Source organism: Oncorhynchus mykiss, chromosome 24 (genome assembly GCF_057628025.1).
Source record: "Oncorhynchus mykiss isolate SJ-2025 chromosome 24, ASM5762802v1, whole genome shotgun sequence".
In the NCBI taxonomy this organism is placed as follows: domain Eukaryota; kingdom Metazoa; phylum Chordata; class Actinopteri; order Salmoniformes; family Salmonidae; genus Oncorhynchus; species Oncorhynchus mykiss.
In genome coordinates this window covers 4,935,740-5,007,828 of record NC_143045.1, presented here as the reverse complement: position 1 = coordinate 5,007,828, position 72,089 = coordinate 4,935,740, and the positions used below count along the sequence as shown (strand labels likewise).

The window sequence follows — 72,089 nt, the reverse complement described above, 5'->3', positions numbered from 1 at the left end:
CAGCTCGACCTCCGACAACCTTTTTATCCGTCTTCTCTTCTTCACCCAAATGACGGGGATTTGGGCCTGTTCCCGGGAAAGCAGCATATCCTTCACGTCAGACACGTTAAAGGAAAAAGCTTCTAACAGTCCGTGGTGAGTAATCACTGTACTGATGTCCGGAAGCTATTTTCAGTCACAAGAGAAGGTAGCAGCAACATTATGTACAAAATAAGTTTCAAAAATAAATATATTACAACCAATGCAAAAAAACAAACATAATAACACAGTTGGTTAGGAGCACGTAAAACGTCAGCCATCCTCTCCGGCGCCATTCTACCATCTCGGTCGGTTGTGGATTGGACGATATGATCACAAAGATAAATGTAATTACACATGTGAGCTTATCATCCTTTACAAAGTGATCACAGTGTTCCTTTGGATTCAGGAGCATTGGTCAGTGCTCTGGAATGTGTGGAAGAGAAACAGCTTCGGGTGCCAATGGATGTTCACTTTCCCCACACACAACAGACCACGTGACTAAACTGGGCACGTGTGGATATCAATATGGACGGACGGGTAAAACATAGAAAGAGGAGCAACCAAGGTTCAAGGAGAGAAAGGCTAACAATAAAATGAGGAGAGGATAGAACGTAATTCTCCTTTTGAAAACAGAGTGCAAAGAGAATGAAAGGGTGGAACGCAGAAAGACCAGGCTTGAACGAGGGGTTAAAAGCGAAAGTAAGAGAGAAGAGGCAGGGGTTGGAGAGTGGGTAGAATCCAAGGCAGGGCCAGATGTCGTAACGTTCACATGTTTTATAGTCTTCTCGGGAGCCCGTCTAAGGCCATGGTCTCTGCCGCTGCTTGACAGAAAACAGAAGGCACGCCAGCTATATGACACGCCGGATGTTCATCAAAGCAGGATTCGGAGCCAGATGTCACATTTCCTGAGCGGCACAACTCAAGGCCATAGCACATACTAATTAATGCCAGTGTATTGTGTGCCTCCCTGCCGGCCTTTGAACAGAATACCAATGTGTGATTGCTAGCACTTACTATGGGTTGCATGTCACTGTGTAGCGTTCATGTCAGTTCATCAAGACATCAAGACATACAATGGAATCATATCCCACTAGTGCTTACTAAACAGTGTGGCATGCATACAGTAGAATTTGAATATCAGAATGCACATGTACCTTCTTTTGATAGGGCAGATATTTTGGTTGGGAGTTGGTCAACCATGGTTTGCCAGTGCTGTGATAAGATAGTGTAAAATGATGAATACGAAGAATTTAGTTTTGTTAGCTAGCTAGCCAGCCAGTTGAGGAATGTTACCATTACATTTTTCAAATAAACTGCCAATATGCCAACGTTCCATTCAAACAATGCACTCAAGCCTCAGCCATATACTGGCTGAAATCAGTCGATGATAGGACTTAGACAAGTTGTCAATGCAACTAGTATTGATATTGTATCATATAATAGCACTCACAGCTTTCCAAAAAATTAAATATTTGACATTTATGGTCTGTTTACATATATTTTAGAGGCTATTAAAGGTTGACAATAATTAAGACAGTGGTGTAAAGTAGCTCTGTCAAAATACTTTAAACTACTACTTAAGTAAATATGGGCTCCCGAGTGGCGCAGCGGTCTAAGGCACTGCAACTCAGTGCAAGAGGCATCACTACAGTCCCTGTATACCCAAAATACAGAAAAAATACAGAAATCATCCCCGTATGATGCATTTTTCATCATCTGATGCTGCGTATTGCGTCATATGATGATGTGTTTTGAATCATTTGTGGCAAAATGCATCATACGGAATGATTTATGCATTTTGAAAGTTACATATCTTGAAAACTTGAGTGTTGACAAGAAAAACATTTTGGGACGATGTCAACAATGGACTAATGAAACAAATACCAAAATAAAAAATTGGGGTGGAGTTTTCCTTTAAGTATATTTTAGCAATTGCTTCTATCAAGTCAAGGAAACTCAAGTATTATTTTCTTATCCAGTGAAGGCCAATTCGTTTGTTCACGTGGTTGAAAAAACCTTAAAGACACATGTTTCTCTGTTTGCTCACAATGAAAAAATACTCAGCATATTGGCTCTTTGAAGGAACATATGCCACTGATATTGTTTCCGAATGACACTTCATTCATTGTGTACCAATATGGCAGGAATGCGGCACCCACATAGATTGTCTTTGGAGATCAGGTGTTTACATATGGGCTGCGTTTCCTCAATAAAGACAGAAATGCAAAGTCATCACTCTAAATCCCTGCCTTTGAATCCAGAATGAAAGCGCCGAGAAACAAACACGCTAACATGCATGCAAACACACACCTCTGAATTCTATTTATTGTTTCACCTTTATTTATTAACCAGGTAGGCCCGTTGAGAACAAGTTCTCTTTTACAACTGCGACCTGGCCAAGATAAAGCAAACCAGTGCGACGAAAACAACAGAGTTACACATAAACAAACGTACACTCAATAACACAATAGAAACAATCTATGTGCAGTGTGTGCAAATGTAGAAGAGTAGGGAGGTAAGGCAATATATAGGCCATAGAGGAAAAATAATTACAATTTAGCATTAACACTGGAGTGATAGATGTGCAGATGACGATGTGCAAGTAGAAATACTGGGTTGCAAAAGAGCAAGAAGATAAATAACAATATGGGGATGAGGTAGTTGGGTGTGATATTGACAGATTGGCTGTGTACAGGTACACTGATCGGTAAACTGCTCTGACAGCTGATGCTTAAAGTTAGAGGGAGATGTAAGTCTCCAACTTCAGTGATTTTTACAATTCGTTCCAGTCATTGACAGCAGAGAACTGGAAGGAAAGGCGGCCAAAGACGTGTTGGCTTTGGGGATGACCAGTGAAATATACCTGCTAGAGCGCTTGCTACAGGTGGGTGCTGCTGTGGTGACCAGTGAGCTGAGATAATGTGGGGCTTTACCTAGCAAAGACGTATAGATGACCTGGAACCAGTGCTTTGGTGACAAAACGTATGGCACTGTGATAGACTGCATCCAATTTGCTGAGTAGAGAGTTGGAGGCTATTTTGGAAATGACATCGCCGAAGTCAAGGATCGGTAGGATAGTCAGTTTTACGAGGGTATGATTGGCAGCATGAGTGAAGGAGGTTTTGTTGTGAAATAGGAAGCTGATTCTAGATTTAATTTTTAAGAGCATGCATTTAGTTTTACTAGCATTTAAAAGCAGTTGGAGGCCACGGAAGGAGTGTTGTGTGTCATTGAAGCTTGTTTGGAGGTTTGTTAGTGTCCAAAGATGGGCCAGGTGTTTACAGAATGTTGTCGTCTGCGTAGAGGTGGATCAGAGAATCATCAGCAGCAAGAGCGACATCATTGATATATACAGAGAAAAGAGTCGGCCCGAGAATTGAACCCTGTGGCACCCCCATAGAGACTGCCAGAGGTCCGGACAACAGGCCCTCTGGTTTGACACACTGAATTCTATCTGAGAAGTAGTTGGTGAACCAGGGAGGCAGTCATTTGAGAAACCAAGGCTATTGAGTCTGCCGATAAGAATTTGGTGATTGACAGAGTCGAAAGCCTTGGCCAGGTTGATGAAGACGGCCAAGGTCATTTGCAAATAAATTCATTAAAAATCCTACAATGTGATTTTCTGGATTTTTTTTCTCATTTTGTCTGTCATAGTTGAAGTGTACCTATGATGAAAATTACAGGCCTCTCTCATCTTTTTAAGTGGGAGAAATTGCACAATTGGTGGCTGACTAAATACTTTTTTGCCCCACTGTAGGTCTATAACAGTTTGGGTCTTGAGTGTCTCCCCCTTTGAAGAGGGGCATGACCGCAGCAGCTTTCCAATCTTTGGGGATCTCAGATGAATCGAAAGGTGGAAAGCATGGCCAGCCGTAGAAAAATGCTTATTGAAATGGTCAATTATCGTAGATTTATTGGTGGTGACAGTGTTTCCTAGCCTCAGTGCAGTAGGCAGCTGGGAGGAGGTGTTCTTAATCTCCATGGACTTTAAAGTGTCCCAGAACTTTTTGGATTTAGTGCTACAGGATGCAAGTATCTGTTTGAAAAAGCTAGCCTTAGCTTTCCTAGCTGACTGTGTATATTGGTTCCTGACCTCCCTGAAAAGTTGTGTATCGCGGGGGCTATTCGATGCTAATGCAGAAATGAATGAGCAAACCCTAAAATAGCGATGATATCAAGTGTTTTCTTCCAGAGGACTCGGGGTCATGTGAGTACAGAGACCGAGAGAGAGAGAAATAGAGAGACAGAGAGAGAGCAGGACCATAGGGCCTAATGAACAGAAACCCACAAAGTGGTACTGAAACAAACCCACAGCTCACGGAGCCATAACAGAGAAAAAAAAATCCAGTACAATATGTTCTCTTCCTCTCTGCCTCTTCCTCTCTCCCTCTGTAAAGAAAGAGTTGAAAAAGGAGGGGATTGATAATGAAATGCCACACATTTGATGAAGACACTCTCCCATTTTACACTCTGAACTACAAAACCTTGGATGTATCTTTCCCCTGTTCCAATCTCCCTCTGCTGTCATGGCCTTGCTGTGTCTCTCTTATAACTCATAAAGTCCCAACTAGTCCCAGGGGATAGATGTTCCGTTTCCAGGGAAGATTTAGCACCGGACTAACACTGCATCAATCAGATACAGACGCACTGCATCTATGGCTGGTCCACGGGCAATGGAGCCGGGCTGTGTGATTTGCTACATCACAGCACAGGTGTCAGAACACCTCTGATGATCTAGAAACAATTAGTGTTGCACAGACAGACAGACAGGCAGGCAGGCAAACGGACAGGCAGGCAGGCAGACGGACAGGCAGGCAGACGGACAGGCAGGCAGGCGGACAGGCAGGCAGGCAGGCAGGCAGACAGACAGACAGACAGACAGACGGGCAGGCAGGCAGGCAGACGGACAGGCAGGCAGGCAGACGGACAGTCGGACGGTCAGGCAGACGGACAGGCAGGTAGAAGGATAGTCAGACGGACAAGCAGGCAGACGGACAGACAGGCGGACAGACGGATAGATCCAGGGTGTGTGTGTTGACCACAGATTAATAAACGGACAGGACACAGAGTTCGAGGCTGAAGATAGTGACAGTACAAGGGAATGTCCTTTATGAGTGTGCTGCTGAACTGAAAGCACAGCTGGACTCTCGATTTAGGGTGTCACGGTACAAATGGTGCAGCCAAACAGGAAGAACACAAAACAATCCCTTCTGGGGAGGTATGAAAACTCTTCCAATCGGATTTGATATTCTCTACCTGGATTAAAGTGAATCACTGTCATCGTCATAACAGCTATTCTACAAGGACCTGGAGCTGGTAACAAGACATAATGCTGTAATGTTACATCCATGCCCGTCGTCTGTGATCAGGTAACCTGAACATATGTGAGAATGATTGGAACCAAAACTTGCATACACATGGGCTCTGCATGGTACCAGAGAAGTCAGGGCAGGGTCCAGGGGAAGGAGATGATTTATTATGGTGTGCATGTAAGGTTGCCTGGCTACCCAAACTCGGCCGAACGCCATGCCCATGAACGCTTCCTCTCCGAAATGAGTCTGGATTCGAGTCCCTCCCCAGGTGATTTCAAACACATTGTAACCGTTCTGATTGGTCCCGGGAAACCAATGGGTTGGGCCAGAGCCAGAACACACGTGGGTAAACTACTTTAATGATGGCAGTCTCAGAATGAAGTACGTGACGAACGTAGAGCCGCGGAAGAATTCCGTTTGAGTCATCAGGCAAGGTGAGGTGGGGTCACAGAAGACTCGGTCGGAGGGTGACAGTAAAATGACACCCCTGCATATCCCACCAATGGGACAGAGTAGTAATGAAACCCCTGCTATACAATCATGACGCAATTCACAGTTGTGTTAGAGTAAAGGCAGACAGAGAGACAATGAGACAAAAGTGGCTTGATGGCCAAGGAACAGAAACACCTTCCAAAAACATCACGGTAGAATCACTTACATGGAAACACTCACAGAGCAACCATGCAAACATTGATCTTTGAGGAATTGCATCAGTGTCTTGCCAGTAAACGGATGAAGAGGAGACCTACATTTAGAGCAATGAATCGTGACCTATGTTGGCTTGCGCGCGCGCGCGTGTGTGAGTGTGTGAGTGTGCATGTAGCAGTGGAGGCTGGTGGGAGGAGCCATAGGAGAACGCATTGTAATATCTTTGGAATGGTTTCCATAAGCTTGATGTGTTTGATACCGTTCCATTCCAGCAAATTACAATGAGCCTGTCCTCCTAGAGCTCCTCCCACCTGCCACCACTGTCATGTAGGCACGTTTGAGAATGTAGTGTACTGGTAATTGCATGGTGTTTTGTGTGTCTAATGTGTGTGAATGTATTGCGTGAGTGTGTGAGACAAGGACAGAGAGACTGAATGTACGAACAGCTTTAGACTTTCCTCCAGGAGTGCACAGCGACACTAAGAGCCTTCTGTACATGACAAACTCACCTCACACACACACACGTAGCAAACACACACCGATGTGCTGTCCTTACCCACCCCCCCCCCCCCCCCCCCACCCACTCTCACACTACAATATCACATAAAAGTGGTCAATAAAATGTGTTGTTAGGCTATGTAGTCAACTAACAGTTTGAGTTACATCACACAGACATCAGAACAATAGGCTGCATGGGGTGTGTACAGCACAAGCTGTGCTGTTCGTTTTGCCCCAGTGACACGAGGCTTGACATCCAAGCTTGTGTCGTCTCGCCCTCTCCTCTAGTGGACATATTATGTAAATGTACAGTGCCTTGCGAAGGTATTCGGCCCCCTTGAACTTTGCGACCTTTTGCCACATTTCAGGCTTCAAACATAAAGATATAAAACTGTATTTTTTTGTGAAGAATCAACAACAAGTGGGACACAATCATGAAGTGGAACGACATTTATTGGATATTTCAAACTTTTTTAACAAATCAAAAACTGAAAAATTGGGCGTGCAAAATTATTCAGCCCCCTTAAGTTAATACTTTGTAGCGCCACCTTTTGCTGCGATTACAGCTGTAAGTCGCTTGGGGTATGTCTCTATCAGTTTTGCACATCGAGAGACTGACATTTTTTCCCATTCCTCCTTGCAAAACAGCTCGAGCTCAGTGAGGTTGGATGGAGAGCATTTGTGAACAGCAGTTTTCAGTTCTTTCCACAGATTCTCGATTGGATTCAGGTCTGGACTTTGACTTGGCCATTCTAACACCTGGATATGTTTATTTTTGAACCATTCCATTGTAGATTTTGCTTTATGTTTTGGATCATTGTCTTGTTGGAAGACAAATCTCCATCCCAGTCTCAGGTCTTTTGCAGACTCCATCAGGTTTTCTTCCAGAATGGTCCTGTATTTGGCTCCATCCATCTTCCCATCAATTTTAACCATCTTCCCTGTCCCTGCTGAAGAAAAGCAGGCCCAAACCATGATGCTGCCACCACCATGTTTGACAGTGGGAATGGTGTGTTCAGCTGTGTTTCATCTGACCAGAGCACCTTCTTCCACATGTTTGGTGTGTCTCCCAGGTGGCTTGTGGCAAACTTTAAACGACACTTTTTATGGATATCTTTAAGAAATGGCTTTCTTCTTGCCACTCTTCCATAAAGGCCAGATTTGTGCAATATACGACTGATTGTTGTCCTATGGACAGAGTCTCCCACCTCAGCTGTAGATCTCTGCAGTTCATCCAGAGTGATCATGGGCCTCTTGGCTGCATCTCTGATCAGTCTTCTCCTTGTATGAGCTGAAAGTTTAGAGGGACGGCCAGGTCTTGGTAGATTTGCAGTGGTCTGGTACTCCTTCCATTTCAATATTATCGCTTGCACAGTGCTCCTTGGGATGTTTAAAGCTTGGGAAATCTTTTTGTATCCAAATCCGGCTTTAAACTTCTTCACAACAGTATCTCGGACCTGCCTGGTGTGTTCCTTGTTCTTCATGATGCTCTCTGCGCTTTTAACGGACCTCTGAGACTATCACAGTGCAGGTGCATTTATACGGAGACTTGATTACACACAGGTGGATTGTATTTATCATCATTAGTCCTTTAGGTCAACATTGGATCATTCAGAGATCCTCACTGAACTTCTGGAGAGAGTTTGCTGCACTGAAAGTAAAGGGGCTAAATAATTTTGCACGCCCAATTTTTCAGTTTTTGATTTGTTAAAAAAGTTTGAAATATCCAATAGATGTCGTTCCACTTCATGATTGTGTCCCACTTGTTGATTCTTCACAAAAAAATACAGTTTTATATCTTTATGTTTGAAGCCTGAAATGTGGCAAAAGGTCGCAAAGTTCAAGGGGGCCGAATACTTTCGCAAGGCACTGTATGTATTATGTACAGCAGGATCCAATTGGCGGCTTCACTTGAGAAATAGGCAATGTGAGTGTCATGTGTTTTCCATAGAAATTCTCAGTTTCTGTCATGTGATTTTGTTTCAATTCTGCTACCCGCAAAAAGGCAACGCTGACTGCCCAACGTGACTACAAAACCTAACATATTTGTTTCATATGTGGACCTACAATGATGATCTGTGTTGATTCAATTAAATTGACATTAAAATAAAGGAAATTACCAAAATATGTTTTTTTCTCATGCACTTCCCCAAAGTAATATCTGGTTTACAATTAACCGTATCTGTTGGTCAAACTGCTGCGGGATGAGTACTCACCAGCAGGTGGCGTAAGACAGCAGTACAACACAGTGTTCCCGACCAGGGATTGCTTCTGACCAACCTGTGTTTCCATTCCATGTGGAGGCAGTAATACAGCAGGACACAATGTTGGACAACATTCAGATAAAAATGTATTATGTAGAACAAACACGCCTCTCTGGCATGTGGAATAACGTCATCTCTGTTTATTACATTTCTATCAGAAACTTTCCACAATGTTTGTGTACTGAACATGGCCCAGGTAAGTGAAAAGTTGCGCTGAATAAGAGAGGAGGCCCATGTTAAAAATACTAAACCACAAAATATGGTCACACATGAACACATGCACACGTTCACACACACACGCTTATAGTGCCATCTCCACTACTGTAGGTGTGGTCCAGGCAGACAAGGTTCCCAGGATCCTTTGCAGGACAAATTGTATTTCCTGGTGGAGTCGGGGCCTACGATAATGACATCACATAGTTAAGCGAGAACAGGGCTGAATGTGTGTGTTGTGTGTGTGTGTGCGTGTGCGTATGTCAGTGTGTGTGAAGTGGGAGGTGGGACGGCAGCTCGTGGAAGCTCTCTTCCTGCTATTGATAACATTTCCCTGTCTACTGGAGCATGATCAACTCCTGTTCGCACTATACACCCACCAGCAGTTAAATACGCTATTATAAAAACAAGCTATCAAGACATTATTCAACTCACAAACACACCCATAGAAACAGACAAGGCACACACACACACACAAAGATGTTCTCACACCAAGTGTATGATGTAGGTTCGATTCAATTTCCTTTGTAATTAATGTGAAATGTATAGAAATAGACAGCAGCTAGCTGACAGAAGAGAGCCTGCTGATGCTGAACTTTGACACCTGATCTACAGCCAGAACAAAGTCGTTAAAGCAGGAAGGAATCACAGCCTGACAACAGCCAACAATGTAGGGACTTGGCTGGGCCATAACATTTCTGCAATGCTTGGACAATGTTGCCACAGCATTGCTAAACCTCTGGCTGCAAGTCATATTGAGGACACTGAACGGTATGGTAAACCTCATTAGAACATCACTTATTAGGCTGCATATCATTATAGACACAGGGTTTTCAGTCCCGCTGCGTCCCTTTCCATCACACTGACAAATGAATGTAACACGTCCCAGGTGCATGAATCTAATGTTGCTTCGTGGTGTATGTGAGCTTATTCCGTGGTCATCTTGGACTCTACGGAATTCGAATGAAGACAGACGGGTCAGTCTATCTGCAGACATATGATGTCCCTTTTATAGACCTCAGCATGCTCTTTTAGGTAAGGCTATCTGTGCAGTTGATGGGCACTGTGCACGCCCCCATCTCCTCATTCTCTCTTACATTCTCCTCTCTCTCTCTCCCCTTCCCTCTCAGTGAAAACACAGTGCCTAGCGCCCGCTGCCATGTCAACCGTGTCTGCTAGTCTGCTACTCACTATACCCAGTCAAGAGACACTTAAATCTCTATATCTGTATATGCGTTCTACTTATATACCCGTGACCAGAATATGAATCACATTCGACATGGTATTAGCATATGCTATTCATCAGCAACATTAACATACGACAATACTATAGACATATGGGATTGGTTAAACGTAACATGCATATAAATCTAATGAATTGTTGAACTACAATGGCACTCCACTCCCAAGAAGGAGTTAAAGAAATCGCATAAGAACAAGAGAATGTGAGGCTATTTCTGTATGTGCATCAAGTTTCCTTTAGTTTTTTTGTCTCCGCTCTCTGACACAGTTATATAAATATAAATATATATATCGAGAGAGAGAGAGAGAGGGAGAGAGAGACAGAGAGAGAGAGGGAGAGAGAGACAGAGAGAGAGAGTGAGGGAGACAGAGAGAGACAGAGCGAGAGAGACAGAGGGAGACAGAGAGAGACAGAGAGAGAGAGACAGAGAGAGAGAGAGAGACAGAGAGAGAGACAGATAGAGACAGAGAGAGAGTGTGCGAGAGAGAGAGCGAGAGAGACAGAGAAGAGAGAGAGACAGAGAGAGAAAGAGAGAGAGAGAGAGAGAGAGAGAGACAGAGAGAGAGAGTGCGCGCGAGAGAGAGAGAGACAGAGAGAGAGAGAGAGAGAGAGAGAGAGAGAGACAGAGAGAGAGAGACAGAGAGAGAGAGAGACAGAGAGAGAGACAGAGAGAGAGACAGAGACAGAGAGAGAGAGAGAGAGAGAGAATGCGCAAGAGAGAGAGCGAGAGAGAGCGAGAGAGAGACAGAGAGAGAGCAACAGGGGGTATACGTGCAGAGAAGCACCCCTCAGTAAAATGCAGGCTTGGGGACTCCAGTGCAGCTGTATAGGGAGCAGTGAACAGACTGATACAATGTTTTTCTGCTCCAGATAAGTGTCGGTCAATATGTAGTCCACATTATACAACCAAAATATGTAGTCCACATTATTCAACCAAAATATGTGCACTCATCTGTTACTTTGTTTCCATAGAGGTATACAAAACCAGATCATTTCCTTTAAGTTATCAGAAGTGAAGGGTTTAGGTAGGTTGTTACAATGTAACAATATGCCAAGGCTAGTGTTTTTGTCATCACAAACAGATACTGTAAGTCGCGTTCCAGTTGGAACGCTACAGGGTACAGGAAGCTGTGGGAAGAAGTATTTATGGGCACAGGTGTGTTCCATCCTTTGTTTTTCTCATCTAATTCTGACAGGTTCTTTCCTTTTGTTCTTCCTTTATATCATTTAATAATTTATTTTGGGATGTTTTCAAAATAAGAATATTCTGTTCATAGGTTAAACATCTCTCTGTGTGTGTGTGTGTGTGTGTGTGTGTGTGTGTGTGTGTGTCAATACGTACGTGTGTGCTATGCCCATCAACTTCACATCTATTCCATTCTAATTAAGGTTACCTAATGTAACCCTGGTTCTATGATATTATGAGTAAGGTCAATCGCTTTGGTTAATGCTTTGTTAGGGGGCTTCCATTCGCACAACATCTGTCATAGACCGACAAGAACAGCAGCCAATAGTGGACCACTCCACTTATACAAGGGGCCTCAGTCCGCTCCCATCTTTAGGCACTGCAATAGAAGCGGACATTTTAACAACCTAAACGCAGGTTTTACTGCACTGTATGTTTTTTCTTCTTCCACAGAACTCAATTGAAACAAAAAACGTCAACAATAACTACAAATATTAATCCCCCTTTTCAAAAATAGCAAACCACCACTCCGCTCCCAGTAGTTTCCATCCCCTACTTTCTATTTAAAAAAAAAAAAGTTATTTACCCCTTCACCTAAACAGGGTTCGTATACTACTCCCAACCCTTCCCTTTAAACCTAAAATCTCTAGCTAATAATTCCAGGAATTTGAGTGTGTGGCTTATAGTTTGCTCAGCACGGGGAAAAGCAGGAGGCATAACTCTGGTAGAGAAGGTTTTGATGCATTATATGTGAGCTACTCAAAGCCTGACCGTGGGGTCCCTACAGCTCAGTTAACTAGTAGTAGCCTGGTGGACTAAACGCCTAGCTGCAGTTAGCTCTTCCTTAGCCAAAGAGCACAGTGGCTCTTACAGGCTAAAAATCTCCCATGAACGTAGCACCGAGAGGCACAACCAGTCAGCGAGGGCACTGGGTGGCTAAACGAGGGGAGATGTACTGCTACCCAGTGTAGGTAGAAAAGCAGAAAGAGCTAGCTCTAAGCGTGTACTGGCAGGCGGAAGCTGTGGGGCTAGTCCTGGCGTTAGCTAGCTACTGTTCGCCCTGTGGGCCAATTGCCTAGCTATTGCTACTGTAGTACACTGCTTGTTGAAGACAAAGCAAATGGCGTAAGTCTTAGGTGAGCTAGCTGGTTAGCTTCACCTGGTAGCGGTGGATATGAGTCCGTAGAGTGGGCTACAAGCCTGTCGTAAATGGCACACAATCAGCTGGAAAGCACCACTAGTTGGCGTTGCTCTATATGCAAAACAATTTTAGGTTGGTAAGTTAGTCTAGCGGCCAGCTATCTGAATATTTAACCAACCATTGATTTTGTTAGTCACTTCCACTCAGATATAATATTAAAAACTGCAAAATTTCTCACCACCCTATGGCAAAATGTGCATAATTGCAGGAAATTAACTCTAAAACTTGTTTTTTTTCTATTTTATTCATGGCCCCCAAAAGGCTAGTGCTGGCTCTGACTAAGTCAGTATGAATGTGGGTACACAGACCCGCGAGCCACTGCAGCCCCTTTTTGTGGCCCCCACCTCCATAAAAACGGACCATTCCTGGCTTAGAGTGTGGCTAACCGAATCTCAAAAGTCTATTTCCTTTCTTCCACCTTGGTGGGAATAAGCAGCACGAAGCAGGTAGCTAAGCGGGCTGTTAGGGCGAGAGCTAGCCATGTGGCGCTAGCTGAGCCAGAGAAGTAGCTTTGCTGCGAGCTCAATCCTCTCGATTAGAAGCTGCTGTGCTACACTCGGTAGCAGAGTCTTTGACGGTTCACCTGTGTTAGCAGGAAAGCAGAGGTCCAAGTTGATGCTGAGAAGAGTAGAGGATTTTATTTGAATCCGCGAGGAAGACGAAAGGAGTGAGGATGGGAGAGGACTATGGCCCATTATATAGGAAGTAGAGTGGTCTATGACAGACGTTGTGTGATCGGATCTTCCTAGACTCCGCCCCTAACAAGGCATTACCCAAAGTGAAAGACAGAATGAGTCATTTAAATAGTATCGAACTGGCTGACCTCTAATATTGTGTGGGCGGTTCAAGAACTTGCAGGGGGCACTGCCAAGGACTGTGGGTGGGCACACGGCTGGGTACATAGTTCATTCTGCCAACACTGCCAGGCTGCAGCCTAAAGCCAATCATCAACTTTAGTACTTTGAACGCAACTATTTACAAAATCTGTCCATGACATATTTGGGGTTTTTCCATGTGACTAAGCATCAGGCTGGAGAATGAATGGTAGGCTATACTTAATTCAATGACTGGTATATCTTGGTGCACTTGTTTCAGTTCCTGAAACGGCTTTGACAGAATAAAGAAAACAAAATTCAATAGCAAACGTACCCCCACCCTTCCCCCTTCTTTAAATAAAATACATATAACCTTGCAAAGGTTTATTTTATAAAGTAGTATGTAGGCCTATGTGGTGAAAATATTGTCAATGAGTATTAAAGGAGTTTTTCTTTAAGCCTGAAGGCTGTGGAAAGTCCTAAGGAAAGCCCCTACTGCCCACATTGAGTGCCCTGCCTAATGGAAGCCACACTATGTACGCCACATCCTAATGGCCATGAGTGTCAGTCACAGAGTTGCTGACCCTGTACTCATGGTTTGTTTGGTTTCCCCATTGAACCCTGTGTCTAACCTATAGGCGTACACTATCGGGCATACTGTATCTCCTCTCTGGACTTTGCCTTAATGTCTCTAAGTCTCTCCTTCTGTCTGGTCTGTGTGCATGTCTGTCTGTCTGTTCGTTTGTCCGTATTGTCCTGTATGCATTGTACACGTGCCTGCCTGTCTCTGTCTCTCTGTGTGTGTCTGCTGAGGTGTGAGGAGGGACAGTGTGACTGGTGACCCAGTCACTCCACATGGCGGCTGCCCGTACCCATTGTTCCTGGAAAATGGCAGATGAGAGTAGTGTGCTCTGTGGAAACAAAACAACTCCCTGTCTATAATCCCACAGAGTGGAACTAATCCACGGGCACAGGCTCACATTATCTCACCTCCTCCTTCAACACATACAGATGTATGACCTTAATTTGATCACTCTGCTGTTTCGGAAATGTCCTGCACAGCAGGAAATGCACACTTTTAACGTATTCTAGGTTGAAAAAGGTTTCTAAAGATTGTAATTTCCACTTTATATTTTCAGAATCGATTTGCTCCAACAAAAAAACGTATAATTTAAAAACAATAATCCACACATTTATTCACATTTCCTATAGCTGCAAGGATTATTTTCCTGTTGTGAGAATGATCAAATTAAGATCCTACATCTGTAGGCCTACTACAGTACATGGATGAAGATATACAAAAACCCCAAATGTCAGCAGGTTAATAGCCTACTGTATGTCTAAGAGTTTAAATAAAACATTGTCAATGTAGAAGCGCACCCATAGCAATACACTGAATAATGCAATAACTGTAGGCCTCCTTTTAGGCCCAATCCATAACAAATCCACATGCTCAGGTTGTCAATGGCCAGCTTCAAGCTCAAAAGGTTTCAAAGGCTTGTCGTCATTGCATTGGGAACGACTTAATAGCCACTGACTATCATTGACTTTTGGACCAATTTCATACAAACAGGAATGTGATAGCATACATTGCTGCCAAGCTCGTGATAGCCCACTTCCTCAAAACGGTTACATTGTATCACAGAGGTTTTCCCTTCTGTAGCAGTGTGTGGATACATTCACTGGGGAAGCCAAGCCAGTAAAAAAAGCCATATTATTTCATATATAACTATAACCCATTAGTTCGTTCACCACAATAAGGTTGTGACAACAAAAATACTAAATTCACACAGTGGTGGAATAAATTCAACTACACATACGTTTGCATCATCACAAAAGCGGAGAGCAACATCTGTCCAGCAATGTTCCCTCAATTTTTTTGGGGCACTGATCAAATATTTGGTCTTGTGAGCAGAAATTAGAAAGTTGTGAGAATTTTGTGCAACTTCCAGCGAGCGTTTACAGTGAACACTGAGGCTGTTCCCTTACAGTTTTAGACAGTATCCAATAGGCTATTGTGGTTATCTCAGCATAATGTAGGCCTAGCAACAAAACCAATTGAGCAAATCCCATTTTCACATGGAAATAGCTTCTGTTGATGTCTATGATGTAGCCTACAATAGCCTGTATGTGGTGTTCAATGCAGGCCTACATTGCATGAGACTTTTAAAAAGTTTATAAAGGGCTTGACATGAATTCATGATTTCTTTAGTTGGTCTGTAACACCATGGGCCAGATAGGTCAATCAATCAGTCAAATGTATCTATAAAGCCCTTCTTACATCAGCTGATGTCACAAAGTGTACAGAAACCCAGCCTAAAACCCCAAACAGCATGCAACAGCACTCCTCGGGAGTAAATGTCAGTTGGCTTTTCATAGCCAATCATTCAGAGTATCTCTACCGCTCCTGCTGTCTCTAGAGAGTTGAAAACAGCAGGTCTGGGACAAGTAGCACGTCCGATGAACAGGTCAGGGTTCCATAGCCGCAGGCAGAACAGTTGAAACTGGAGCAGCAGCACGATCAGGTGGACTGGGGACAGCAAGGAGTCATCAGGCCAGGTAGTCCTGAGGCATGGTCCTAGGGCTCAGGTCCTCAGAGAGAAAGAAAGAGAGAGAGAGAAAGAGAGAAAGAAAGAGAGAAAGAGAGAGACAATTAGAGAGAGCATACTTCAATTCACACAGGACACCGGATAAGACAGGAGAAATACTCCAGATATAACAGACTGACCCTAGCCTCCCAACACAAACTATTGCAGCATAAATACTGGAGGCTGAGACAGGAGGGGTCGGGAGACACTGTGACCCCGTCCGAAGATACCCCCAGACAGGGCCAAACAGGCAGGATATAACCCCAACCACTTTGCCAAAGCACAGCCCCCACACCACTAGAGGAATATCTCCAACCACCAATTTACCATCCTGAGACAAGGCCGAGTATAGCCCACGAAGATCTCCCACACGGCACAAACCAGGGGGGCGCCAACCCGGACAGGAGGATCACATCAGTGACTCAACCTACTCGAGTGACGCACCCCTCCTAGGGAAGGCATGGAAGAGCACTAGTAAGCAAATGACTCAGCCCCTGTAATCTTAGGTTTCCAAGATGGCGTAGCAATCAGATGTCCTTTGTCCTCGTCTTGTCCCGTGTATACATGTTTTGTATCTTTTTGTCTTTTTCTTTGCATATTTTTTTATATCTTTAAAAAAAAAACTTCAAAACACTCTCCTGCAACCCGCCTCACCAAATGTGAGGCGGGTTTCTTTTTCAAAAGTATTATTTACCTCGTATCTGAAATCCACAACAGAAGCTAGCCAGAAGCTAGCCAGTTCACTAGATAATGTTAGTATTCAGCTAACCACAACTAGCGGTCATCAGCTATCCTTTAGCTCGGAAAGCTATCGCCAGTTTTGAACAACGCGACTCAGACCAGAGGATACCGGACCTTATCCATCCTTGGATACCTTATCCAACTATTTTTTCTCCATATCCCCGGATTTCTACCGCAAGCTCTGGACATTTACACCTGTATCTTGCAGCTAGCTAAGTGACTATTGGCTACCGTCAATTCCAGAGCAAACACCAATTATCCCGGAGCTAGCCAGCTGAAGAGTTCCATCAGCCACTCCTGGGCTACAATCACCTATCCGGACCCGTTTTACTGCCGATGTGGAGCCCCACCTTCACGACTGGAATACCAACGTTATCTGCCCGAGGGAGTTATTCAACTGGCCCCTCCATCGCGACGTAACCTGAACGCCCATCTGCTAACTGCGGCCCGCTAATCGTTAGCTGTCTTGACCATATCGGCTGCTATCTGAACAGGTCTACCGAACAATCTTCTTGGGCCACTATAACTATAACTATTTTGACAATTTGATTGGTCCCCTCTACCACTCGGAACCCATTAATCTACCAATGGAAACGCACGGGGAGGCTAAAAACAGACCTCCATCTTCTGCAAGCTTGCTACCCATGGCTCGGGTAGCTGTCTGAATCGCCGTGACCCCAACCAACCTCACTACTCACTGGACCCTTATGATCACTCGGCTAAGCATGCCCCTCCTTAATGTCAATATGCCTTGTCGATTGCTGTTCTGGTTAGTGTTTATTGGCTTATTTCACTGTAGAGCCTCTAGCCCTGCTCATTATACCTTATCCAACCCTTCAGTTCCACCACCCACACATGCGATGACATCACCTGGTTTCAATGATGTTTCTAGAGACAATATCTCTTTCATCATCACTCAATGCCTAGATTTACCTCCACTGTATTCACATCCTACCATACCTTTGTCTGAACAATATACTGTGAATCAATTTTATCACCCCCAGAAACCTGCTCCTTTTACTCTTTGTTCCGGACGTCCTAGACATCCAATTCTCATGACTTTTAGCCATAGCCTCATTCTACTCCTCCTCTGTTCCTCTGGCTATGTAGAGGTGAATCCAGGTCCTGTAGTGCCTAGCTCCACTCCTATTCCCCAGGCGCTCTCTTTTGATGACTTCTGTAAAAGCCTTGTAAAAGCATTGGTTTCATGCATGTTAACATTAGAAGCCTCCTCCCTAAGTTAGTTTTATTCATTGCTTTAGCACACTCTGCCAACCCGGATGTCTTAGTCGTGTCTGAATCCTGGCTTAGGAAGACCACCAATAACTCTGAAATCTCCATCCCTAACTACAACATTTTCAAACCAGATAGAACGGCCAAAGGGGGCGGTGTTGCAATCTACTGCAGAGATAGCTTGCAGAGTTCTGTCTTACTATCCAGGTCTGTACCCAAACAATTTGAACTTCTACTTTTAAAAATCCACCTCTCTAAAAACAAGTCTCTCACCGTTGCCTCCTGCTATAGACAACCCTCTGCCCCCAGCTGTGCTCTGGATACCATATGGGAACTGATAGCCCCCCATCTATCTTCAGAGCTTGTGCTGCTAGGTGACCTAAACTGTGACACGCTTAACACCCCGGCCATCCTACAATCTAAGTTTGATGCCCTCAATCTCACACAAATGATCAATGAACCTACCAGGTACAACCCCAAAGCCGTAAACACGGGCACCCTCATAGACATCATCCTAACTACCTTGCCCTCTAAATACACCTCTGCAGTTTTCAACCAAGATCTCAGCGATCACTGCCTCATTGCCTGCATCTGTAATGGGTCAGTGGTCAAACGATCTACACTCATCACTATCAAACGCTCCCCGAAAGACTTCAGCGAGCAGGCCTTTCTATTCGACCTGGCCAGGGTATCCTGGAAGGATATCAACCTCATCCCATCAGTAGAGGATGCCTGGTTATTTAGTTTAAATGCCTTCCTCACCATCTTAAATAAGCATGCCCCATTTAGGAAATGTAACACCAAGAACAGATATAGCCCTTGGTTCTCTCCAGACCTGACTGCCCTTAACCAACACAAAAACATCATATGGCGTTCTGCATTAGCATCGAACAGTCCCCGTGAAATGCAACTTTTTAGGAAAGTTAGAAACCAATATACACAGGCAGTTAGAAAAGCCAAGGCTAGCTTTTTCAAGCAGAAATTTGCTTCCTGCAACACAAACTCAAAAAAGTTCTGGGACATTGTAAAGTCCATGGAGAATAAGAGCACCTCCTCCCAGCTGCCCACTGCACTGAGGATAGGAAACTCTGTCACCACCGATAAATCCACTATAATTGAGAATTTCAATAAGCATTTTTCTACGGCTAGCCATGCTTTCCACTTGGCTACCCCTACCCCGGTCAACAGCACTGCCCCCCCCCCCCCCCACAGCAACTCGCCCAAGCCTTCCCCATTTCTCCTTATCCCAAATCCAGTCAGCTGGTGTTCTGAAAGAGCTGCAAATCAGCCGGGCTAGACAATCTCGACACCATTCTGTATACTTCTGGCCCTTCTTTGGACACTGTGCTAACAACCCTCCAGACGAGCTTCAATGCCATACAACTCTCCTTCCGTGGCCTCCAATTGCTCTTAAATATAAGTAAAACTAAATGCATGCTCTTCAACCGATCGCTGCATGCACCTGCCCGCCCGTCCAGCATCACTACTCTAGACGGTTCTGACTTAGAATATGTAGACAACTACAAATACCTAGGTGTCTGGTTAGACTGTAAACTCTCCTTCCAGACTCACATCAAAAATCTCCAATCCAAAGTTAAATCTAGAATTGGCTTCCTATTTCGCAACAAAGCATCCATCACTCAATGCTGCCATACCCTCGTAAAACTGACCACCTTGCCAATCCTCGACTTCGGCGATGTCATTTACAAAAGCCTCCAACACCCTACTCAACGACGTGGATAACAATATCCCTATACTTTTAGCTTTAGCCAGTACCATCTTCAGATTAGCCTTAACGTCGGTAGACCTGCCCCCTGGTAAACAGTGTATGATCGCTGGATGATTCGTTTTAAGTCTAATACTGCCGGTAATGGAGTCGCCAATGACTAAGGTTTTCAATTTGTCAGAGCTTCGGTCTCTCAGACCCCGTAACGGGAGGAGTAGAGACCCCACGAAGGCTTGGCCTCTGACTCTGCCCCGTTTCTTAATGGGGAGAACCGGTTGAAAGTTTCTGTCGGCTGAATGAGCGACACCGGTTGAGCATTCCTACAGCATTTCCTTCCAGAATCCATGAGAAAATTGCCCGGCTGCTGGGACTGTGTGAGGGGATTTAAACTACTATCTGTACTTACTGGTGGCATAGACGCTGTTTCATCCTTTCCTACACTAAAATTACCCTTGCCTAACGATTGCGTCTGAAGCTGGGCTTGCAGCACAGCCATCCTCGCCATAAGGCAATCGTTCTCCTGTATATTATGAGTACAGCGACTGCAATTAGAAGACACCATGTTAATGTTACAACTTAGCTTCGTCTGGTGGAGGTCCTGACGAACCACGTCCAGATAAAGCGTCCGGGTTGAAAAAGTTGAATGAAAAAAGTAGAGGGAGGGAAAAACTAAAAATATAAACGGTAATTAAAAAGTATAAACCGTAAAGTTGGCAGGTAGCAAAGTAAGGTTAGCAACAAACCGCACAGCAGCACGTAAACAAGTCTACAAGTTATGACTGTACATTGCATTGCATTGTGTTGTATGATGCAAGAAACCACTTTATAAATGAATTATTATTACTGTACCATTGTCACGCCCTGACCATAGAGATCCTTTTTATTCTCTATTTTGGTTAGGTCAGGGTGTGACTAGGGTGTGTAGTCTAGTTTTTTCATTTCTATGTTGGCCTGGTATGGTTCCCAATCAGAGGCAGCTGTCTGTCGTTGTCTCTGATTGAGGATCATATATAGGCAGCCTTTTCCCACTGGGTTTTTGTGGGATCTTGTCTATATCTAGTTGCTTGCGAGCACTACATTAGTTTCACGTTTCGTTTTGCGCTTTATTGTTTTCTGTGAGTTTCATCCAATAAACATGTGGAACTCTATGCACACTGCGCCTTGGTCCATTAATTCAACCAACTATCGTGACAGAAGATCCCACCACCAAGTGTGAGTCGAGTGATTCCGGAGAGAGCAACGCTGCAGAGCGGGCATGCTGAGGAGCATGACACCAGTCCGGTAAGTCCTGTGTCTCCTCCAGGCACTCCTGCACCTCCCCAGTCCGGTGTCACCGTTCACCTCCACTGCCCAGTGCACCGTTTGCCTCCACTGACGCACTTGCAGTGGGAAGGTTGTCATCTGTCCAGGACACGTTGTGCCAGCTCTACGCTCCAGACCTCCAGTGCGCCTCCACAGCCCAGTAGACAATGTAGACAATGTAGGCTACCCCTCTGCCAAATGGTTTATTTGCATATTCATGCCTTTCTCAAAATACAACACTGTCCCTTTAATTAAGACAGGCTTTTTAACTGACTGGGTTTTCAAAGACAGCTTGAAAAGTAGCCTACACGTTTTGTGCTCTTGTAGGAAGCAAAAACTCCCCATTGCTGACCTATACGAATCTATAACTGGGCTAATAACTTGCTAACTATCAAAGAATATCAACACCTGCAGCTCTGCGCTCTGATCTGAAAAGCTCCTTCACTCATGATTGAAAGCCCACTCAAGCTAGCTAGCTACTGCAGGACATCAACAAAGCAGGCCAGAAACAGACACATTTTTCCGATAATGATGACTGTTGCCTAGGATGTGATTTGATTTGTGTAAAGTCAAATCTTTAGGTTATGTCAGTAACCCCGGTTCTCTGATAGTATGAGTGAGTTATTTCACTTCAAATCAAATCAAATCAAATTGTATTTGTCACATACACATGGTTAGCATATGTTAATGCGAGTGTAGCGAAATGCTTGTGCTTCTAGTTCCGACAATGCAGTAATAACCAACAAGTAATCTAGCTAACAATTCCAAAACTACTACCTTATAGACACAAGTGTAAGGGGATAAAGAATATGTACATAAAGATATATGAATGAGTGATGGTACAGAGCGGCATAGGCAAGATACAGTATTGAGTACAGTATATACATATGAGATGAGTATGTAAACAAAGTGGCATAGTTAAAGTGGCTAGTGATACAGGTATTACATAAAGATGCAGTAGATGATATAGAGGACAGTATATACGTATACATATGAGATGAATAATGTAGGGTATGTAAACATTATTATATTAGGTAGCATTGTTTAAAGTGGCTAGTGATATATTTTACATCATTTCCCATCAATTCCCATTATTAAAGTGGCTGGAGTTGAGTCAGTGTGTTGGCAGCAGCCCCTCAATGTTAGTGGTGGCTGTTTAACAGTCTGATGGCCTTGAGATAGAAGCTGTTTTTCAGTCTCTCGGTCCCAGCTTTGATGCACCTGTACTGACCTCGCCTTCTGGATGATAGCGGGGTGAACAGGCAGTGGCTCGGGTGGTTATTGTCCTTGATGATCTTTATGGCCTTCCTGTGACATCGGGTGGTGTAGGTGTCCTGGAGGGCAGGTAGTTTGCCCCCGGTGATGCGTTGTGCAGACCTCACTACCCTCTGGAGAGCCTTACGGTTGTGGGCGGAGCAGTTGCCCTACCAGGCGGTGATACAGCCCGACAGGATGCTCTCGATTGTGCATCTGTAGAAGTTTGTGAGAGCCGAATTTCTTCAGCCTCCTGAGGTTGAAGAGGCGCTGCTGCGCCTTCTTCACGATGCTGTCTGTGTGGGTGGACCAATTCAGTTTGTCTGTGATGTGTACGCCGAGGAACTTAAAACTTACTACCCTCTCCACTACTGTTCCATCGATGTGGATAGGGGGGTGTTCCCTCTGCTGTTTCCTGAAGTCCACAATCATCTCCTTAGTTTTGTTGACGTTGAGTGTGAGGTTATTTTCCTGACACCACACTCAGAGGGCCTCCTCCCTGTAGGCCGTCTGGTCGTTGTTGGTAATCAAGCCTACCACTGTTGTGTTGTCCGCAAACTTGATGATTGAGTTGGAGGCGTGCGTGGCCACACAGTCGTGGGGGAACAGGGAGTACAGGAGAGGGCTCAGAACGCACCCTTGTGGGGCCCCAGTGTTGGGGATCAGCGGGGTGGAGATGTTGTTGCCTACCCTCACCACCTGGGGGCGGCCCGTCAGGAAGTCCAGTACCCAGTTGCACAGGGCGGGGTCGAGACCCAGGGTCTCGAGCTTGATGACGAGCTTGGAGGGCACTATGGTGTTAAATGCCGAGCTGTAGTCGATGAACAGCATTCTCACATAGGTATTCCTCTTGTCCAGATGGGTTAGGGCAGTGTGCAGTGTGGTTGAGATTGCATAGTCTGTGGACCTATTTGGGCGGTAAGCAAATTGGAGTGGGTCTAGGGTGGAGGTGATATGGTCCTTGACTAGTCTCTCAAAGCACTTCATGATGACGGAAGTGAGTGCTACGGGGCGGTAGTCGTTTAGCTCAGTTACCTTAGCTTTCTTGGGAACAGGAACAATGGTGGCCCTCTTGAAACATGTGGGAACAACAGACTGGGATAGGGATTGATTGAATATGTCCGTAAACACACCAGCCAGCTGGTCTGCGCATGCTCTGAGGGCGCGGCTGGGGATGCCGTCTGGGCCTGCTGCCTTGCGAGGGTTAACACGTTTAAATGTTTTCCTCACATCGGCTGCAGTGAAGGAGAGTCCGCATGTTTTGGTTGCAGGCCGTGTCAGTGGCACTGTATTGTCCTCAAAGCGGGCAAAAAAGTTATTTAGTCTGCCTGGGAGCAAGACATCCTGGTCCGTGACGGGGCTGGTTTTCTTTTTGTAATCCGTGATTGACTGTAGACCCTGCCACATACCTCTTGTGTCTGAGCCGTTGAATTGAGATTCTACTTTGTCTCTATACTGACGCTTAGCTTATTTGATTGCCTTGCGGAGGGAATAGCTACACTGTTTGTATTCGGTCATGTTTCCGGTCACTTTGCCCTGATTAAAAGCAGTGGTTCGCGCTTTCAGTTTCACGCGAATGCTGCCATCAATCCACGGTTTCTGGTTTGGGAATGTTTTAATCGTTGCTATGGGAACGACATCTTCAACGCACGTTCTAATGAACTCGCTCACCGAATCAGCGTATTCGTCAATGTTGTTGTTTGATGCAATACGAAACATATCCCAGTCCACGTGATGGAAGCAGTCTTGGAGTGTGGAATCAGATTGGTCGGACCAGCGTTGAACAGACCTCAGCGCGGGAGCTTCTTGTTTTAGTTTCTGTCTGTAGGCAGGGATCAACAAAATGGAGTCGTGGTCAGCTTTTCCGAAAGGAGAGCGGGGCAGGGCCTTATATGCGTTGCGGAAGTTAGAATAGCAATGATCCAAGGTTTTTCCAGCCCTGGTTGCGCAATCGATATGCTGATACAATTTAGGGAGTCTTGTTTTCAGATTAGCCTTGTTAAAATCCCCAGCTACAATGAATGCAGCCACAGGATATATGGATTCCAGTTTGCAAAGAGTCAAATAAAGTTTGTTCAGAGCCATCGATGTGTCTGCTTGGGGGGAATATATACGGCTGTGATTATAATCGAAGAGAATTCCCTTGGTAGATAATGCGGTCGACATTTGATAGTGAGGAATTCTAAATCAGGTGAACAGAAGGACTTGAGTTCCTGTATGTTGTTGTGGCCACACCACGTCTCGTTAACCATGAAGCATACGGCCCCGCCACTCTTCTTACCAGAAAGATGTTTGTTTCTGTCGGCGCGATGCGTGGGGAAACCAGCTGGCTGCACTGACTCCGATAGCGTCTCTCCAGTGAGCCATGTTTCCGTGAAGCAAAGAACGTTACAGTCTCTGGTGTCCCTCTGGAATGCTACACTTGCTCGGATTTCATCAACCTTGTTGTCAAGAGACTGGACATTGGCGAGTAGAATGCTAGGGAGTGGCGCGCGATGTGCCCGTCTCCGGAGCCTGACCATGGTATATGCCCCCAGCGTATTCGTCAGAAGCCTTTATTACAGCAGCCATGATTGGCTGGACATCGAGACGTGTGCATCGGGAAGGGTGTCTCTCCTACCCTATAAAAGGTCCAACGCAGCGTCTCTGAGCCTTTACAAAATAAGCAATACCTCGTCCTCACTCATGCAAGGAGGGTGGTCTTGTGAAATACCTCACTCATACTATCAGAGAACCGGGGTTACGGTTGTAACCTAAAGTTCTCTTTCAAGTATTTATTTCGGTATTTCCCTTATGGGATATACTGACTCCCGTGTTGCCAGACAAGCTTATCCTGACAATGACTGCCCTGTGCGATATATCACACAAAATCGGACTTTGCCCTCAGAAGATCCTACACGTTAAACAGTATGCGCCAGGGTCGGTGCAGTGACATTGAGCCTATAAAACTTTGCAAATGTAAGAGGAGAAGCCCAACTCGCTGCTGAGCAAATATAATGGATAGATATGCCCTTAAATAAATTCCAGGATGTAGCCATTCCTCCAGTGGAATGAGCCTGTAGGCCAACAGGAGACTGAAGACCCTTACTTGTGTAGGCCAAAGTGATAGCCTCCACTATCCAGTGGGAGAGGTGTTGTTCAGTAGGCAATTTACCTGTGTGAGGTTTCGCCCAGGCAACTGATCACATTTTCTAAATCCCTTTGTCCTGTCCATGTAGATTGCCAGAACGCACACCGGGCACAACATATGCAAATGTTGATGTTTCCGGAGAGGAAAACAGTGGGAGATAAAAAGTTACCAGCTCAAGGGGAAGATGCATCAAAGATGGGTTACATTTACACACTGAGAGTGTGTAAATGTCACTTACACGCTTGGCGGAGGACAATTCTAGTAATAGCACGGCCTTAAATGAAAGCATCTTCAGCTCCACCTGATCCAGGGGCTAAAAGGCTGTTAGCATAGAGTATTCAAAACAATTGATAAATCCCATGACCGGGAAAGCTGTTTTGGACACCGGAAGCAAACGATGTGCACCGTTCATAAAACGGGCAACAAGGGGGTGTTGCCCCACTGTTGTGCTCCCAAAACCCACATGACAAGCCGAAATAGCTGCTAGATATACCTTAATAGTCAGAGCACTGGAATGGCACTGTCTGTGATTTAGTGTACCATTCCTCAAACATGTGCCATTTACAACTATAAAGGGATCTGGTGGATGAGGCTCTAGCACTCTGAATAGTCTAAATAACATTTTGGGGAAACCCGGCAGTGTTGAAGTTGAACCATTCATGGCCCAGGCCCAGAGTGCCAACCGTTCCGAGTGAGGATGGAAAATCTCCACGTGCTCCAATGCATCCACTCCCATCGGTGTATCCCGAGTATTCTCTATTGATGCATAAAGATCCACTGCTGGGTGCATTCAAACCTGATTGGCTACCTTTGGGTGGAGCTTCTACTCTCCGTATAGAGGGTTCCCCCTGGAAAGTAAATTTGCCCCCAGATTCAGTACTCCCGGTACATGAGTAGCTCTCAGTGACTGGAGATGCACACTGCTCCACATAATCAGTATGTGTGCCAGTGTGTGTAAGTGAGGGGATTGCAGTCCCCCTTGTCTGTTTATGTAAGCCACAACAGTGGTATTGTCTGTTCTGACTAGAACGTGACGACCCTCCAGAAATGTGAGGAACGACTTTAATGCTAGGGACACTGCAAGGAGTTCCAGGCAGTTTATATGAGTAGATCGGAGATGGGGTCCCCACACCCCGTTGACTGTTCTGCCCTCGTGGGTCGCACCCCAACAAGCGAGAGATTAGTCCGCCGTGACTACTTTTCTGGATAAAACAGTGGCCATCTGGGCACCCTGTGACAAAAATGTATTTTGTCTCCAGGAGTGCAGTGCTCTCACTTCCGTCATCATGGTGGGAACAGCAGACTGGTATAGGGATTGATTGAATATGTCCGTAAACACACCGGCCAGCTGGTCTGCGCATGCTCTGAGGGCGCGGCTGGGGATGCCGTCTGGGCCTGCAGCCTTGCGAGGGTTAACACGTTTAAATATCTTACTCACCTCGGCTGCAGTGAAGGAGAGACCGCATGTTTTGGTTGCAGGCCGTGTCAGTGGCACTGTATTGTCCTCAAATCGGGCAAAAAAGTTATTTAGTCTGCCTGGGAGCAAGACATCCTGGTCCGTGACTGGGCTGGATTTTTTCCTGTAGTCCGTGATTGACTGTAGACCCTGCCACATGCCTCTTGTGTCTGAGCCGTTGAATTGAGATTCTACTTTGTCTCTGTACTGACGCTTAGCTTGTTTGATAGCCTTGCGGAGGGAATAGCTGCACTGTTTGTATTCGGTCATGTTACCAGACACCTTGCCCTGATTAAAAGCAGTGGTTCGCGCTTTCAGTTTCACGCGAATGCTGCCATCAATCCACGGTTTCTGGTTAGGGAATGTTTTAATCGTTGCTTTCGGAACGACATCTTCAACGCACGTTCTAATGAACTCGCACACCGAATCAGCGTATTCGTCAAAGTTGTTATCTGACGCAATACGAAACATGTCCCAGTCCACGTGATGGAAGCAGTCTTGGAGTGTGGAGTCAGCTTGGTCGGACCAGCGTTGGACAGACCTCAGCGTGGGAGCCTCTTGTTTTAGTTTCTGTCTGTAGGCAGGGATCAACAAAATGGAGTCGTGGTCAGCTTTTCCGAAAGGGGGGCGGGGCAGGGCCTTATATGCATCGCGGAAGTTAGAGTAACAATGATCCAAGGTCTTTCCACCCCTGGCTGCGCAATCGATATGCTGATAAAATTTAGGGAGTCTTGTTTTCAGATTAGCCTTGTTAAAATCCCCAGCTACAATGAATGCAGCCTCCGGATAAATGGTTTCCAGTTTGCAAAGAGTTAAATAAAGTTTGTTCAGAGCCATCGATGTGTCTGCATGGGGGGGGATATATACGGCCGTGATTATAATCGAAGAGAATTCTCTTGGTAGATAATGCGGTCTACATTTGATTGTGAGGAATTCTAAATCAGGTGAACAGAAGGATTTGAGTTCCTGTTTGTTTCTTTCATCACACCATGTCACGTTAGCCATAAGGCATACGCCCCAGCCCCTCTTCTTACCAGAAATATGTTTTTTTCTGTCTGCGCGATGCGTGGAGAAACCCGTTGGCTGCACCGCCTCGGATAGCGTCTCTCCAGTGAGCCACGTTTCCGTGAAGCAAAGAACGTTACAGTCTCTGATGTCCCTCTGGAATGCTACCCTTGCTCGGATTTCATCAACCTTGTTGTCAAGAGACTGGACATTGGCAAGAAGAATGCTAGGGAGTGGTGCACGGTGTGCCCGTCTCCGGAGTCTGACCAGAAGACCGCCTCGTTTCCCTCTTTTTCTGAGTCGTTTTTTTGGGTCGCTGCATGGGATCCACTCCGTTGTCCTGTTTGTAAGGCAGAACACAGGATCCGCGTCGCAAAAAACATATTCTTGGTCGTACTGATGGTGAGTTGACGCTGATCTTATATTCAGTAGTTCTTCTCGACTGTATGTAATGAAACCTAAGATGACCTGGGGTACTAATGTAAGAAATAACACGTAAAAAAACAAAAAACTGCATAGTTTCCTAGGAACACGAAGCGAGGCGGCCATCTCTGTCGGCGCCGGAAGTGGGTTACCTCCGATGATGGCACTCAGTGTGATGGCTGGAAAACGTTTCCGAAAAGACAGGTTAGAAAAGATAGCTTGGTGTAGCTAGTAAAAGCTTTTCTTGTTGGTAAACCACAAAAGCTAGCTAGCATGGTGGCTAGCTTGCTAATGATTAGTCACTGATTGGATACAGCTAACTTGGTCGTGAACGAGTTAGCCGTGTCACAGCTGTACCAGTTTCTCCCTCAAATAATATTTCTCTAACTATGGTGAAGGAAAAGGAAAATTGTCACCACCGCACAGTCCCGAGAATAGCGCCCGGCGAGCTAGTTGTAAGCTCACGTCTGAACAGTTTAGCTAGTTCTAGAAAATGCAGTCGTGTTGACGTAAGTTTTCTGATGAAAAGCGAGAAGAGGTGTTTGAATGACTCAGAGACGCTGCCTTTTATAGGGTAAGAGGGACACCCTTCCCCGGCGCACACGTCTCGATGTCCAGATAATCATGGCTGGCATAGTACAACCAAAACGAATACTTGAAAGAGAACCAAACTGGTCTCCCTTTTGCTGTGCCAGGACAACCCACATTTGAGCTCAGTTTAACGCTGATTGACATTTCTTTTATTAAAAATAAATACTATCAAATGCTACAGCGACAACATGTCATACTAGTTTGTTCCAGAGAGCATCAGATACAGTACATGGGCTACCCATACTGAGACAGGCGGTGGCAGTTTCCCTCACTCAGATGATTCCACCAGGAATTGATGTTAAATTATGAAAACACAAAGAGGAAAGAGACATTATTTCATCATTTTTATTGGTCAAATATTTGGGGAAGCTTGCCTTCCATTGTCATCCATGAATACACTCCAATGTTTCCCTTATATTTTAGATCCTAATATTACACTCTATGAACCTTCAACATATTGAAGATAAATAGTCTAAACACACGCGTGGAATGTATTTTGTTTCTGTAGCAGATTGGTGTCACATGACTTGTTCATGAGCACATGTAATTGACAGGGTCGTTCGTGGACAGGAGAGGGAGAGCGAGGCAGGAGAGATAGAGAGAGATGCTAGTGGGAGTTACCAGCGGAGGATCGGCGGGGGAATGGAGCGTACTTTTTGTTGATTGAGGGGGACCTACCGTTTCTCCCGCGGCAGAAGCGGTAGTTCCCTCCCCAGGACAAGCATCAGTTTCCAAATGTAACCCCGGGTGGTGGACATATATGGATATTTATAGGTTAAACAAAGAAATGTGTCTAGAACATCACCAAGACAATCCCGGAAATAACAGACATACCCTCAGCCGGTCACGTAGGCTACGTTGCTGGAAGCTTTGCGTTACTGATAGGTAAGTGTACAATCAGCTGACAGACAGAGGGCTATAATTTGCCCGGGCTACTATTATTACATGCACGTTGTTGATCTGATTTCTGAATCGTAGCTAAACTCACTCCAAAATAATCCAACATAGGCTATCTGTATGTTGGAAGGAATGCAAACACGTGTAGGCTATATGTCTTAAATTATTGGCTATGCATGCAGGCTATACACTCTAGTAATGTGAATGCATAACAAGGTAGAGTGGCATGAGTTCTTCAGATTAGCTGCTCTGACAGTGTGTTTGCCCCCTCATCGTGAAGTGGGGAATTATTATAACCGATATCAATATTATGACTTTAATGTGTTGTTATTGCCTGAAATATATTGTCATAAAAATATTTTAGGATTGAACTGCTGTAACAAATCAATTACTATTTAACTACCCGAGTCACTATAGCCCCATGTCGGAATAGAATATATATTATATTATTAGAATATAATAAAACATATTTAAAGCAATGTAGGCCTATTTAAAGTTAGTCAATAAATGTAGGCAACGCTACATAAGATATTAGGACTACGGTTAAATTTGTCTACAAAGTGTAGGGTCCCTTGGAGGTTTCTTAATTTATGGAATATGAATAGTCTAGGCCTGGTGGGAAGATTACGCTGATTTATGTTTAGCTTGAGTATTTTGTCCCAAGCATGTGAGGCTATACGATTAGCCTACTTATTATAGGCTATAACGGCAATCGCAGTCAAGTAATTATTGTATCATTTTGTTTTAGAAACGTTTCAAGCTTCTGAATACCAGAAAACATTTCAATCGAAGACAAATGTGAAACCATTTAAAGGAAATTCATGAATGAAAGAAAAACGGTGACAAGGAGACTTTTTAAATATGAAACTTCCCAAAACTGTGGCACCGCTCCTCTCTCGCAGCCTCGGCAGTTGTGCTGCACTCTCGCTCTCGCACGGTGGCTCCGGTAAAAAATGAGGCGAGGACGTGGGCTACGTGCGCATCTAGCACTAGACGAGATGAAATGGAGAGCTTGGAACACACGGACCTTTTAAATCCAAGCTCTTCCCACGGACACAACAGTTTTCCAGCCTCCGGCGAGAGAGTGAGAAACGGTGAACACATATTTGGAGCTGCCGAGTTTCAACCTTTCCAAACCAACATGGGACTCAATGGACTAAACGGCTACTGCCAGGGCATAGCGCCGGTTGGGAGCGCCACGGCCGCGGAATTACTGTCTGGTCTGGCTTCAAAAACAAGCACTTCCAGCATCACGGTTTTAAAGAAACAGACGAATACTGGGCTGCCGTTCTATAACGGTGGGATTGTGTCTCCGTTCGCAACCATTGAGGGCAGCCACAGTGGTCCCAACGGTTACCCTCCGCAAGTGAAAGGGGTGGGGGAGACACCCAATGGCCTTGCGCAACCCCTAGGCAGCAGAGCACGCCTCGTGGAGAATGGGGACAGAACACAACATGAGAAATGCATTCTTCTGGTGAAGAGGCCCAATGGTGACCCGCAGGTCAAACAGCTGCACCATAGGAAGCGGAGAGGTGAGGAGAACCGGGACATGGGTTCTGAGACGCCCAAAGGTTGTGCCTTATCAGTGGGTTCAGGTTTAGGTACTCTAGGTATGATGGCCTATGGACCAGGTGAGTCGATAACCCCGGACTGCAAACGGAGACGAGTGTCGGAGAGCGAAGTTCACAAAGCGGAGCCCTCCAAACCCGGCAAGGCTGTCCTCCCTCTTGCTGCCAACGGCGACAGCAGCATCAACAATAACCATAGCAACCTCAACCACTGCGCCACCCCTCACCCCTCTTTGCCTGACCCTCACAACAACAAGCTGCACCACAATGTACACAAGGTGATGCTGCTGGGCCCTGGGGTTGTTCCAGGCCAGCTGTCCCCGGTGGAGGCCAACAGCATCCAGTCTCTACCGTTACCAGCCGGGGTGGGCTGGTCGGCGGAGAGTATCGCCCAGCAGTACATCGTGCCCTGCCTGACTTCCTATGGTATCTGTGTGAAGGACAGTTTCCTGGGGCCACGGCTGGGTGAGTCGGTGCTGGGCGAGGTGGAGAGTCTGAACCGCAGCGGGAAGTTCCGGGGGGGTCAGCTGGTCAGCCAGAGGAGCATCCCCTCACGGAATATCCGTGGAGACCAGATCGCCTGGGTGGAGGGGCACGAGCCGGGTTGCGAGGGCATCGCCATGCTGATGGCACACATCGACGAGGCCGTGATGCACAGCGCTGCCAACGGGCAGCTGGGGGACTGTGTCATCAATGGACGCACCAAGGTGAGAGAACTGGAAGGGTGGGGGAGGACTGAGGGGCAGGGTAGCAGGTAGAGACGGTGGGTTTGAGGACAGGAAGGGACGGCGTCATCACTTGGAGCACCAAGATGAGGGGAGATGTGGGACGAGAAGCTGGGAAAAAGGGAATATAGAGAATTGTGGAAGGGAACAGGGTGAGCTGGGGACTCAGTGTCATCAATGGCCATATCATGCTGAGGAGGATGAGGGGTGAGAAGGAGGAGAGACTGAAATAGAAAGGATTAGTACCAATGTCAACGTTTTATGTAATTCTACGCCATAGATAGGGGGGTGCGGTGTCCCATTTTGATGACATCATCTACTGTGATCCTGAACTGGCACTATCATATCACTGACAAAGGGTGGGTATGTAATCCTGTCTGTTCTCCCTCCCTGTCTCATTCAATGTGATAGGGCCACACCCTCAGGTAAGTGGGGCCATAGCTGTCCTATATGCCCCCGACTTCTCCCATGCCAGTGTATGCCCCTATTGTCATGCCACTGTTTATGCCAATGTTCTCATACCACTGGCAGCAAGTCAACCTTCTGGGAGCTATCTGGTCTGAGATCGGTGTTTCACTAGCTTTGATGACCGCTCTTTCAATCTCTCACCCATACGCAAACAAGGCATTCTTGTGGCTGGTTTGGTAAGGGTGCGTGTGTTTGATTGGTTGGTGTCTGTTTGGATGGCTGTGTATGTTTGATTGTTTGCTTGCCTAGCCTATTGTAGGCTACTTCTGTATGGTATGCGCTTGTTTGGCTCGTTTTTGTCTTTGTGTGTTTGAGATTATGAATGTACGAAAGAATGGTTATTTTTAACCGTCGTCAGCATAGCATAAAACATTAATATTACAAGCTTAGACAATGGCCAGATATGACTGACAGGTTTGGGTTCAGTTCAAATTGAAGTCACACAATTCAGGAAGCAAAAAAAAAGTGTGTGTGTGTGTGTGTGTGTGTGTGTGTGTATACACACACACACATATATATATATATATATATATATATATATATATATACACACACACACACACACACACACACACACACACACACACACACACACACACATATATATATATATATATATATATATATATTTTTTTTTTTAAATTAATAGTTTCTCCTTTTCAGTTTATTAAGAATTCCCTGAAAAGCCCTGTTCAGTTATTTAATTGGAATTTCAGTTGACTTCCTGAATAGACTGACTTTCATTCGATTACCAAGGAGCAGTAGTTGGCTACAGTGCTGTAAGCTGTCAGTGAGCTTGCCCAGTGACGCAGGTCTGGATATTTGAGCCAGGTCCTACGTCTATCTTTGCGTATTATGTCACGGTCCTACGTCTGTCACCCAGTCTCACTGCATTCTCCCAGGTTTCCATCCCACCCTGACCCAGTTTCTCAGCCCACTCAGCCCTCTCCCAAAGCAGGGTTCAGACCTATCTAGTCCTTGGTTCAACTAGACTAGAGCATGGTTTGAGTCCTGTACAAGCTGCAGTACATTATACTGAATATAACCCTATTGTGTTTCACTGTAAGTCACTTTGATATAATCTGCTACCTAGTGACTGTGTTATATTAACATATTATCTCAGTTGTTCACTACTGAACCTTGACCCCAGGGTCTGCCTCTTATCAGTGGCGTTAGTCATTGAAGGACTGTCTAGACTTTGTTACGCCACATTTACTCAAAGAGCTTGAAGTGAAATATTTCATTTCAATATTTATAGTAGATAAAGTAGTGATGGTGGGGATAGAAGTCGTGATAGAAGTGGTAGAGGGCATAGCAGTAATAGTTGTGGTAGTTGTAGCCTTAATAGAATTAGTAGTAGTAGCTATAATGTAGGGTACTACGTGTAATAGTAGTAATAGTTGAGGTAGTTGTAGCCTCACTAGTGGTAGTAGTTGGGCAATTCCATGGTAGCAGAATTACGCAGAGACTCACATTTTTTCACTTTAAAATGTATACCAAACAAAAACCATTGCTTTCAAAGTTGAACAAACCATACAACTCTATGCACAATGACTACTTTGAACAATTTCACACAAAGTTTTACAAAAACACATTACGTGAAGAACTGTGCAGATACAAAGTTTGGTAACCGAACAAAACTGAGATTTTATCAAGCTTTGCATCGGCACAGTTTTTCCAGTAAATGTGTTTTTATTTATTTGAGTGAATTGTTCAAAGCAGTCGTTGTGCTTTGAAATCAATGTTTGTTTTTTGTTTGGCATACATTTTAAAGTAAAAACATCTCTACGTATTTCCATTATAGTGGAATTGCCCAGTTGTAGTGTATGGTGGTAGTAGTTATAGTATAGTTGTAGCTTTAGAAGTAGTAGTAACTGTAGTGTAGGGTAGTAGTAACAGTAGTATAGGGTGGTAGTAATAGTTGTAGCTTTAGAAGTAGTAGGAACTGTAGTGGAGGGTAGTTGTAACTGTAGTGTAGGGTGGTAGCAATAGTTGTAGCTTTAGAAGTAGTAGTAACTGTAGTGTAGGGTGGTAGTAATAGTTGTAGCTTTAGAAGTAGTAGTAACTGTAGTGTAGGGTGGTAGTAATAGTTGTAGCTTTAGAAGTAGTTGTAACTGTAGTGTAGGGTGGTAGTAATAGTTGTAGCTTTAGAAGTAGTTGTAACTGTAGTGTATGGTGGTAGTAATAGTTGTAGCTTTAGAAGTAGTAGTAACTGTAAGGTATGGTAGTAGTAGTAACTGTAGTGTAGGGTGGTAGTAATAGTTGTAGCTTTAGAAGTAGTAGTAACTGTAGTGTAGGGTAGTAGTAGTAACTGTAAGGTAGGGTAGTAGTAGTAACTGTAAGGTAAGGTAGTAGTAACTGTAGTGGAGGGTAGTAGTAATAGTTGTAGCTTTAGAAGTAGTAGTAACTGTAAGGTAGGGTAGTAGTAGTGGTAGTCATAGTGGTACTGCAGTACTTGTGGATTTAGCCTAGCGTGCGAGTGGAGCACCAGTTCCAGGGTTAACAGTGTGTGTGCAGTAGAGATGTGAGGGCTAGCAGCAGTAACAGTGTTCAGTGGGTCAGAGCTGTCAGAATATGGGCTCTTCACCTCTCGTGGGGTGCAGTGCGTGCGTGCTCGCGCGTCTGTGTACACTACATTATCAAACCGTAGCTGCGTGGCGACCCCGTGGGAGTAGTAGAGATACACCTTGCCCCCACAGTGACATACTTTCTGGAATACCCAGACACCATGTGTTTGAACAGGGACGTCACTCTCCCAGTCATCAGCCCTTTGCTCCTCTGTCATGGAACTGACTATTCTTCTTCCAGGTCAAAGGTTATGCTTGCTCTGGTCCATGAGTGTGGCAGGCAGGCAGCTGATGCTAAATGGGTTAGTTGAGCCACAAGCCAATGTCCCTGCTCATATGTTCCATCACAACTCCCCTACTCTTGCCTTGGCATACTGTGCCATCTTGAACGGAAAGAATGTACTTGCTGTGTGTTATGTAGTGTGGTGGAAGTGGATAGAACAGTAGCAATGAGTCATAGATCAAGGTATGAATTGAGGGGGTGGAAGTGGGCGAGGCAAAGATTAGAATAACAGAAAGGGAGGGAGGAGTTCGGCTAATTTACAAGGTCATTGCGCCAGCAGTTCTCTGCTCTTTAATGTGTTTCTTCTTTCTTTTTTTTAAGGTGCAATATGCCATTTCCTGGTTGCAGAATTTCTACTAGTTTCCTAATTTCAGTTTGTGACCAAACAAGCAATATATAGTGTAGAATATCATTGTACCATCTAAACTGCTGTGAAATATATTTTCAATAACCAAAAATATTGTATTTTCAGCTGTTTGAAGGAAAACGTAAAAGACGCAAAAACAAACCTTAAAGGGAAGCATAGAAATAGTGCACATAGCAAGTCCAACAAGCGGTAGATCTGTTCTTTCAATGAGAATTACAGATCTATAATGCACGTTTCTATGTGAATTTAGTCAGGTCTTCCAAAAGTTACATATTGTAGCTTTTAATACTTTTTATTTATTGGTTTTTAAATTGCAACAGAATCACAACAAAAGCTATATACATTTACCCCCAACCTGAAACTTGCTTTCGTTTTCCTATGTCGATCTGTACGTAGCGCCGATCTGTATTAGCCTACTGTCTATATGGCTCAGTAAGTACTGTCCCCCACCATTGTTTCTCTCTAATGTTATGTGTCTATTCTTTCCTTTTGTCCTTCTTTCTCGTTGTTCCCTCTTTTTTCCCCCCCACTTCTTCCTTTCGGTCCTCTCTCCCACTCCCTTTCTCCTGCGTCTTATCAGCCCCTCTAGCTTCTCTGCCAAACTATTTCCCCTCCGTTTCCTTGGTAACAGGGCCATACAGAGCGTAGCACTGCAGTGTGTGTGTGTGTGTGTGTGTGTGTGTGCCCAGAATAATGCCACCATAGCACCAGCTGGAGCTCAACCCAATGCACGCTCAGCAAACACACACCAGCTCTAGCTCCATCCAAGCACAACGCAGCAGCGACAATATATCACCAGAAAAGGCACAGAGAAAGAGTGGTAGAGCGAGAGATGGGTAGAGAGAGCGAGTAGTAGATGAAGAGAAGAGTGGACGAGAGAAGGAAGAAGAAGATATCTTAGGTAGGGAGAGATGGATGTTATTTCGAAGGAGTGAGATGAGAGGTGGTTCAGAGGGATAGACAGCGCCCGATGCAGCAGCGCCAGCCGTATCATGAGTGTCTAGTGCAGTGTGCCCTCAGATGCCCCTCCCAGAGAGACTGCCGCGCTGCTGCACACAGGAACAGCCAGGGAGATGCTAGCAACTAGCATTTAGCCTAGCGCACTCACGATCCAGTACCAAGCTAGCTGCTAAGACAAAGAGACATGTAAAACAAATGACGAGAGCTTTACATAGGCTTTAAGGTACTGAGAGGATCACACTGCTCTTCACACTTCCTTCCTATCCTTACCCGTTCAGTTTACAGAAGGCCGAAGGATCATGTAACCATTTGCACTCGAATGCAAAACCGTTTTAAAGATGAGCATTTACTTTTCTCTGGGTGACCTCCTAGGGGATTTTAGTGCTTGTTGTTTGTCCTGGGAGAGTAGGCTCTGGAAGAGCATGGTTCTTGTGATCTCAGCTTGTTTTGGAGCTTTTTACAGCAGGGGTTGATGACTCATACTGACTCTGAGAGCAGTCCGGACTGCGTTTCGGTGTTCTATGCCAAACAGTCACACATTCTCTACTTACTGTATGAACACATGCCCACTCACCTTTCAAGCGATTCTCACACACAGAGAGCACTTCCCAAGTGCAGTCCATCTTGGGTTTGAAATTCAGCGTGTCATTGTTTGTGTCTCGGCGTGCGTGTGTTCTAGTGTGTGACTGTCTGTGTGTTTACGTTGTGTTTTGTTTGTGTGTGTGTGTGTGGTCTCAGATTATGCTGACAGTAGGCTGGGTTGGTTGCGTTTGCATAAAGAGTCACACTGGTGGGTAGTGTGACGTTCTGATTTACAGAGCAGGGGAGAAAAGAGTGTACATAGTATAAATGACCGCTTTGTCAGGTTACTGGAAATGGAGGAGCACACACACACACACACACACACACAGAGAGACAGAGACACACCCTCAGCCCTGTGGTTAGTGTGACTCAAGCAAGATGGGGTCCATCACCAGGCATGACTCATCAAGGCTGATCAGCTTTTTCTGCTAGATACCCGACCTCATTAACAAGTACACACTCAGCCGCAGCGGAGGGAAAATGATGAGTTGATTTCAGTCTGGAAACTGTGAGATGATGGATATATACGATTAGAGAGGTGAAGAGGAAGATAGAAATATAATGGGATTTAATGACTATCGAATAAAGTTTATTTCACTAGAAGTAAACCTGTAATAATACACTCCTATTTTTCCTATTTGCTTCCAATAATTCACAGACGGGCATGGTGCATTACTTCATCAACTTATGTCAGTGTCAGCTCAGCTGGTTAGTCAGGCCCGAGACTTACTGCAGGTCCACAGAGAGCCTTAGAACCCAATGTACCTGTATCGATCCCTGGACAGGCACCGTCTGTCCTTAGCTCAACCTTACTGACTCATCCAGAAATACACAGGCCAGCTGAGCACACAGAGTTCACCTCAGTCCAACACATTTGTCACTGTCTGATCGGCACAGAATTTGCCATCACAGCATAGAACAGCTCACATCAGCCCAGTCCAGTAAAACCCACACAGGCCCACTTCAGCTAAGCTCAGCCTGGCAAATCCCCAGCCCAGTATACACCTACCTATCCCAGTGCTAGTTAGTTAGCCTAGCACTACCCTGATGCTCTCCCCTCTCTCGTCTGTCTGTCAGTGTGTCTGTCTCATCAGGGTCAGGCCCTGTATTTGTTCAGCCTTATCTCTCTCCTGCCTCTGTCCTCCATGCCCCTTATCTGCTGGCAGTATGCTATGACAGCGTGCTCTGACTTTTTTATTTTACTTCTTTCCAGGAACAGCCTGTTCTCTCTCTCTCTCTCTCTCTCTGGCCTTCATCTTGGCAGGCAGGCATGCGGGCAGAGACAGGAGGCAACGCTATTAGGGCATTAATGCTGGTGCCAGTGGTGCCCATTAGATTGGCACGGAGGCTCTGAGAGATTTGAACAGAGATTGAAGAAGGCTGATCTGATCGCGACACGTCGGGTCATGCCGTTTGAATGAGATCAGGGGCTGGGAGCAACAGGAGAGGAGAGCGACTGGGATGCCGTTGTATGGTCACGGTGTTTGTGACATTCATATGCCGGTTTGACTGACTCACAGATCTGGTTGACTACTGGCTTACATCTCTACTAGCGCTGGTTTGGACTGTGTCATGTCTCAATGAACGCTGGTGTACAAGAACTTTGTGTGTTTGTACACGCATGTGCATATCCTCCAGGCTAGGGCTGTGCTGTGGCACGGTACATGTTAATTGTGGTTAAGTATGCAACAGTTGCATGTGCTCTCAGGCCCCAAAAATTTGCACTTATAAAATACTACATGCATACATGCAGTGGGCTGCAATCTTCAACACCATGGTCAGTGCAAGCATCAAACATCTATTGGCTGTATATCTACCACTAAGCATCAAACATCTATTGGCTGTATATCTACCACTAAGCAATCACACATCTATTGGCTGTATATCTACCACTAAGCAATCACACATATATTGGCTGTATATCTACCCCAAAGCATCAAACATCTATTGGCTGTATATCTACCGCTAAGCATCAAACATCTATTGGCTGTATATCTACCACTAAGCATCAAACATCTATTGGCTGTATATCTACCACTAAGCAATCACACATATATTGGCTGTATATCTACCCCAAAGCATCAAACATCTATTGGCTGTATATCTACCCCTAAGCATCAAACATCTATTGGCTGTATATCTACCACTAAGCATCAAACATGTATTGGCTGTATATCTACCGCTAAGCATCAAACATCTATTGGCTGTATATCTACCGCTAAGCAATCACACATATATTGGCTGTATATCTACCGCTAAGCATCAAACATCTATTGGCTGTATATCTACCGCTAAGCAATCACACATATATTGGCTTTATATCTACCCCAAAGCATCAAACATCTATTGGCTGTATATCTACCACTAAGCATCAAACATTTTATTGGCTGCATATCTACCACTATAGTGCTTTTCTCATTTGTTTCCGTTGACATTTTTTTGCGAGGGTAATGAGTGAGGTTAGGGGATGCGAGGTTAGAGGATGCGACTATTAGCGACTAAAACATTCTGGAAGCCCGCTGGAAGTGCTTGACAACATATAAATGTTCACCAGCATTTCTCTGTGCCCTCACACTGATTGCTTAGCAACAGAGCAGAGTGAATTGAGACTGTGATTTCCATCTCAATCCCAGATAAAGAGCTCTTCCACAGTGAGTCGGGATCAACGCAAATGCCTTAGTAAGGCCATTCTTCCCCACAATGCAACACCACCACCCATGGTGCTGATGACATCATATTTCCCAGAAGCAGCCTGACCCTGTCGTGAACGAACACCCCACCCCCCATCTGTCAAAACACAATACATTACATTAGAGCAGCCAGCCATATTTTGAGTGTTCTTAAAAAAGCTACTGTACCGATTTATACTGTACTATTTTCACTAGCCAAACCTTTAATCAAGTCTTACTTACAGCCCATGTCCTGTGTGTTTATACACCAAAATGTTATCAGTTGAATTATGTAGCCACGTTCACCAGTCCCAAGTACAGTAAATCACATCGGGATTACTGTAATGTCTGTCCTCTACACACTGACTCCCGGAGGGACTTCAGAGGAGCTCTGTCCTGGCTGTGTGTGTGGGACTTGTTGGTGGGTAGAGACCAGCGGGTTGGGGCTGGAGTCAGAGGTTAATGAACACACACACAGCGTGTGAGCGTCGCGTGGTAATGAGGCGAGACGATGGTGGCCGGCAGGCTGGCCAGAGAGTCACACAGGCAGAAGGGAACACTTGTACTTTGGCCTGTATCACTCTTCCATAATGAGACTGAGCCAGATTATGGTTTGGCTACAGATGGGAGTATTTGGGTGTCATCTTGGTATCCCGTGACTGTTCACTATGTCGGATATGATTATTGAGGTGTGTATTTGACACAGCTGCTTTGCACCACAGCATGCAGACAGCTGACTGGCACTGTAATGGATTCAGTGGATTTGAACATGAAGGACTTTGTCGTCACTCTGTATTGAAGCTTCTGGGCTTGACAGTTCTGGAGTGACACTGAATGATACTGTCTTCTCTCCCTGCTCGCTCCTCATTCCTTGCTGATAACTGAGCCAATATTTGTCTAAATGAGCCGAGCTGGAGTGAAAGAGGAAGTCAGTCCTTCGCTCTTCACCAGTGTTTACTCTTCCCCCTTGTACTCTGTGATGGGCTGGGAGAGGGGAGGAGAGAGAAAGGAGAAGGAGCTATGGAGGGACAGAGGAGAGGGAAGGTAAAGACAGAGAGAAAAGGAGAAATAATGACAGAATTTTTAAAGAGAAGGGAAGACCAAGTGAGAGAGAGAGAGAAAACAAAGGGAGGCAGAGAGAAACGACAGTGGAAGAGTGAGAAAAGACAGTCAGAGTAAAACAAAAAGGGAGAAAATGTTCTTGTTCAGAGTTGAAGGGATGAGGTGTAGTGTACTCTTCAGGGTTCTGATCTGTATCGTGATGAAGTATCCGTGCCCTGACAGAACACACCGTCATCGGGACCCTGATGGCTTTCTTTCTCACATTCCTGCTCTCACACACACACACACACACACACACACACACACACACACACACGCACCAAACCTGACCCAAACAACCTCCCCAGCAGAGATACAAAGGCTAGGGGCCCGATTCCGACTCGAGTTAAGCGTGAGTAAATGGACCGTAATTCCATTTTTATCCACTTCTCTATGCATATTCTGACCTTGAACGTAAGCATGAGAATAGCGTGCTATTCGTTTTGGGTGGAGATGGACTACATTACGGTGTGGCTGAGGTATCTGTCTACAGATACGCCGTTTTCTGACCTTGATTTAATTCCCTAATAATTACACAACCTTTACGAGCGAGGAAACCAAGAACATCGTCTAGCGAACCTACCAGTTCCAAGTGGAAACCTACTTCATTTTTCCCCAGATAGAAATAGCACCATTCTCCATGCACTGTAATGTACAACTATAAGGGCTATTGATACGAGCTAGGTAAATGAGTAATCCATTTGGATAAGGGAAGTGTAAATATAAATGACACTTGTTTTAGTTATATTTGAACTTGTAATCACCGGAGGGAGACATGTGAAACCAGTCGTATGGCAGAAAACTGAAATTCTGAAATGCTGTGCCAATATGCAGAATTTAAATTGTATGGCCTTTTAACTTTCAGGGATGGGCACTCTCGAATATCTTATTTATAGGCTACCCCGACTTTCTCTGTTGACCATTTCTGTCATGTTAAATATTACCCACTATCAGTATCGGCCGTCAGTAGGCCTAATAACCACACATATCCAACTGCCAATTTACGGTTAGTTCCATTCAGTTGGTATAGCCTACATTATCATTCCATTTAATTACATTGTTTAGTTTACCTTCATTTGCTTCCTCCGCAAAATGACGGCCAAGTGGTTGACTTGGGGTCAGTTCCACAGACACAGATTAAGACTAGTCTTGGACCAAAAAGCAAGCTCAATGGAAAATGCTTTTTATTTCAGTATTAGGATTAATCTGTGTCTGGGAAACCACCCCTTGGTGTTCTAGAGGTGTTGGATCAGAGCCTTTGTGACACAGTATTATTATTAGGATTAGTATTGAACAAGGTCACGCATCATGTGTGTTCACCATGTGTGGCATTATGCTAATATGGCTAGGTTTACACAGGCAGCCCAATTCTGATATTTTTTTCCACTAATGAGTCTTTTGACCAATCACATCAGATCTTTTTCAGTGCTGATCTGATTGGTCAAAAAAATAAATAAAAATAAGTTCAGAATTGGGCAGCCTGTGTTAACCCAGCCTGTGTTAAATGTGGTGTTGGTGATATGTGGTGTTAGCTTTTCGCACAGTTGCGTGCAGCGAAGGAATGTGTACTCCCAGCCCATTCAGAAACACACATCCCTAGAGAAGCACAGCCTAACACAGCCTTGCCTAGCAGGGGGAAATGCCAGCCAGAGGCCTTTGTTACTCTACTGATACTCAAGGGACTGTCTCCAGTCCAGTACAGTACAGGTGAGGTTGAAACATTAGCTGAGAAGTTACATGCTCACTGTCCAATCCTCAACAGGACCAGCTAGTTAGAGTTTGAGTACCGTCTTGTGAAGACGATAACCCATGTCTTTCTCTATAATAAAGCTCTTAGAACAGTCCGAGTTTATAGTAATGTGTGACCCGTAATGTATGCATGTGGGTTAGAATTGTAGTGGTCCTGCACAACCGTGTTTAAGACACAGAGAAATCATTGGGACACTGACTGTCTCTATACTGAACCATGGGACTCTGAGTGAGTACAGTAACCTATATGGTGCCCTATGCAGTGGAATATCAAGCCTTTTACCTGATTGGTGGGTAAAGGGTTCGGCCCACTGATGATACGGTACAGGCTCAGTGAAATGGGGGTGGCGACATGGCTGCCATACCCGGCCATTATGGCTTAAAGGCACAGCGTCTAGTTTCACGGCGCAGACTGAGTGTGCATGCTTCACTCTTCACACGATTTAAAATGGGCCATGGCACAAAACCCTTATTACAGACCCGCCGCCACGTTAGTAGCCAAACAAAAACCTAACCCTTGAAGTCCTACAATTACAGGTTAAATGGAAGCTCTAACGTTGGTTACAGGGAGGCCCTTACTCTCTTTATCACCTTGCTTAACTCACACAGTGCTCTCTCAGAACCCATATATAGGGTAAACTGTGCTCGGTCCCTGGTGAGGAGGATGGAAGGTTCCCAGCTCCCAAGGCCAGGCCAGGCTGTTTCCCTGCCACCCTACCTCCCAATGCCGGGGTGTTCCAGTTGCCTCACGGGGAGGGAGGGAATGTCTGGGTTGTGTTTTTATAACACGTCTTAAAGGGGAACTGTACCTGCTGATTTGGCCTCTTTTTTTCCCCCTCTTGTTCCTCAAGAAATGCTGGCGGCCATGATGGAAGCCAAACACGGTGTGGTTTGATGTGGGTCCTTGCCACCACCAAGACACACCAGAGTAGAGTACCACAGTATGAGTCATAATACCCTTAAAACCTAGCGGTCAAAATAGGGAAATGGTTCCAATCGTTTTTCCACAGGAGATTTTAGAAACACTTAAAATAAGGGCTGTGTTTTGTGTATGCTTACCCTGGCGTGACAATTTGATAACCGTGTAAATCTCTCTCGTACAAGGTGACTTATCAATATCAGTATCTCTGGATTAACTATCTAATGTTAGCTAAATGTAGTCATTAATAAATTGGCAACATTTCTTTAAATGAACAATTCTTTGAACTGTCTTGTGCAAGTTTTAAAAGGACCCAATACCTGTTAGCAAAGGTGTCAGCTAGAGATGACGTGCAGGAGCTTGCACAGGGATTTGTAGTTGTGCATGTCGTCTACTTTGATGCTAATTAGCATTTTCGAATCCGAGAGTGAAAAAAAGCCAAATATACTGATAAAAGTCACCTTGTCCGAGAGAGATTTACACGGTCATCAAAACGTCACGCCAGGGTAAGCCTACACGAAACACAGCCCCCTTATTTGCAGTGTTTCTAAAAATCCCCTATGGGAAAAATGAATGGTGGAAAAATGATTGGAACCATTTCCCCGTTTGACCATGAGGTTTCCAGGGCTTCTGAATCGAGTGCACCTTCCCGCCAACAGCGCAACACAAAAAAAATAAAAAGGAGCGCAAGCCTTGTTGTTGGCTTTCATACAGAAATGTTTGAAGATCGACGAGTCGCTTGCAATCGACCGGTTTGTAACCACTGATGTAGAATAAAACAACCCTTTACATAATTACCATAGAAGTAGTGGTCTACTAATATAACAATGTGGCACCTTTCATTGTCATTCCCAGCCGATACAGATACTGGTGGTGGTAATGGGGCTACCTTGGCAAATACCTTCCTGTGTGGTGCCCAGTATACAGGAGTTCCCTGATCCTGGTGTAGAACACATAGGGTTTCTCCCTCCCCATATTGACTGATTCAATTCAATAATAAAAAAAAAAAAGACGAGACATCATTCCGAGACATCAGTATCAAGCCCGTCATCACATCATCTTGCAAGTTTCCATGTGCTGGCTCCATACATGTTTCTGTGAAAAACATACACACATAGTCACTGTTCAGTTATGCCTCAGGATGGCATGTCCTTTTCATTGGAGTCGAGTGAGACTGGAAAGGCTACTTGTGTCGCATTACACACTTTCATTCGGAGGTCTTGCCCGACAAGCTTTAAAAATAGCAAGTGAACAGTGAATAAAATGATTTTTGGAGGTCGTTAAACCATTGCAATCACATTGGTGGACATGTAATGAAATCCAACTTTGCTCGTTCTGGTAGGTCCCGGAATCCATTCATGACCAGAAGATCAGTCTGGCCCCCAGAAAAAACACGGTCAACAACTATCATCATACCTCAAATATAAACATAGCTCGAGAAAGAATGTAATCTTGTTTGGAAGCGAATTCTATGCTTTACAGATGTAGACTGACTGACTCCAAATTGGATTAGATTCAGGCCGGTGACACCCTTACACTCTGCAACCAACGGTGACATGTTTTGCTATTGACCTGGGTTGGTTTGAGTTTGTTGCTGCTAGTTAGTACACTATTGTAGTCATGCATGAGTTAGCTAGTTAATATCACCATAGCTGCATCCAATATTAATTTGTGCCCTAGACATTGGTTGCACATCAGAGGCTAATGTGACTGTAGTCTAAATTACACTAACTTAGAGTGGCATGGAAATACGATGGCTTTACTAAAGTAGGCAAATAATTGGTAGGAAACCATTTTGCCATAAGATGTCGTCAAATTTACTTTAGAGAGATGGCAATATTGCTATTACTGTTTGTCAAAAATAGCTAGCTAGCAATGTTAATGTTAGCTTGTTAAAATACTGGCTAAAGCTGGCTAAAGTTACAGTATTCAGCATCTAAAGTCAATCTGGCAACATCACAATCATGATGATCGCAATCATGATGTTATCGTGTTTCCAAGCCAAATCTGAATTGTATTAGGTAAGCTAACGTTAGCTAGCTAGCAAGCTATGCTAGCGATAATGGTGATAATGATTATCAAAATATACATAACCAGAAGTCTATTGTCTAGCTACCAGTATACTCACCATCACTGGGGACCAACGAACTTCTACCTTTTCTGCATGATATAGGGTCCTTCGGCAGGGCATGCAAACCATAGTTGTTGGCTGTGCATCCTGCAGGTAGCACGCATTCCAAGGTCAATCTGTATAGGGCTTTTCGGTGTCAAAAGGGCATGATCCTTTGAACGCATTGGTTGGGGGTGATGAAACAACCAAGCCCCGTTCAATAAAGGGAAGCGAAGTGGGCGGTGGGGAAATTTTAACGTCCTGTGGGACTCCCGGCCACGGCCAGTTGTGGCACAGCCCGGGAATGAACCCAGGTCCTGCACTGCAATGTAGTGCATTTGACCACTGCGCTACTCGGGAGGCCCGAGGTGTGTGTTCTTACTGTAACCGACTAACATCCCCGTCTTCTCTCCTCAGGCTATGGTGGCCTGTTACCCAGGTAACGGCACGGGGTACATCCGTCACGTGGACAACCCTAACGGTGACGGCCGCTGCATCACCTGCATTTACTATCTCAACAAGAACTGGGATGTCAAGGTACAATGGAACATTGAGTCTCATATATCTAATCTACCGTATTTTACAGTCCCACCAGATTTTCCCTGTCTGCCATGGGTTTCGAACCGGCAACCCTCTGGCTACTCACCTGCCTCTCTAACCTCAAGGCTATGGATAAGGCACTGTGCATCTAACATGACACCTATTTGTGTGTGTGGTCAGGTTCAAGGAGGTTTGCTGCAGATCTATCCAGAGGGGAAGAGTGTGGTGGCCAACATAGAACCGCTGTTTGACCGTCTGCTCATCTTCTGGTCCGACCGCAGGAACCCACACGAGGTTAAGCCGGCCTACGCTACACGGTGAGTGACCACACACACACACACACACACACACACACACGGGAAAGGATATACGGACACGCTTGGTGCACAAATTGACGATGTATGTCGCGCAGCTGAGAGTCGAGTGGAGACAAACTGATTTAATCATTCGTCCTGATGAGCCCTTACCAGCTAGCTAATTTATGCTTGTGGCTAGAAAGTTCAGTGAGAATTTGAAACTTGTCTGCCGAATTTGGGACTTGGGAGAGTGTTCAGAATCATAAAGTTTTTAAATTAGTATTTTTTTTACTATAATACCGTAGTTGTCATTTTTTGGTGAAAACCATGCTTTAGCTGTCATCCTGGCCTGATACTAGCTACACTATCTAGATACTTCCCCTGCTCGCCAAGAGGGCCCCTTGGTGTTGTTGTGTTGCCGGCATGCGGCACAAACTGTAACCCGTTGAGCAGTAACGTTAGACTGTATCATGTTGACACCTAGGTGGTTACTACCACATGCAGTATTGCGTATTTGTTTCTTCTGTAGGCTGCTATCCTTCTCAAAATAAAGTGGGATGGAACAAATTGGCGACATTAACCCCTCGCCAGCGACATGTGATACGGCTGCCCCGGGGGAAGCAACGACGTAGCACCTCCATACAATACCGTTGCAGCCGCTTGTCGTCGCGTTAGCGAATTGGCATGTCACGGTGACATCCAGATGAGGACCAGTACTACAAAGTTATTTCTCCCTCGCATATCTAAATAAACATCTCTTTCTTTTACCTGTTTCAACTGGCACAGTGCTGCTTTTGTTGCCAGCATAACCTAGCTAGCTGGGAAGGACTTACCAGGATAACTGACTGAACCAAATCTACTCAACTCTCAGCTGCGTGACATACGTCTATCTATTTGGGCACCAGGCGTACCCGTATGGCCCCTCCCCGAGCGCGCGCACACACAAATGCATGCTGACATGGACTCGCACTAGGGTCAGAGAGGTGACACAGAATGTACACTTACAAAGCCACTGCATGCTCGCTGAGACGCAATGTATCCCATCTCTCACACACTCACACATGTCCCATAGGTATTGTATAGTCAAACAGAGATTTACTATGTACTAAGGCACACAAAGTCATTCCCAGGGAGGGTTTTTGGATGACTCCCACTGCTTTCAGTTCCCTGAAAGTGTGCCACATCGTTTGACCATAACCACATCCACTCAACCCCCCCCACCCCCACCACACTTCCTCTCTGCCGAGCCGTTACAACCTCTAACCCACTTTTTTGCCTTCACACACAGTGCAGTATCTGTTCACTAAAGGCTCTTAATGGTGTTGGGGATGCTTTTACCTGCTCTGTTAAAGGGATACTTCAGAGTCAGATGAACTCGTGGATACCATTTGTATGTCTCTGCATCCGGCATGAAGGAAGTTAGAGGTAGTTTCGCGAGTCAATGATAACTAGTGTTAGTGCAGTGACTGGAAGTCTATGGTATCTACTAGCATGCGCTAACACTCATTAGCAAATTCCTTCAAACTGCACGCAAGACAACATCAAAATGGTATCCGGGAGTTCATCTGACTCTGGGGAAGTAGATAAAGGGCTTCATTGCCAAAATCCCGACGTATCCCTTTAACAGATTATAGATCCACTCTCATGCTGATGATCCACTGTTGAGAGAAGTATGAACTCAGCCAGAGCCTATTCATGATGATGTGATCATGCAGATTATTTTTTTCATATACATACTGAAAGCTGGAACGCAGCAGTCAGAAGTACGCCACAAATATTTGACACGTGATTGGCCTGATTCTAGTTCATTAGTTAGTCCTCTCCTCTCTGTCTGACAGCTGGGGGGTGAGGTGGGGCTCAGGACAGGAAGAACGTATTTCCTGACTGGGATTGGGGTCAGGGGTGGAGGGAGAGAGGGAGGGTGGTTGGTTCTGTTACAGCTCTCGTGCTTGAGGGAGAGAGACAGGAATAAACAACACAACCCCACTGAGAAGCCCCACAGGAGAGGCAATGACCCTTACTTAACCCTCCACGGACCAAAACCAGCTCAGACTTAACCCTCCACGGATCAAAACCAGCTCAGGCTTAACCCTCCACGGACCAAAACCAGCTCAGGCTTAACCCTCCACGGACCAAAACCAGCTCAGGCTTAACCCTCCGCGGATCAAAACCAGCTCAGACTTAACCCTCCACGGATCAAAACCAGCTCAGGCTTAACCCTCCACGGACCAAAACCAGCTCAGGCTTAACCCTCCACGGACCAAAACCAGCTCAGACTTAACCTTCCACGGATCAAAACCAGCTCAGACTTAACCCTCCACGGACCGTATATAGCACAGACTTAACCTTCTCCTATGCTGTCCTATGCTGTACTACACTGTGCTGAATTAGTCTGTACTTGCTTGTGAGCTGAGAATCTCTGTTGTCAGTCTGATCAGATCATCGTGTGTTACAGCTATGCCATCACTGTCTGGTATTTTGATGCCAAGGAGAGGGCCGAGGCCAGAGAGAAGTACAGACTGGGTGAGTTACAGTTCTGAATGTCTGACTTACATGTACCGTAATAGCGTGCATGAAACGGTTTATGCACTTTGTACAGTACATTTTTCAAAAAGTGTTTTTGACTCTTGGCTCCACCGCCATTTCTTGTGTCCATAGCAACCGGACAGAAAGGTGTTCAAGTGCCCGTCACTCAAAACAACAAAACCTAAATCTTGTTCAATCCCCCCCCAGCTCTTTATTGGTTGAGAGGAGATACGGCAGCATCTGATTGGGCAGTTGAGGGAAAGAGGGCGGAGATAGAACACAGTGGACTCAGTTGGCGAATGGAGCGAGGCAGGGTCAGACTGACTCAGGTGGCATAAGGGCAAAAGAGGATGAAGACGACTCCTCTTCATCAGATAATTCAAAAATTCTTTATAAAGACAACAAACTGAATGGACAGACTCTTGTTTTTGCCTCATCAATAATCAGCGCTATTATAATATAATCAGAAAGCAATCTTCTCTGCTCTCGCAAACTTTTCATCTCGGTCAAAAGATAAGGGGTAACATACAATAGACATTTCTCCAATCAAAAAGCAGGCCTAAGGAGACAGGAGCACCATCTGCGGCGGCGTCGGAGGAATACGATTGCATCTGGTTTTCAGGGGAAACTGAAAAAGAGCTTTTGGACATTAACAAGACGATACTCCATCTTAACTCCACCTTCACATTTACTAGATTGGTTCAACAGTGCAGAAGAGAACCTCGCCATGTAGTTCTCTCATCAGGTTAAGACAGTTAAGGAAATGTGATTGGAGGTCCTGACATTCACACACATCGTGACACGTCCAGTGTGTTGCCTCAGCTTACACCCAGCCATCAGTAAACAACGCACCATTAAAGAGGAAGTGACCTCACAGGAAATGGTCCTTTACATATCACACAGTAGTGTGACATTCAGCTATCCCAGCATTCATGTTGTTGGAGACCCTGTTAGGGTATCCACCTGCCACCAGTGTACAGAGAAGACTGAAGACTCTCTTTATCGCAGAGAAACATGAAGACTCTTTAACTCAACTAGTCAACAGAAAAAAATCAATACTGTTTGTTCATGTGACAGTCAGTGAGAAAGGAGTGTGTAATGTCAGAAAGCAATGTAATACAATTCCAAGAGCGTGTTTTTGTTTGTGAACGTTTTTGAAGACGACACCTAAACAAAGGTGGTTCGAAGGCAGGTCGAAACAGGGTTTGCTGAATGTTATAGTGTGTGTGTGTGTGTGAAAATGTACTGTACAAGCAACCCTGTTACTAGTATCTTGGTGGTCCCAGTTGCACCTGTAAGACCCACCCCTCCCTATACGGAGACTAGAGGCTGCATCAGCACTATCATCACCTACAGTGCATTCTGGTCAACTCAAACATACAATAGATTGGACACGGTTCACCACAACATCTGAATCTAACCTAACCCAAACCCTCAGTCAACCTTGTTATACTGCACAGAAACAAATGTTAATGCACAGAAGGGTCTGTGTGAAACTACTGCAGTGTCTGTCTGTCTAACTATGCTTGTGGGGACTAGAAGTCTCCACAAGAATGGTAAATAAACAAACATTTAACTGTGGACATTTTAGTTCGTCTCCACAAGGAAAAAGTATATTTCTATGGGGTTTAGGGTTAAGGAAAATATGATTTTGAGTGGGAATCAATTGTACCCCCCAACAAGGTTAGTTAAATGTGTGTGTGTGCGCGTGTGTGTGTCTGGCCTTGAATGGGGGTGGGGAGGCGCTTGACTGTGTTTTGTGTGTGTGTGTGTGTGTGTGTGTGTGTGTGACAGACTGGGTAAGAGAGAAGTAAAAATATGACTTTTCAGAAATGCTATCTGTGAATGATCAGTGTACATTTTTTAAACAAACTGCTTTTATGCTGTGGATAATATGGTTGAGATGCAATAGTGACTAAAACAATGAGAACAAAAAAATGTTGCCTCAGTTTTTTCAGATATTTTGCATTATTGAATTAAAATGTGTTTTTGTACAAGAAGACTTGTTTATTTTTTGCCTTCTTGAACATGGAGTACTCCTTTCTCATTCTGGACAGAGTCACTGATACAACACAGAGCAGGGACCCTGTCTGGACATTCAGGGGAATTATGAACGATACATACACACACATACACTGAGGCCATACAGTAAGAAGTCCACTCTCTTACCACAATCATGCAGCCATTTCCTCTCCCAGACCTGTCTCAGCAGTGGTGAGGGAAGAATAGGGAGGTATAAAGATAGACTGAATGTCAAGAGACTGGCAAGAGACAAACAGAGAGAGTAATATTAAACTGGTGGTGGGTGGGCAGCTTGCATGTCACTACAGATTTGAGATCACAGCGTGGTCACACAGTGTTCTGCAGACCAGAATGAACTCCATGGCTCCAATTTTTGACCAGTAGTGCACAAGGGAATAAGGGTGCTATTTGGGACCTAAGTCTATGATATCCCTGAATCTGCCCCTCCCTCTATACTAACCCCATTCCTGTTCCTCCTCTCTCTACCACCTCTTTTCATAACCCAAATGCTCATAGCCTCAGCCCCCTTTATGTAACCATATCAATATCAAGTATCTACCAACACGGCTGCTACAGTATGACAACATAAATCCACTCGCTCACATGAAGAGACACACACACATAATTGGAAAGATAAACCCAGCCACACAAACCAAGACAATGGTCCTAGTGCCTCTCACTTCTCGTCTGGGAAAAAAAAGTCCATTCACATCCACTTATTTTTCTGCACCCTCCTGGAGCCAGTCCAGGAGTCTATAGTCACCACACAAGCACAACCTCAACCTCTCAGTGCTCAGTGTTCAGGGCCCATCTCCACAAAGCGGCTCAAGAGTAGGAGTACTGATCTAGGATCAGTTGTGCCTTTTAGATCACATTCATGAGATTATATGAACTGATCCTAGATCAGCACTCATACTCTGAGGCACTTTGTGGATACGGGCCCAAACATCCAGACAAGCAGGCTGCAATGATGAATGGACTGTTCCTATTGGAATAATACCGTGGGGTGTTGTCACAGTATAAAAGCAATGTACTGCTTGCACTTCATTTTAAAAGTGTGATCACCATAAAGAGAAGCCCTGGTGTGTGGCAGGGCCTACAGACAATCACGGACTACGAAAGGAAAACCCGCCACGTCACGGACACCGACGCCTTGCTTCCAGACAAATTAAACACCTTCTTTGCCCACTTTGAGGATAACACAGTGCCACCAACGCGGCCCGCTACCAAGGAATGTGGGCTCTCCTTCTCCGTGGCTGACGTGAGGAAGACATTTAAACATGTTAACCCTCGCAAGGCTGCCGGCCCAGGTGGCATCCCTAGCCACGTCCTCAGAGCATGCGCAAACCAGCTGGCTGTGTGTTCACCGACATATTCAATCTCTCCCTATCACAGTCTGCTGTCCCCACATTCCTCAAGATGGCCACCATTGTTCCTGTACCCAATAATGCAAAGGTAACTGAACTAAATTACTATCGCCCAGGAGCACTGACTTGTCATCATGAAGCGCTTTGAGAGACTAGTCAATGATCCTATCACCTCCACCTTACCTGTCACCCTAGACCCACTTCAATTTGCTTACTGCCCAAATAGGTCCGCAGACAATGCAATCACCATCACACTGACCTATCCCATCTGGACATGTAAGAATGCTATTCATTGACTATAGCTCAGCATTCAAAACTATAGTACCCTCCAAGCTCAACATTAAGCTTGAGGCCCGAGTCTCAACCCCACCCTGTGCGATTGGGTCCTGGACTTCATGAAGGGCGGACCCCAGGTGGTGAAGGTAGGAAACAGCATCTCCACTTTGCTGATCCTCAACACTGGGACCCCACAAGGGTGTGTGCTCAGCCCCCTCTTGTTCTCCCTATTCACCCATGACTGCATGGCCATTTAAAAAAAATATATATATTATATTATTTAACCAGGTAAGCTAGTTGAGAACAAGTTCTCATTAACAACTGCGACCTGGCCAAGATAAAGCAAAGCAGTGCGACACAAATAACAACACAGAGTTACACATGGAATAAACAAGCGTACAATCAATAACGCAATAGAAAAAAAGGAAGTCTATATAGTGTGTGCAAATAGCATTAGGAGGTAAAGCAATAAATAGGCCAGAGTAGTGAAGTAATTACAGTTTAGCAAATTAATACTGGAGTGATAGATGAGCAGATGATGTGCACGTAGAAATACTGGTGTGCAAAAGAGCAGAAAAGTAAATAAAAACTGTATGGGGATGAGGAGGTAGATTGGGTGGGCTATTTACAGATGGGCTATGCACAGCTGCAGCGATCGGTTAACTGCTCAGATAGCTGATGTTTAAAGTTAGTGAGGGAAATATAAGTCTCCAGCTTCAGCGATTTTTGCAATTTGTTCCAGTCATTGGCAGCAGATAACTTGAAGGAAAGGCGGCCAAACGAGGTTTGGCTTTGGGGATGACCAGTGAAATATGCCTGCTGGAGCGCGTGCTACGGTGTTGTTATCGTGACCAGTGAGCTGAGATAAGGCGGAGCTTTACCTAGCATAGACTTATAGATGACCTGGAGCCAGAGGGTCTGGCGACGAATATGTAGCGAGGGCCAGCCGACTAGAGCATACAGGTCGTGGTGGTGACAAAATGGATGGCACTGTGATAGACTGCATCCAGTTTGCTGAGTAGAGTATTGGAAGCTATTTTGTAAATGACATCGCCGAAGTCAAGGATCGGTAGGATAGTCAGTTTTACGAGGGTATGTTTGGCCGTGTGAGTGAAGGAGGCTTTGTTGCGAAATAGGAAGCTGATTCTAGATTTAATTTTGGATTTTAGATGTTTAATATGAGTCTGGAAGGAGAGTTTACAGTCTAGCCAGACACCGAGGTATTTGTAGTTGTCCACATATTCTAAGTCAGAACTGTCCAGCAAATGGTTGAAAAGCATGCATTTGGTTTTACTAGCGTTTAAGAGCAGTTGGAGGCCAAGGAAAGGAGTGTTGTATGGCATTGAAGCTCATTTGGAGGTTAGTTAATACAGCGTCCAAAGAAGGGCCAGAAGTATACAGAATGGTGTCATCTGCGTAGAGGTGGATTAGGGAATCACCAGCAGCAAGAGCGACATCATTGATATATACAGAGAAAATAGTCGGCCCGAGAATTGAACCCTGTGGTACCCCCATAGAGACTGCCAGAGTTCCGGACAGCAGGCCCTCAGATTTGACACACTGAATTCTATCTGAGAAGTAGTTGGTGAACCAGGCGAGGCAATCATTTGAGAAACCAAGGCTGTTGAGTCTGCCTATTAAGAATATGGTGAATGACAGAGTCGAAAGCTTTGGCCAGGTCAATGAAGATGGCTGCACAGTACTGTCTTTTATCGATGGCGGTTATGATATTGTTTAGTACCTTGAGCGTGGCTGAGGTGCACCCATGACCAGCTCGGAAACCGGATTGCACAGCGGAGAAGGTACGGTGGGATTCAAAATGGTCAGTGATCTGTTTATTAACTTGGCTTTTGAAGACATTAGAAAGACAGAGCAGGATGGAAATAGGTCTATCACAGTTTGGGTCTAGAGTGTCTCCCCCTTTGAAGAGGGGGATGACCGCAGCAGCTTTCCAATCTTTTGGGATCTCAGACAATACGCAAGAGGTTGAACAGACTGGTAATAGGGGTTGCAACAATGGCGGCAGATCATTTCAGAAAGAGAGGGTCCAGATTGTCTAGCCCAGCTGATTTGTACGGGTCCGGGTTTTGCAGCTCTTTCAGAACATCTGCTATCTGGATTTGGGTGAAGGAGAAGCTGGGAAGGCTTGGGCAAGCAGCTGCAGGGGGTGCGGAGCAGTTGGCCAGGGTTGGAGTAGCCAGGAGGAAAGCATGGCCAGCCGTAGAGAAATGCTTATTGAAATTCTCGATTTATCGGTGGTGACAGTGTTACCTAGCCTCACTGTAGTGGCTTGAGTTAGAGCTACAGGATGCAAATTTCTGTTTGAAAAAGCTAGCCTGCTTTCCTAACTGACTGCATGTATTGGTTCCTGACTTCCCTGAAAAGTTGCATATCACAGTGACTATTCAATGCTAGTGCCGTCCACCACAATGTTTTTGTGCTGGTCGAGGGCAGTCAAGTCTGGAGTTATACATTTTTTGAAAGGGGCATGCTTATTTAAGATGGTGAGGAAATTACTTTTAAAGAACGACCAGGCATCCTCAACTGACGGGATGACGTCAATATCCTTCTAGGATACCTGGGCCAGGTTGATTAGAAAGGCCTGCTCGCAGAAGTGTTTTAGGGAGCGTTTGACAGTGATGAGGGGTGGTCGTTTGACCGGACCCATCGCGGATGCAGGCAATGAGGCAGTGATCGCTGAGATCCTGATTGAAAACAGCAGAGGTGTATTTGGAGGGCAGGTTGGTCAGGATGATATCTATGAGGGTGCCCATGTTTACGGATTTAAGGTTGTATCTGGTGGGTTCCTTGATAATTTGTGTGAGATTGAGGGCATCTAGATTAGATTGTAGGACTGCCGGGGTGTTAAGCATATCCCAGTTTAGGTCAACTAACAGAACGAACTCTGAAGATAGATGGGGGGCAATCAATTCACATATGGTGTCCAGGGCACAGCTGGGAGCTGAGGGGGTCTATAAGAGGCAGCTACAGTGAGATACTTATTTCTGGAGAGATTAATTTTTTTAATTAGAAGCTCGAACTGTTTGGGCATAGACCTGGAAAGTATGACAGAACTCTGCAGTAGATTGCAACTTTTCCCCATTTGGCAGTTCTATCTTGACGGAAAATGTTGTAGTTGGGGATGGAAATCTCAGAATTTTTGGTGGCCTTCCTTAGCCAGGATTTAGACACGGCGAGGACATCAGCGTTGGAGGAGTGTTCTAAAGCAGTGAGTAAAACAAACTTAGGGAGGAGGCTTCTGATGTTAACCAAGGCTTTCTCGGTTACAGAGGTCAACAAATGAGAGTGCCTGGGGACATGCAGGGCCTGGGTTAACCTCCAAATCACCCGAGGAACAGAGGAGGTATACGGATGAGGGTATGGCTAAAGGCTATCAAAACTGGTCATCTAGTGCATTGGGGACAGAGAATAAAAGGAGACAATTTCTGGGTGTGGTAAAATAGAGAGGTTGCATCTCTGGGCGGGCTAGTTATGCTGGGTGAGGTCACCACATGTGTGGGAGGTGGGAGGTATCTGAGGGATGTTGAGTGGGACTAGGGGCTCTGCAGTAAACTGAGACAATAATAACTATCCTAAACAACAGTGTACAAGGCATATTGACATTTGAGAGAGACATAAAGAGAGGCATAGTACAATCACAGGTGTTGATTGGGAGAGATAGCTAAGGCAACAACGTGTAACAGCTAATCAGCTAAGACAACAACAACAGCTAAAATGGCGATGAATGGGCAGAGAGGGTTGGTTTACTACAGTCGTGGCCAAAAGTTTTGAGAATAACATAAATATTAATTTCCACAAAGTTTGCTGCTTCAGTGTCTTTATATGTTTTGTCAGATGTTACTATGGAATACTGAAGTATAATTATAAGCATTTCATAAGTGTCAAAGGCTTTTATTGACAATTATATGAAGTTGATGCAAAGAGTCAATATTTGCAGTGTTGACCCTTCTTTTTCAAGAACTCTGCAATCCGCCCTGGAATGCTGTCAATTAACTTCTGGGCCACATCCTGACTGATGGCAGCCCATTCTTGCATAATCAATGCTTGGAGTTTGTCAGAATGTGTGGATTTTTGTTTGGCCACCCACACACTTGAGGATTGACCACAAGTTCTCAATGTGATTAAGGTCTGGGGAGTTTCCTGGCCATGGACCCAAAATATTGATGTCTTGTTCCCTGAGCCACTTAGTTATCACTTTTGCCTCATGGAAAGGTGCTCCATCATGCTGGAAAAGGCATTGTTCGTCACCAAATTGTTCCTGGATGGTTGGGAGAAGTTGCTCTCTGAGGATGTGTTGGTACCATTCTTTATGCATGGCTGTGTTCTTAGGCAAAATTGTGAGTGAGCCCACTCCCTTGGCTGAGAAGCAACCCCACACATGAATGGTCTCAGGATGCTTTACTGTTGGCATGACACAGGACTGATGGTAGCGCTCACCTTGTCTTCTCCAGACAAGCTTTTTTACGGATGCCCCAAACAATCGGAAAGAAAATTTACCCCAGTCCTCAGCAGTCCAATCCCTGTACCTTTAGCAGAATATCAGTCTGTCCGTGATGTTTTTCCTGGAGAGAAGTGGCTTCTTTGCTGCCCTTCTTGACACCAGGCCATCCTCCAAAAGTTTTCGCCTCACTGTGCATGCAGATGCACTCACACCTGCCTGATGCCATTTCTGAGCAAGCTCTGTACCGGTGGTGGCCCGATCCCGCAGCTGAATCAACTTTAGGAGATGGTCCTGGCGCTTTCTGGACTTTCTCGAGCACCCTAGAGTTTTCTTCACAACAATTTAACCGCTCTCTTTGAAGTTTTTGATGATCTGATAAATGGTTGATTTAGGTGCAATCTTACTGGTAGCAATATCCTTGAATAGCCTGTGAAGCCCTTTTTGTACAAAGCAATGATGACGGCACGTGTTTCCTTGCAGGTAACCATGTTTGACAGAGGAAGAACAATGATTCCAAGCACCACCCTCCTTTTGAAGCTTCCTAGTCTGTTATTCGAACTCAATCAGCATGACAGAGTGATCTACAGCCTTGTCCTCATCAACACTCACACCTGTGTTAACGAGAGAATCACTGACATGATGTCAGCTGGTCCTTTTGTGGCAGGGCTAAAATGCAGTAGAAATGTTTTTGGGGGATTCAGTTAATTTGCAAGGCAAAGAAGGACTTTGCAATTAATTGCAATTCATCTGATCACTCTTCATAACATTCTGGAGTATATGCAAATTGCCATCATACAAACTGAGGTAGCAGACTTTGTGAAAATTAATATTTGTGCCATTCAAAACTTTTGGCCACGACTGTACACAGGGCCTGAGTTGGTGCCGACAGATAAACAAAAAATAAACAAAATGGAGTACCGGGATTAATGAACAGCAGGCATCAGCTATGTAGCCAAGTGATCATAGGGTCCAGTGAACAGCAATAGATGGAACAGGGAAGCCGCGGGGTAGTCGTTACTATGCTAGCACGCGGGATACACAGCGTTTAAAGTTAGCAGGCCGGGGTAAGTAGAAGCGTCTTCTCCGACGTCCGGCAAAGGCCGGTTGAGGGCATAGCAGATGGAATTAAGTCAGCGGACCAGTCGTGGTGGTACGGTGAGAAGCCATGTCGACAAAGGGTCCAGACCAGATGGCGAAAGAGGTAATTGTAGTTGTAGTTATTTATTTTGCTAGCCTGGAGATGCGCCTGGCTCGTGACTAACTGGTGCTAGCTTCTGGGCAGGGACGTTAGCCACTATAGCAACTCGGTAGCAGCGATGATCCAATGCACAGGTCCAGAGCTTACGGCAAGGATCCGGTGGAGTGGTGGATTCTAGCGGTGTTGGGGTAGAATCCGGAAGGCATCGGCTGGGTAGCCGGGTGATCACAGAGTAGGCCGGGAGGTGGGCCTGGCTCAAGGCTAGCTTCGGGGCTGGGTCACTCGTTGGCAGCTAGCTAGCTGTGATGATCAGGAGTAATGGTCCAGGGTTTATGGCAGGTCCGATGCTGGCAAGTATTATCCAGGCTAAAAAAAACAGCTGGTGTCTGTGCAGAAGGAAAGCCAGCTAGCAGTGGCTAACAATAGGTAAATAGCTAGTAGCTAATTAGCTGGTTATCTTCTGATGGAGGTTCTGGGTATAAGGTCTAAAACAAATAGCGGATCTGTGTCACATTGGGTGAGGCGGGTTACCGGAAGGTATATTTAATTTAATAATGGAAAAGAGATTGAAAATAAATTGAAATGTATACAAAAGAAAGACGAAAAATACAAAAGTACACGAGAGGACGACAAGCCACATCTGCACTGCTACGCCATCTTGGGGAAGAAAATGCATGCACGCCTCCAACTCAATCATCAAGCAGACGATACAACAGTAGTAGGCTTGATTACCAACAACGACGAGATAGACTACAGGGAGGAGGTGAGGGCTCTTGGAGTGTGGTATCAGGAAAATAACCTCTCACTCAACGTCAACAAAACAAAGGAGATGATGGTGGACTTCAAGAAACAGCAGAGGGAGCACCCCTCATCCACATCGATTGGACAGCAGTGGACAAGGTGGAAAGTTTTAAGTTCCTCAGCGTACACATCACGGACAAACTGAAATGTTCCACCCACATAGACAGTGTAGTGAAGAAGGTGCAACAGCGCCTCTTCATCCTCAGGAGGCTGAAGAAATTTGGCTTGTTACCTAAAACCCTCACAAAGCTTTACAGATGAACAATAGAGAGCATCCTGTCGGGCTGTATCACCGCCTGGTACGGCAACTGCACCGCCCACAACCGCAAGGCTCTCCAGAGGGTGGTACGGTCTGCACAACGCATCACCGGGGACAAACTACCTACCCTCCAGGACACCTACGGCACCCAATGACACAGGAAGGCCAAAAAAGATCACCCAAGGACAACAACCACCCGAGCCACTGCCTGTTCACCCGCTACCATCCAGAAGGCCAGGTCCCCACAGGTGCATAAAAGCTGGGACCGAGAGACTGAAAAACAGATTCTATCTCAAGGCCATCAGACTGTTAAGCAGCCATCACTAGCACAGAGAGGCTGCTGCCTACATACAGACTTGAAATCATTGACCACTTTAAATAATGGAACACCAGTCACTTTAATAATGTTTACATGTCTTGCATTGCGTATCTCATATGTATATTCTGTATTCTATTGCATCTTAGCCTATGCCGCTCTGTCATTGCTCATCCATATATTTATATATTCTTATTCCATTCCTTTACTTAGATTTGTGTGTATTAGGTATTGGTTAGATATTACTCGTTAGATGTTGCTGCACTGTCGGGACTAGAAGCACAAGCATTTCGCTACACCCGCAATAACATCTGCTCACCATGTGTACATGACCGATAAAATGTGATGTCTTCTCATGTTTAGTCTAACCCAGGATATTGACAGCTGAGAGGTCTAGGAGGGATGCTCTGTACTGTAGCACACTTCTGCCATTGACTTCAACTAATTAGGCTCTCCAACCTAAAGCTTTCTCCAACATAATATACTCATTCCATTACTCTCAGTTTCTGATCAAATTTCCTTCAGTCCCTAGCCCTGAGCATGATTCAAGTAAACACAGAAACAGATCTTAAAACTGGTGTGTGTGTTTAATTATACTTGTGGGGACCAGAAGTCTCCACAAGAATAGTAAACAAACAAAAATTTGACCAACGGGGGACATTCCGTTAATCCCCACGAGGTCAAATGCTATTTCTAGCGAGTTTAGGATTAAGGTTAGAATTGGTGTTAGGATAAGAATTAGGTTTAAGAGCTAGGGTTAGTTTTAGGGTTAGGTTTTTGATTTAAGGTTAGGGTTAGGGTTTTGAATGGGACTGAATTGTGTCCCCCCACAAGGTTAGTTGTACAAGTGTGTGTGTGTGTGTGTGTGTACGTGGGTGTGTGTGTGTCCAGCATGGTCAGAATGGTGGTGTGACTGAGACTGAGACCACTGAGTGTCAGCTGCTCATCACATCAAAGGGTTGTTGGCCTTCCTGAAAGAACCCTGTCAATACACACAAACACCTTGTTCCTGAGACCCCCCGTCTGCCTCCCTGTGCTCCTCATGCTAAACAATCGTCAGGTAGGGCAGACGTGGTCTGTGTCCCCAAGGACTGCAGGGAGACAAAGGGCCCACCGCACAGAGAGACAGACAGGAAGAGGTCCCCCACTTATCCTACAGTGACCACGCACATGCACGCACACACATCCGACAGCAGCACTTGAACATTTTCCACAGTTTGTTGTGTTACAAAGTGGGATTAAAATGGATTTAAACCTTTTTTTAACAATCTACACAAAATAGTGTGGGAGGGTATTTGTTTTATTTTGTCAAGAAAAGTATAAGGGAGTTTTACTCCAGTCTAGTAGGTAGCGCTAATGCAAAATATATTGGATGCCAACCGCCGTTAAACCTCATCGAAGAAGAAGGTCAACAACTAACTTGACAGAGATTGAAGCATTTTTTTAAATAATAATGTGCAAATATTATACAATCCAGGTGTGCAAAGATCTTAGAGACTCACCCAGAAAGACTCTTGGGTTGAATACTTATCTATTCAAGATATACTAGTGTTTATTTCTGAAAAATTAAACACTAATAAACTCAGCCAGAAAAGAAATGTCTTTCAAAGACAATTTGTAAAAATCCAAAGACGCCTAAGAGAGAGCTACAGGGAGACAGGACTGACAGCTGATCTTCCTCGCAGTGGCAGACCATGTGTAACAATAGGACAGGTACAGGATGGCAACAACAACTGCCCGAGTTACACCAAGAACGCACAATCCCTCCATTAGTGCTCAGACTGTCCGCAATAGGCCGAGAGAGGCTGGACTGAGGGCTTGTCCTCACCAGACATCACCGGCAACAACGTTGCCTACGGGCACAAATCCACAGTAGCTGGACCAAACAGGACTGGCAAAAAGTGCTCTTCACTGACAAGTCACAGTTTTGTCTCACCAGGGGTGATGGTTGGATTCATGTTTATCGTAGAAGAAATGAGCATTACACCAAGGTCTATACTCTGGAGCGGGATCGATTTGGAGGTGGAGGGTCCGTCATGGTCTGGGGCGGTGTGTCGCAGCATCATCGGACTGAGCTTGTTGTCATTGCAGGCAATCTCAATGCTGGCGTTACATGGAAGACATCCTCCTCTCTCATGTGGTACCCTTCCTGCAGGTTCATCTTGACATGACCCTCCAGCATGACAATGCCACCAGCCATTCTGCTCATTCTGTGCATGATTTCCTGCAAGACAGGAATGTCAGTGTTCTGCCATGGCCAGCGAAGAGCCCTGATCTGAATCCCATTGAGCATGTCTGGGACCTGTTGGATCGGAGGGTAAAGGCTAGGGCCATTCCCTCCCAGAAATGTCCAGGAACTTGTAGGTGCCTTGGTGGAAGAGTGGGGTAACATCTCACAGCAAGAACTGGCTAATCTGGTGCAGTCCATGAGGAGGAGATGCACCGCAGTACTTAATGCAGCTGGTGGCCACACCAGATACCAACTGTTACTTTTGATTTTGACCCCCCCCTTTGTTCAGGGACACATTATTTAATTTCTGTGGAACTTGTTTAGTTTATGTCTCAGTTGTTGAATCTTATGTTCATACAAATATTACGCATATTAAGATTGCTAAAAATAAATGCAGTTGACAATGAGAGGATGTTTCTTTTTTTGCTGAGTTCGTATCTTGAATCGAAAAGTATTCAATCCAAGTCTTCACGTTAGAATCACTTTTGGCAGTGATTACAGCTGTGAGTCTTTCTGGGTAAGTTTCTAAGCTCTTTGCACACTTTGTACATTGGATTGTACAATATTTGCACATTATTATTTTTAAAATGCTTCAATCTCTGTCAAGTTGGTTGTTGACATTCTTCTTTGATGAGGTTTAACGGCAGTTGGCATCCAACATATGTTGCATTACCGCTATCTACTAGACTGGAGTAAAACTCCCTTTATACTTTGCTTGAAAAAAATAATAAACAAATACCCTACCGTGTAACACTACACTCACAAAAAACACCAAAAAAACACCACCCTACTCCACTATTTAAATCAATTTAGTCCTACCTCATGCCAACAACCTGAAAAGATGGGACACCACCACTTAACCCCTACGGGATGGTTGAGCTAAAGTAGGCTAATGTAATTAGCATGAGGTTGCAAGTGACATGACAATTTACCAGGACATAGACATATCTGATATTGGCAGAAAGCTTAAATTCTTATTAATCTATTTGCACTTATTTACAGTAGCTATTACAGTGAAATAATACCATGCTATTGTTTGAGGAGAGTGCACAATTATGAACTTGAAATGTATTCATAAACCAATTAGGCACATTTGGGGAGTCTTAATACAACATTTTGAGCAGATATGCAATGGTTCATTTGATCAGTCTAAAACTTTGCACACACACACTGCCGCCATCTAGTGGCCAAAATCTCAATTGTGCCTGGGCTGGAATAACACATTATGGCCTTTCTCTTGCATTTCAAAGATAACGGTACAAAAAAACTAAAACAAAAAATAAATGATTTGTATTATCTTTTACCAGACCTAATGATGTCAAGTCTCGCACACCCAAATACCTCTGTGCTGCTGCCACCACAAACTAAATTTTTCTGCGACTTCTGTTCCATCCCTGCAGTACAATTGATAACCATTGCTATAAATGTTAGCCACAGGTGATATATTTTTCCGTAAGATTGTATTTTTAGCATTTATAAAAAACTTTAGCCTAAAATGACGTATCCAAATCTAACTGCCTGTAGCTCAGGACCTGAAGCAAGGATATGCATATTATTGATACCATTTGAAAGGAAATACTTTGAAGTTTGTGGAAATGTGAAATTAATGTAGGAGAATAAAACACATTAGATCTGGTAAAAGATGATACAAAGAAAAAAAACATGTTTTTTTGTGTGTTTTTTTGTATCCCTCTGTGTTGGTACAGATCTGCTACTTACACCACTCCTCTCAGGATCCCTCCCCCTAAACCCATCTTCCTCGACTTTCTTCACTGCCTCAGCATATGACTTCTGCACTACTCTGACCCTGGAAACCTCAACCTGCCTCTCTCTCGCACGGGACATTTCTGATCCCCAGCCCCATGGGCACCCCTACAATTAACACATTCCACTACTTTCCCCCAATGCTACACATTCCTTTGTCTCATGCCCTTCTGCACAGTGCTCACACCTAGGAACCTCCCTCCGACACACTGCTGCCACATGCCCATAAGCTTGACACATGTAACAACTTAGTGCATTTGGCACAAAAGCTTGTACAGGATAACATATATCCTAACATCAAATCAAACTTTACTTGCCACAAACGCCAGTGCAGTTCTTAGGAGAAGACAATATTTACCAAGTAGGCTAAAATAAAAAGTCATAATAAAAAGCAACACAATAAGAATAACGAGGCTATATACAGGGGCACTGGTACCGATTCAGTGCCAGTGGGGGCGTTTTTATGAGTTGTTCAGCAGTCTAATGGCTTGGGGGTAGAAGCTGTTGAGGAGCCTTTTGGTCCTAGACTTGGTGCTCCGGTACCGCTTGCCGTGCGGTAGCAGAGAAAACAGTCTATAACTTGGGTGACTGGAGTCTCTGACAATTTTCTGGGCTTTCCTCTGACATCACCTATTATATAGGTCCTGCATTGCAGGAAGCTTGTCCCCAGTGATGTACTGGGCCGTCCGCACTACCCTCAGTAGCGCCTTACGGTCAGATGCCGAGCAGTTGCCATACCAGGCGGTGATGCAAGTGGTCAGGATGCTCTCGATGGTGCAGCTGTAGAATCATTTGAGGATCTGGGTGGCCATTCCATATCTTTTAAGTTTCAGGAGGGGAAAAAGGTTTTGTCGTGCCCTCCCCACGACTGTCTTGGTATGTTTGGACCATGATAGTTCATTGGTGATGTGGACACCAAGGAACTTAAAACTCTCGACCCGCTCCACTACAGCCCCATCAATGTTAATGGAGGCCTGTTCGGACCGCCTTTTCCTGTAGTCCACGATCAGCTCCTTTGTCTTGCTCACATTGAGGGAGAAGTTGTTGTCCTGGCACCACACTGCCAGTTCTCTGACCTCCTCCCTATAGGCCGTCTCATCGTTGTTGGTGATCAGGCCTACCACTGTTGTGTCGTAAGCAAACTTAATGATAGTGTTGGAGTCGTGTTTAGCCACACAGTCATGGGTGAACAGAGAATACAGGAGGGAGCTAAGTACACACCCCTGAGGGGCCCCAGTGTTAAGGATCAGCGTGGCAGACGTGTTCTTGCCTACTCTTACCGCTTGGGGCAGCCTGTCACGAAGTCCAGGATCCAGTTACAGAGGGAGGTGTTTGGTCCCAGAGTCCTTAGCTTAGTGATGAGCTTCGTGGGCACTATAGTGTTGAACGCTGAGCTGTAGTCGGTGAACAGCATTCTCACATAGGTGTTCCTTTTGTCCAGGTGAGAAAGGGTGGTGTGGAGTGCGATTGAGATTGCGTCATATGTGGATCTGTTTGGGCAGTATGCGAATTGGAGTGGGTCTAGGGTGTCCAGGAGGATGCTGTTGATGTAAGCCATGACCAGACTTTCAAAGCACTTCATGGCTTCTTACGCGAGTGCCATGGGGCAGTAATCATTTAGGCAGGTTACCTTCGCTTCGTTGGGCACAGGGACTATGGTGGTCTGCTTGAAACATGTAAGTATTACAGACTCGGCCATGGAGAGGTTGAAAATGTCAGTGAAGACACTTGACAGTTGGTAACTATTTAAAGGTTTTGTTCACATCAGCTTACGAGAGCGTTATCACACAGTAATCCAGAACAGCTGGTGCTCTCATGCATGCTTCAGTGTTGCTTGCCTCGAAGCAGTATAAAAATAAATGTTGCTCATCTGGTAGGCTCGCGTCACTGGGCAGCTCGCGTCTGGGTTTCTCTTTTAAGTCCGTAATAGTTTTCAAGCCCTGCCACATTTGATGAGCATCAGAGCCGGTGTAGTAGGATTCAATCTTAATCCTGTATTGATGCTCTGCTTGTTTGATGGTTCGTTTGAGGGCATAGCGGGATTTCTTATAAGCGTCCGGGTTAGTCTCCCACTCCTTGAAAGCGGTAGCTCTAGCCTTTAGCTCAATGCGGATGTTGCCTGAAATCCAATGCTTCTGGTTGGGATGTGTACATACAGTCACTGTGGGGATGACGTCACTGTTGCACTTATTGATGAAGCCGATGACTGAGGTGGTGTATTCCTCAATGCCATTGGATGAATCCCAGAACATATTCCAGTCTGTGTTAGCAAAACAGTCCTGTAGTGTAGCATCCGCGTCATCTGACCACTTCCGTGTTGAGCGAGTGACTGGTACTTCCTGCTTCAGTTTTTGTTTGTTAGCAGGAATCAGGAGGATAGATTTGTGGTCAGATTTGCCAAATGGAGGGCTGGGGAGAGCTTTGTATGCTTCTCTGTGTGTGGAGTAAAGGTGGTCTAGGATTCTTTTCCCCCTGGTTGCACATGTGACATTCTGGTAAAAATTTGGTAAAACTGATTTAAGTTTGCCTGCATTAAAGTCCCCGGCCACTAGGAGCACCGCTTCTGGGTGAGCATTTTCTTCTTTATGACCTTATAGAGTTGGTTGAGAGCGGTTTTCGTGCCAGCTTTGCTTTGTGGTGGTAAATAGACGGCTATGAATAATATAGATGAGAACTCTCTTGGTAGATAGTGTGGTCGACAGCTTATCATAAGGTACTCTCCCTCAGGTGAGCTATACCTCGAGACTTCTTTAATATTAAACATCGCGCACCAGCTGTTATTGACAAAAAGACACACACCTCCACCCCTCGTCTTACCAGAGGTAGCGTCTCTGTTCTGCCGGTGCATGGAAGATCCCGCCAGTTCTATATTGTCCGTTTCTTTGTTCAGCCACGTCTTGGTGAAACTTAAGATGTTACAGTTTTTAATGTCCCGTTGGTAGGGTAATCTTAATAGTGGGTCATCCATTTTATTTTCTAACGATTGCACGTTAGCAAGGAGAATGGAAGGCAGTGGGAGTTTACTCGCTGGCCTCCGGATTCTCAGAAGGATCCCCTTTTCCGCCATCTTATCTTCACGCAAAGGCGTGGATCTGGGCCTGTTCCAGTGAAAGCAGGATATCCTTCTTGTCGGGACTCATTAAAAGGAAAAAATGTCACTTTTCTGATGTCCAGAAGTTATTTTCAGTCATAAGAGACGGTAGCAGCAACATTATGTACACAATAAATAAAAAATGAATTTAAAACGTCGGCCATGTTCTTCGGCGCCATCTTCGCAGTTCACTTTTTCAGGCACAGATTCAACCTGTAAACTCAAAAGAACAGACACTGGCTTCTGTTTCACCACTCACGCCACCCTGTCTGCTTGGCACCAAATGACAAGCATCACAGGCACATTTATAAAGCCTGTCCGAACACAAACCAGCTGGAAACTTAAAGGGCACTGGAGGCATAACTTTACAAAAACACATGGAATGTTGTCAAACAAATAACACAGAAGTGTTGTGTTGCATTTGGTTCTCACTACAATGAATCACACCTCAAACATTTCTTCTCAATCAGACTGCATGGTTGGCCACATGAGCATAACAGACAGGCACAGCAATAAAGCCCGGCACAGCAATTAAAGCCAGGCACACATTCTACACAGGACCATGTAGAAAAAGTTGAAAGCGTCACCAGGTGCAAAGGTGGCTTCATACCGTTTACATGTTCCCTTGTAATCCTTACAGGGTCGTTGGTTCCTTCCCTGTCACACAAACAATTTGAAACACTAAAACTGTTCCATTGGCCTTATGTGATAATGGACTCCATGTTGAGGTCTATCGGCGCCATCTGGTGGCTGAATAAGCTAAACACAAGGTGCAGGAAAAGTATAAAGAGATTAGCCAGATGTACCGAGAGAGGAAACCAGTGGTAAAAGAGAAACAGACTACGTTAAACGTTTACAAAAATAAAATACACATGTAATAAGGGAAGAATATGGCACGGTTTATTTTACATACCAAACGCAGGACGGCGCTACAAATAATACATTTCCCAACATTGTGCACGGGAGCACCACCTCCTTCCGTGTGACGTTTGCAGTGTGAAAGTGCACAGGGCATGCTAAGGTCGTGTTTTTAGCGAGCTATGGCTGCCTTGAGTTGGTTTACTTGCGGACAGTTGCCGCGGATTGCATCTCAGTTCGCCCGGGTTGTGAAACACGTCCGGCCGCAGTACCTCGGAGGACTGCCGGCGAGGAGAGTCCACGGGTCTTCGCGGAAATGGGTGGTTGAGAAGGAGCCATGGGGCAAGGCTCGGGTTCCCGAGTATCATCAGCTGACAGAACTCGATAAGGCGGATGCCTTGGTAAATTACAATGAATAGACTCCTTCCTGCATTACAGAAATTATATGTGTGTGCTGACATCAAGCACCTTTCTAAATCACTGGGATTTGTCTTATTGTTTGCTCTGCAGATGCTGAGAAAGTCCCACGAAACCGGTAACTGCACATTTACAGAGCATTCGGAATGTATTCAGACCCCTTGACTTTTTCCCCATTTTGTTACATTACAGCCTTATTCTAAAATGGATGAAATTACCCCCCCTCTCAAATCTACACATACCCCATAATGACAAAGCAAAAACAGGTTTCGATTTTTTTGCAAATTTATAAAATTAAAATAAACTGATTACATTTATATAAGTATTTTGACCATTTACGCACTACTTTGGCAGCGATTACAGCCTTGAGTATGACACTAAAAGCTTCTCTCATTCTTCAAGCTCTGACAGGTTGGATGAGGAATGTCTCTTCACAGCTATTTTCAGGTCTCTCCAGAGATGTTCAATCGAGTTCAAGTCTGGGCTCTGGCTGGGCCACTCAAGGACGTTCAGAGACTTGTCACGAAGCCACTTCTACGTTGTATTGGCTGTGTGCTTACGGTTGTTGTCCTGTTGGAAGGTGAACCTTCGCCCCAGTATGAGGTCCTGAGCGCTCTGGAGCAGGTTTTCATCAAGGATCTCTCTGTACTTTGCTCTGTTCATCTTTCCCTCAATCCTGACTAGTCTCCCAGTCCCTGCCACTGAAAAACATCTTCACAGCATGATGCTGCCACCACCATGCTTCACCGTAGGGATGGTGCCAGGTTTCCTCCAGGCGTGACATTTGGCATTCAGGCCAAAGAGTTCAGCATTGGTTTCATCAGACCAGAGAATCTTGTTTCTCATGATCTGAGAGTCCTTTAGGTGCCTTTTAGCAAACTCCATGCAGGCTGTCATGTACCTTTTACTGAGGAGTGGCTTCCGTCTGGCAACTCTACCATAAAGGCCTGATTGGTGGAGAGCTGCAGAGATGGTTGTCCTTCTGGAAGGTTCTCCCATCTCCACAGAATGACCATCCGGGTTTTTGGTCACCTCCCTGGCCAAGGCCGTTCTCTCCCGATTTGTCAGTTTGACCGGGCGACCAGCTCTAGGAAGAGACTTGGGGGTTCCAAACTTCTTCCATTTAAGAATGATGGAGGCCACTGTGTTCTTGGGGACCTTCAATGCTGCAGAAATGTTTTGGTACCCTTCCCCAGATCTGTGTCTCGACACAATCCTGTCTCGGCGCTCTACGGACAATTCCTTCGACCTCATGGCTTGGTTTTTGCTCTGACGTGCACTGTCAACTGTGGGACCTTATATAGACAGGTGTGTGCCTTTCCAAATCATGTCCAATCTATTTAATTTACCACAGGTGGACTCCAATCAAGTTGTAGAAACATCTCAAGGATGATCAATAGAAACAGGATGCACCTGAGCTCAATTTCGAGTCTCATAGAAAAAGTTCTGAATACTTATGTAAATAAGGTATTTCTGTTGTTTTATTTGTAATAAATGTGCAAACATTTCTTAAAACCTGTTTTCACTTTGTCATTATGGGGTATAGTGTGTAGATTGATGGGGGAAAAAAAACATTTTTGTACATTTTAGAATACGGCCGTAACGTAACAATGTGGAAAAAGTCAAGGGGTCTGAATACTTTCCGAAGGCACTGTAGATTAGGAAGAGGTTTAAAGACAGGCTATTTATTTAATTACTATGCTATGCATTTTTGTTAGAATTCCTGTTGGCACAGTTAGATTAGTTGTTGTAGTGTAAGAAGTTCTGCATGCGTCTCTAGGCTATGTTTACACATCTGAATCCATGAACCTCCGCAACATGGGAGAAGCTCCTGACTGCAAACACTGATAGGGTTAGAGGAAGGGATGAGGGGGTTGTTTTCAGACTGGGCTGTAATCTCTGTGTTGTTCTGTTCTAGGTTTCCTGTCTTGGTTCCGTAACGGACTCCTGGCCACCGGTATCGGGGTCATCGCTTTCGTCCAGAGTGACGTAGGACGAGAAGCAGGCTATGGTAAGGAGGCTAGGAAGGGCCAGGGGCAAGGCTCTATTCTGTCGCAGCGAAGCATAATTATCAGAAAAGTCCTTAACGTTGCTGAAACACACCCACGCACACACCCATTATAAAAATACTGCTATCGGTAATCAATCTTTCCGCCTCTGTCTCTCTCTCTCCCCCAGTCTTCTTCATCCTGGGTGGTGTGTGTGTATCGTTCGGCGGGGCGTCCTACGTGGGCAGCCTGTTTTCCCTGAGGAGGATCATGCTTCTCTCCCTGCCTGCCATGCTGCTGAATGTTGCTGTGGTGAGCAGCATCGCCCTCTTCTGGCTGTGTGCGGTATCGCTCTACATTGGACGCCTGGAGGTGGAGATTATTCACGAGGATGACGATGACGGAGGGGAGTGCCCAGACTGTCGCGACCGCTGCAACCACTCCCATGGCGACAGGCACCACGGCAACGGCAAAGGCCAAGACAAGTAGAGCGCTTGAGTGGCAAAGGTGACAAAGTGTGTGTTTTGTTTCTTTGTGTGTGAGTGAGACAGAGAGAGTGTATGACACTCAAAGATACGTGGGTACAAAGGGGATCAGTGAAAGGCATGATTTGGTTATGTCCTCTGTGAGAGGAGTTTGTGTGGGTGGGTGACTGTGATAGGTATCAGATGGGGCGGCAGGTAGCCTAGTGGTTAGAGCGTTGCACTTGTAACCGAAATGTTGCAAGTTCGAATCCCCGAGCTGTCCTGAACAAGGCAGTTTAACCCACCCATGTGTTTCGAGGCCGTCATTGAAAATAAGGATTTGTTCTTAACTGACTTGCCTTGTTAAATAAAGATGGGGGAAAAAAATATAATATCAGATGTTAGATTTTTTTCAATTTAGTTTTATTTTACACACACACACAAACACACTGTGAGAGTGCCTCATTTGAGTTTATTTACTCCTGATCATGTTAACTTTAAGAATCAAAGAGCCCTGTACAATTCCTAAGCCATACTCTGAGCCAGCTCATGCTGTGTTCACCTAAATATGGTTTTGATTGATGCTATTTTTTTTATTTTTTCTATCAGTTGATTCTATATCCATACAAAGGACTACTTGGATTCTTTGTAGTAATCCTTGCTGGTGACGTAGAATGAGGAGATGTAGCCCATGTCGACGCGTTGAGTGGATGAACTAGGCCTATGCGAATCGAACGATATAGGGTATAAATAGGTCTCTGTGTGCGTGTAAGCCTGGGTTTTTCTTTTTAATGTGTTTGTTCTGTTCTTACAGATAAAAAATAAATAAAAAACTATTTAGGCTTCGGCTTACATTTTTCCAAAGGGTTTTGTGATTCGTATAGCAAATAGCACTTTGCCAGTTTGGTTTTTGTCATGAGTTGTAATTGCTTTATTAAACATGTTCAATGCAATCTTGAATTCAATATTCAATTTCCAGAGTCGTTGAACTGCAAAGTAACGATATTTCATACCTTTAGTCAATCGAGGGCTGATAGTTGGGAGCTACAACTGAATCAAAATACCAACCTTAAGAAACTATACCATTTTGTATAACCTGTATGTTTTGTGTGAGATGATAAGAGTACATTTAGGTATTGTTAGCCTGTAGCCACCATCCTGACCTGGCCGCTGAGCTACAGAAGATGAGCTTGCGAGACCCGGATGTTGGAACGAGGCGAGTTGGTCTCCGGGTTAGAGATCATCTATATAGAGTTGCAGTGTGATGTGTGTTTTGATTTCTGCATGGCCTTCAGTACAACGTATAGGTACATCATTAGACTTTATGTATGTATGAATGTGTACATAAACACAGTTACAAAATCAAACTGGTGTTATTGCTGTGTGTTTGACCCCTACG

At 45.0% G+C, this 72,089-nt stretch overlaps 2 protein-coding genes and 1 pseudogene across 2 annotated transcripts; all 3 read left to right on the top strand.

The window, feature by feature from the left end:
* Positions 1-17,279: 17,279 nt before the first annotated feature.
* On the top strand, positions 17,280-18,205 carry LOC149972344 (uncharacterized; annotated as a pseudogene).
* Positions 18,206-29,271: 11,066 nt separating this feature from the next.
* On the top strand, positions 29,272-51,177 carry LOC110503496 (uncharacterized egln2). The gene is made up of 6 exons (XM_021581831.3): positions 29,272-29,735; positions 30,496-32,022; positions 46,233-46,352; positions 46,536-46,672; positions 49,107-49,174; positions 49,310-51,177. The coding sequence occupies exons 2-6, from the start codon at positions 30,751-30,753 to the stop codon at positions 49,360-49,362; spliced, it is 1,650 nt and encodes a 549-aa protein (XP_021437506.1). The 5' UTR covers positions 29,272-29,735; positions 30,496-30,750; the 3' UTR covers positions 49,363-51,177.
* A 14,838-nt stretch (positions 51,178-66,015) lies between these two features.
* On the top strand, positions 66,016-72,057 carry LOC118944023 (transmembrane protein 160). Its single transcript, XM_036961397.2, has 4 exons — positions 66,016-68,222; positions 68,332-68,356; positions 70,157-70,249; positions 70,417-72,057. The coding sequence occupies exons 1-4, from the start codon at positions 68,004-68,006 to the stop codon at positions 70,713-70,715; spliced, it is 636 nt and encodes a 211-aa protein (XP_036817292.2). The 5' UTR covers positions 66,016-68,003; the 3' UTR covers positions 70,716-72,057.
* The last annotated feature ends 32 nt before the right edge of the window (positions 72,058-72,089 follow it).

Excerpts from the sequence above, each read along its gene's own strand:
- LOC110503496 (XM_021581831.3), top strand. The coding sequence starts at position 30,751 with ATGGAGAGCTTGGAACACACGGACCTTTTAAATCCAAGCTCTTCCCAC. Across the intron at positions 46,353-46,535 it reads ACAAGAACTGGGATGTCAAG|GTTCAAGGAGGTTTGCTGCA; the intron begins GTACAATGGAAC and ends GTGTGTGGTCAG. Across the intron at positions 49,175-49,309 it reads CAGAGAGAAGTACAGACTGG|CAACCGGACAGAAAGGTGTT; the intron begins GTGAGTTACAGT and ends TTGTGTCCATAG.
- LOC118944023 (XM_036961397.2), top strand. The coding sequence starts at position 68,004 with ATGGCTGCCTTGAGTTGGTTTACTTGCGGACAGTTGCCGCGGATTGCA. Across the intron at positions 68,357-70,156 it reads GAGAAAGTCCCACGAAACCG|GTTTCCTGTCTTGGTTCCGT; the intron begins GTAACTGCACAT and ends GTTCTGTTCTAG. Across the intron at positions 70,250-70,416 it reads AGGACGAGAAGCAGGCTATG|TCTTCTTCATCCTGGGTGGT; the intron begins GTAAGGAGGCTA and ends TCTCTCCCCCAG.